The 72,089-nt window shown below is 39.1% G+C and overlaps 2 long non-coding RNA genes across 3 annotated transcripts; one reads left to right on the top strand and one right to left on the bottom strand.

Annotated features, from left to right (window-relative positions):
• The first annotated feature begins 32,657 nt into the window (after positions 1–32,657).
• On the top strand, positions 32,658–43,581 carry LOC140116690 (uncharacterized). The gene is made up of 3 exons (XR_011852912.1): positions 32,658–32,815; positions 39,585–39,703; positions 42,824–43,581. It is a non-coding gene; the product is annotated as an uncharacterized lncRNA (long non-coding RNA).
• Positions 43,582–56,143: 12,562 nt separating this feature from the next.
• LOC140116693 (uncharacterized) lies at positions 56,144–63,288 on the bottom strand. Of its 2 annotated transcripts, none has more exons than XR_011852915.1 (3): positions 63,086–63,288; positions 58,777–58,917; positions 56,144–56,326 (listed from the first exon to the last, which is right to left on the bottom strand). It is a non-coding gene; the product is annotated as an uncharacterized lncRNA (long non-coding RNA). The 2 variants fall into 2 exon arrangements; XR_011852914.1 differs by lacking the exon at positions 63,086–63,288 and adding an exon at positions 61,473–61,626.
• Positions 63,289–72,089: the final 8,801 nt, after the last annotated feature.

Genomic DNA, 72,089 nt, shown 5'->3' with positions numbered 1-72,089 from the left:
TATTTTAGGAGGCCTTATGCCCTGCATGCTCTTGCCAAACACTGCTCATTTTGCACTTGGTTGTATTTAACAAATTCAATTATAGGTCACTTTTAGAAAGAAAGAAGATTGTGTTGAAATTCCTGGGACCCTATTTATGCCATTGATGGTATAAATATATGAAGAAAATCAGGTCCTACAGGTGAAGAGCACAATAATGAAGAGCAACTAACCTGATCTGGGAAGAGAAAGACTTGTGATTAAAACCTGGGATCCCATTAGTACCTATGATGGTATAAATGTTTGAAGAAAATGGGGTCCTATAGGTGAAAAGCACAATGGCGGATGTCAACAGGTCCTTTTGGAGGAGAGAAATCATGGGGACTTATATCCTGGGACCCCATTGGTACCTTTGATGGTACAAACTTTTGAAGAAAAAAGGGTGCGATGGATGAAGACCACAATGATCAACAGCATCACCTTTGAAGAAATGTCACCATTTCAAGTCATCAGACCAGGTCAGTCTCAATAATAATAGTGTTAATTATTTGCAAATAAATGTTTGTAAACCATAGATGAGGAAATGTATATTTGTGTGTGGTTTTCTCCCAAGTTATGTGGAAATTGGTTAAAGAGGAACGCTGTTGTCAGTGGCAAAGGCGCACCTATTTGGCGATGGATCGGATGGCTGTAGGGGATTTGGAGGAGGCCATAATATTTTTTCAAGGTGCTCATTAACCAATTTCTCATAATTTTAGAAAAAACAACTGAAATGGATTAATGTATTTAACCAAATTCAGATGTACCATTTCAGAGTCATTTGGCAGAGATTGGAATTCATACTTTGTCATTTTTTTCTTTCACAAAGAGATATTTGGGTTCATTATTCCCTTAGCTGGATTGGTCCCAAAAGGTCTATGTATTACAGTCTCTTATGAGCACTACTGGACTTGGTCTAATGCCTCTAACTATTTTAGGAGGCCTTATGCCCTGCATGCTCTTGCCAAACACTGCTCATTTTGCAGTTGGTTGTATTTAACCCCTTAACGCTGAAGCCACTTTTCACCTTCCTGACACGGACCATTTTTTAAAATCTGACATGTGTCTATTTAAGTGGTTATAACTTTGGAACGCTTTAACATATCCAGTTGATTTTGAGATTGTTTTTTCGTGACACATTGTACTTCATGCTGGTTGAGAAATTTAATAAATATATTTAGTATTTATTTATGAAATAAATGGAAATTTGGCAAAAATTTTGAAAAAAACAATGTTTTCCAAATTCAAAATTTTCTACTTTTTGGAAAGTTGGTCATATCACTAAAATAACTTGATAACTAACATTTTCCATATGTCTGCTTTAACTTGGCATCATTTTTCAAACATCTTTTCCTTTATTTTGGATGTTAGGAGGCTTATAACTTTAGGTGCAATTTTTCAGATTTTCACGAAAATCATCAAAACCTACTTTTGGAGGGTCAATTTAGTTAGAAGTGACTTTATAAGGCCCACATGACAGAAACCCCCCACAAATGACACCATTTTAGAAACTACACCCCTCAAAATATTCAAAACAACCTTTGGGAATTTTGTTAACCCTTTGAGCGTTTCATGAGCGTGAAAGATAAATGAAAGTGAAATTAGAGAAATGTAATTTTATCTTACTATAGATTCATTGAACACTAAAATTTGCACCTTCACAATGGGTTAAAAAGGAAAATGCATTTTACAATGTTTAGGGCAATTCCTCCTGAGCATGCCAATACCCATTTTGTCACTGTACCCTGCTGTACGGGCACAGGGGGGCACTTGGAATGGAAAGAGCGTTGTTTCGTTTTTGCAGGGCAAATATGGCTGAAAAAGTTTACATGTGTCAGGATGCATTTGGAGAGCCATAGTGGTACCAAAACAGAGGAAAGCCCCAACATGAGACACCATTTTGGAAAGTACACACCTTGGAGAGTTTAGCAACGTGTAATTTGTGTATTTTCCCCAACAGGTGTTTGATTCAATTAGGCCCCAAAAGGGAAAAAAGGTGAAAATTTTCTCAAAAAAGTCACTTTTACCCCAAATTTTTGTAAGCCACAAGGGATAAAAGATGAAACAACCCCATAAATGTGTAAAACTATTTCTCCTAAGCACAGAACTGCACCACTTTTGCATATAAAGTGTTGTATGGGTGCACAGTAGGGCTCAGAAGGGAAAGAGGGGCTTTGGCCTTTTAGAAGCCAGATTTGACAATCATCATTTACATGTGTCAGGATGCATTTGGAGAGCCCTAGTGGTACCAAAACAGAGGGGAACCCCAACAAGTGTCACCATTTTGGAAAGTTCACCCTTTGGAGAATTCAGAAAGGTGTAATATGTGTATTTACCCCTACAGGTGTTTGCTTCAATTAGGTCCCTAAAAGGAAAAAGGTGAACATTTTCCCAAAAAAGTCACTTTTACGGCTAATTTTTGTATCCCATAAGGCATTAAAGATGAAACAACCCCAAAAAATGTGTACTAGCATTTCTCCCGAGTATAAAATTGCCCCACACATGCAAATAAAATGTTGTATTGGTATGCAGTGAAGCTCAGAAGGGAAAGAGGGGCGTTGGCCTTTTAGAAGCCAAATTTGACAGACATCCTTTACATATGTCAGGATGCATTTAGAGAGCCGTAGTGGTACCAAAACAGAGGGGAACCCCAACAAGTATCACCATTTTGGAAAGCACACCCCTTAGAGAATTTAGCAAGGTGTAATATGTGTATTTGGCCGTAAAGGTGTTTGATTTAATTAGGACTTTAATAGATAAAAGGTGAACATTTTCTTATAAAAGGTCATTTTACTCCTAATTTTTTATAGCCACAAGGGATAAAAAAATGTAATAACCCCCCAAAATGTGTAAACCTATTTCTCTCGAGTGTAGAAGTACCCCACATGTGTATATAAAATGTTGTATGGGCGCACAGTAAAAGGAAAGGGGAATGTTTGCCTTTTAGAAGCCAAATTTGACAGAAATGTTTGACATGCATTTGGAGAGCCCTAGTGGTATAAAACAGAGAAGAATCCGAAAAGTGACCCTAATTTTTGAACGCACACCCCTTAGAGAATTTTGCAATGTGTAATGTATGTATTTGCCCCTACAGGTGAATGATCCAATTAGGCCCGAATCATTAAAAAGGTGAAAATTTTCCTATAAATGTCACTTTACCCCTAATTTATGTAAGCCACAAGGGATAATATATTAAATAACCCCAAAAAAGGTGTAAAACTATTTCTCCCGAGTGTAGAAGTACCCCACATGTGCATATAAAATGCTTTATGGGCGCACAGTAGAGGAAAAGAGGGATGTTTGTCTTTTAGAGGCCAAATTTGTAAGAAATCCTTCACATGTGTCAGGATACATTTGGAGAGCCGTAGTGGTACCAAAACAGAGGAAAACCCGAAAAGTGACCCTAATTGTTGAATGTACACCCCTTGGGGAATATAGCAAGGTGTAATATGTGGTGTAGTGTAATAGACGTGGTGAAATGAGCATTTTGAACATATAGGTGGTTTCCAAATATGATGTGCAATGGAGTCCAAGATGGAAATTGCAATTATTTCTGGAAAGTTCAGTGCCCGTTATGTGGCGCCCCTTATGAAATAATGGAGGGGTATAGGGAGCAACGGGACATAACAGTTGTTACAATTATTCATTTTACCGAAATTAATTCACAATAGGTTGGGCGTGAATTGTGAATGTCTAGTGTATAAGGAGGTAGAATATACCAGGGGACCAACTAAACTTTTGTCACTCTGGAGGTGTCGCAGGTCTCTTAGTAGTATGTAGTGTCCATCCTAACTCCTCTTTTGGAACAGACTCTTTATTGAGTCCTACCATTAGAAGCAGCAGAATTCACCGGGAAAATGCTGTCCTGGCAAAACACAGGAACATCTAACCCAGAGGTACTGGGGCCCCGTCCTTCTTGTCCCAATATTAGTTTCCTAATATCTTCCTCTTGAAATGATACGGCAGGACCTGCACATTGGAACAGCTCGTAAGAGTTGTACACCATAATCTGTACAATGTACACGGCCAGCACTTTTGTACCATATCTTGGTTTTTCGTAGGGAAATTATCGCCAAGTGTTGCTCTTATTCACCCTAGCGATGCCCATTGTGACGAATATTGCTGCTTTTGGCTGGACCATATCGACCAGCAAATAGCGGCAAACATGGACAGAGGGGGGCAACAAAACCCCTCTGGACCGCAAGGCAAAATTGGTGGCTGTCAGGAACAGCCGCCACCCTGCCCCGATCACCGTGTCTACAGACATGGTGATCGGTATTACTGACGTCATAAGTAAATTCGCTGCTATTGGCTTGTCTGAATTGATGAGCCAGTAGCAGCGATAATAAACTGGGGGTGTGTGGGGGGGGACGTAACCCTTCTGGTCCATGGGGCAGGATGGATGGCTGTCAGGAACAGCCGCCGTCTTACCCCGATCAGTGAACAGCCGCCGTCTTACCCTGACCGGTGTTGGAAAGTCACTACCCGCCGCACCGTTCTATAACAACGCTCGTTGGGAATAGGCTATACAATCTTTATTTATTTTTTAAGCAATTTAGACAAATAAGGGCTTATTTTTTGCGAGACAAGATGCACTGTAAAAAAACCCTTCATTTTAGTGGGCTTTTAGCTTATTGAAGAAATTTTATTAACTTTTTACGTGTGGAGGAAAATAAAATCATCAATTCTTGTTTTGGATTTTTAGCATTTTTTGGGGGGGTTGTTCACTGTAGCATAACAATAATATATTATCTTTATTCTACGGATCACTACGATTACGGTGATACCTCATTTATATAGTTTTATTTATATTTGTCCAATTTTATTGAAGGAAAACTAGAATAGAAAAAATTGCATTTGTTTTAGTATTGCCATTTTTATAGTGGCATAATTTTAGTATTTTTTGGTTTACGGAGCTGGTTGTAAGCTTATTTTTTGCGTGACAAGTTGCTCTTTTTATCGGTATCATTTTGGTGCTTGTAACTTTTTCGGATCACTTTTTAGAACATTTTTTGTAAAGCAATTTGATAAAAAGTTTTAATTTTTGGCAAGTTTTTGGTTGTTTTTTTTTACCACGTTCACCGAGCGGGTCCAATTATGATTAGGATTTATTGTACAGATTGTTACGGACGCGGCGATACCAAATAAGTGGGGTTTTTTCGTGATTTAGTGTTTTTTATACTTTATTACTTGTGTAAAGGGAAATGTGGTGTTTGGGGGGACTTTCACTTTCTTTTATTATTTATTTTTACTGTAAAAAACCTTTATTTATTTATTTTTCCTTTTTTTACAGTTAATGACACCTAAGCTTGAACAAGTGATCTTCTGATCACTTGTTCAAGCTTTTTTACAGGTTACACAGTGCAATACAGATGTATTGCACTGTGTAATGTAAGACACTGAGCATGCTGCGCATGCCCAGTGTCTTACAGCCGGGTCCTGCCTGAAGGCACGGACCCGGCTTCCGGATGAAGATCGCGCAGCCCCGGGCACCGGCAGTCCCGGGGCTGCGATCGGAGGAGCGGACCCCCCCGGTAAGCGCCGCGGGGGGGTCCGATTCGCATTTAAAATACTTTAAATGCCTCTGACACGCCGCGGTCAGCGCGACCGCGGCGTGTTAGGGGTTAACACCCGCGATCGGAGAAATCTCCGATCGCGGGTGTTAGAGGCGGGTGTCAGCTATAACATATAGCCGACACCCGCAGCTTCTGGCCCCGGCTCCGTTCAGGAGCCGGGGCCAGAAGCTTGACGTAATAGTACTGCATTTTGCGGGAACGCACCTCCCGCGATGCAGTACTATTACGTCAAATGTCGGGAAGGGGTTAACAAATTCAATTATAGGTCACTTTTAGAAAGAAAGAAGATTGTGTTGAAATTCCTGGGACCCTATTTATGCCATTGATGGTATAAATATATGAAGAAAATCAGGTCCTACAGGTGAAGAGCACAATAATGAAGAGCAACTAACCTGATCTGGGAAGAGAAAGACTTGTGATTAAAACCTGGGATCCCATTAGTACCTATGATGGTATAAATGTTTGAAGAAAATGGGGTCCTATAGGTTAAAAGCACAATGGCGGATGTCAACAGGTCCTTTTTGAGGAGAGAAATCATGGGGACTTATATCCTGGGACCCCATTGGTACCTTTGATGGTACAAACTTTTGAAGAAAAAAGGGTGCGATGGATGAAGACCACAATGATCAACAGCATCACCTTTGAAGAAATGTCACCATTTCAAGTCATCAGACCAGGTCAGTCTCAATAATAATAGTGTTAATTATTTGCAAATAAATGTTTGTAAACCATAGTTGAGGAAATGTATATTTGTGTGTGGTTTTCTCCCAAGTTATGTGGAAATTGGTTAAAGAGGAACGCTGTTGTCAGTGGCAAAGGCGCACCTATTTGGCGATGGATCGGATGGCTGTAGGGGATTTGGAGGAGGCCATAATATTTTTTCAAGGTGCTCATTAACCAATTTCTCATAATTTTAGAAAAAACAACTGAAATGGATTAATTTATTTAACCAAATTCAGATGTACCATTTCAGAGTCATTTGGCAGAGATTGGAATTCATACTGTGTCATTTTTTTCTTTCAAAAAGAGATATTTGGGTTCATTATTCCCTTAGCCGGATTGGTCCCAAAAGGTCTATGTATTACAATCTCTTATGAGCACTACTGGACTTGGTCTAATGCCTCTAACTATTTTAGGAGGCCTTATGCCCTGCATGCTCTTGCCAAACACTGCTCATTTTGCACTTGGTTGTATTTAACAAATTCAATTATAGGTCACTTTTAGAAAGAAAGAAGATTGTGTTGAAATTCCTGGGACCCTATTTATGCCATTCATGGTATAAATATATGAAGAAAATCAGGTCCTACAGGTGAAGAGCACAATAATGATAAGCAAATAACCTAATCTGGGAAGAGAAAGACTTGTGATTAAAACCTGGGATCCCATTAGTACCTATGCTGGTATAAATTATTGAAGAAAATGGGGTCCTATAGGTGAAAAGCACAATGGCGGATGTCAACAGGTCCTTTTGGAGGAGAGAAATCATGGGGACTTATATCCTGGGACCCCATTGGTACCTTTGATGGTACAAACTTTTGAAGAAAAAAGGGTGGGATGGAAGAAGACCACAATGATCAACAGCATCACCTTTGAAGAAATGTCACAATTTCAAGTCATTAGACCAGGTCAGTCTCAATAATAATAGTGTTAATTATTTGCAAATAAATGTTTGTAAACCATAGATGAGGAAATGTATATTTGTGTGTGGTTTTCTCCCAAGTTATGTGGAAATTGGTTAAAGAGGAACGCTGTTGTCAGTGGCAAAGGCGCACCTATTTGGCGATGGATCGGATGGCTGTAGGGGATTTGGAGGAGGCCATAATATTTTTTCAAGGTGCTCATTAACCAATTTCTCATAATTTTAGAAAAAACAACTGAAATGGATTAATTTATTTAACCAAATTCAGATGTACCATTTCAGAGTCATTTGGCAGAGATTGGAATTCATACTTTGTCATATTTTTCTTTCACAAAGAGATACTTGGGTTTATTATTCCCTTAGCTGGATTGGTCCCAAAAGGTCTATGTATTACAATCTCTTATGAGCACTACTGGACTTGGTCTAATGCCTCTAACTATTTTAGGAGGCCTTATGCCCTGCATGCTCTTGCCAAACACTGCTCATTTTGAATTGGTTATATTTAACAAATTCAATTATAGGTCACTTTTAGAAAGAAAGAAGATTGTGTTGAAATTCCTGGGACCCTATTTATGCCATTGATGGTATAAATATATGAAGAAAATCAGGTCCTACAGGTGAAGAGCACAATAATGAAGAGCAACTAACCTGATCTGGGAAGAGAAAGACTTGTGATTAAAACCTGGGATCCCATTAGTACCTATGATGGTATAAATTATTGAAGAAAATGGGGTCCTATAGGTGAAAAGCACAATGGCGGATGTCAACAGGTCCTTTTGGAGGAGAGAAATCATGGGGACTTATATCCTGGGACCCCATTGGTACCTTTGATGGTACAAACTTTTGAAGAAAAAAGGGTGCGATGGAAGAAGACCACAATGATCAACAGCATCAACTTTGAAGAAATGTCACAATTTCAAGTCATTAGACCAGGTCAGTCTCAATAATAATAGTGTTAATTATTTGCAAATAAATGTTTGTAAACCATAGATGAGGAAATGTATATTTGTGTGTGGTTTTCTCCCAAGTTATGTGGAAATTGGTTAAAGAGGAACGCTGTTGTCAGTGGCAAAGGCGCACCTATTTGGCGATGGATCGGATGGCTGTAGGGGATTTGGAGGAGGCCATAATATTTTTTCAAGGTGCTCATTAACCAATTTCTCATAATTTTAGAAAAAACAACTGAAATGGATTAATTTATTTAACCAAATTCAGATGTACCATTTCAGAGTCATTTGGCAGAGATTGGAATTCATACTTTGTCATATTTTTCTTTCACAAAGAGATACTTGGGTTTATTATTCCCTTAGCTGGATTGGTCCCAAAAGGTCTATGTATTACAATCTCTTATGAGCACTACTGGACTTGGTCTAATGCCTCTAACTATTTTAGGAGGCCTTATGCCCTGCATGCTCTTGCCAAACACTGCTCATTTTGAATTGGTTATATTTAACAAATTCAATTATAGGTCACTTTTAGAAAGAAAGAAGATTGTGTTGAAATTCCTGGGACCCTATTTATGCCATTGATGGTATAAATATATGAAGAAAATCAGGTCCTACAGGTGAAGAGCACAATAATGAAGAGCAACTAACCTGATCTGGGAAGAGAAAGACTTGTGATTAAAACCTGGGATCCCATTAGTACCTATGATGGTATAAATGTTTGAAGAAAATGGGGTCCTATAGGTGAAAAGCACAATGGCGGATGTCAACAGGTCCTTTTTGAGGAGAGAAATCATGGGGACTTCTATCCTGGGACCCCATTGGTACCTTTGATGGTACAAACTTTTGAAGAAAAAAGGGTGCGATGGAAGAAGACCACAATGATCAACAGCATCACCTTTGAAGAAATGTCACCATTTCAAGTCATCAGACCAGGTCAGTCTCAATAATAATAGTGTTAATTATTTGCAAATAAATGTTTGTAAACCATAGATGAGGAAATGTATATTTGTGTGTGGTTTTCTCCCAAGTTATGTGGAAATTGGTTAAAGAGGAACGCTGTTGTCAGTGGCAAAGGCGCACCTATTTGCCGATGGATCGGATGGCTGTAGGGGATTTGGAGGAGGCCATAATATTTTTTCAAGGTGCTCATTAACCAATTTCTCATAATTTTAGAAAAAACAACTGAAATGGATTAATTTATTTAACCAAATTCAGATGTACCATTTCAGAGTCATTTGGCAGAGATTGGAATTCATACTTTGTCATTTTTTTATTTCACAAAGAGATACTTGGGTTCATTATTCCCTTAGCTGGATTGCTCCCAAAAGGTCTATGTATTACAATCTCTTATGAGCACTACTGGACTTGGTCTAATGCCTCTAACTATTTTAGGAGGCCTTATGCCCTGCATGCTCTTGCCAAACACTGCTCATTTTGCAGTTGGTTGTATTTAACAAATTCAATTATAGGTCACTTTTAGAAAGAAAGAAGATTGTGTTGAAATTCCTGGGACCCTATTTATGCCATTGATGGTATAAATATATGAAGAAAATCAGGTCCTACAGGTGAAGAGCACAATAATGAGGAGCAACTAACCTGATCTGGGAAGAGAAAGACTTGTGATTAAAACCTGGGATCCCATTAGTACCTATGATGGTATAAATGTTTGAAGAAAATGGGGTCCTATAGGTGAAAAGCACAATGGCGGATGTCAACAGGTCCTTTTGGAGGAGAGAAATCATGGGGACTTATATCCTGGGACCCCATTGGTACCTTTGATGGTACAAACTTTTGAAGAAAAAAGGGTGCGATGGAAGAAGACCACAATGATCAACAGCATCAACTTTGAAGAAATGTCACCATTTCAAGTCATCAGACCAGGTCAGTCGCAATAATAATAGTGTTAATTATTTGCAAATAAATGTTTGTAAACCATAGATGAGGAAATGTATATTTGTGTGTGGTTTTCTCCCAAGTTATGTGGAAATTGGTTAAAGAGGAACGCTGTTGTCAGTGGCAAAGGCGCACCTAATTGGCGATGGATCGGATGGCTATAGGGGATTTGGAGGAGGCCATAATATTTTTTCAAGGTGCTCATTAACCAATTTCTCATAATTTTAGAAAAAACAACTGAAATGGATTAATTTATTTAACCAAATTCAGATGTACCATTTCAGAGTCATTTGGCAGAGATTGGAATTCATACTGTGTCATTTTTTTCTTTCAAAAAGAGATATTTGGGTTCATTATTCCCTTAGCCGGATTGGTCCCAAAAGGTCTATGTATTACCATCTCTTATGAGCACTACTGAACTTGGTCTAATGCCTCTAACTATTTTAGGAGGCCTTATGCCCTGCATGCTCTTGCCAAACACTGCTCATTTTGCACTTGGTTGTATTTAACAAATTCAATTATAGGTCACTTTTAGAAAGAAAGAAGATTGTGTTGAAATTCCTGGGACCCTATTTATGCCATTGATGGTATAAATATATGAAGAAAATCAGGTCCTACAGGTGAAGAGCTGATGGTATAAATGTTTGAAGAAAATTGGGTCCTATAGGTTAAAAGCACAATGGCGGATGTCAACAGGTCCTTTTTGAGGAGAGAAATCATGGGGACTTCTATCCTGGGACCCCATTGGTACCTTTGATGGTACAAACTTTTGAAGAAAAAAGGGTGCGATGGATGAAGACCACAATGATCAACAGCATCAACTTTGAAGAAATGTCACCATTTCAAGTCATCAGACCAGGTCAGTCGCAATAATAATAGTGTTAATTATTTGCAAATAAATGTTTGTAAACCATAGATGAGGAAATGTATATTTGTGAGTGGTTTTCTCCCAAGTTATGTGGAAATTGGTTAAAGAGGAAAGCTGTTGTCAGTGGCAAAGGCGCACCTATTTGGCGATGGATCGGATGGCTGTAGGGGATTTGGAGGAGGCCATAATATTTTTTCAAGGTGCTCATTAACCAATTTCTCATAATTTTAGAAAAAACAACTGAAATGGATTAATTTATTTAACCAAATTCAGATGTACCATTACAGAGTCATTTGGCAGAGATTGGAATTCATACTGTGTCATTTTTTTCTTTCAAAAATAGATATTTGGGTTCATTATTCCCTTAGCTGGATTGGTCCCAAAAGGTCTATGTATTACAATCTCTTATGAGAACTACTAGACTTGGTCTAATGCCTCTAACTATTTTAGGAGGCCTTATGCCCTGCATGCTCTTGCCAAACACTGCTCATTTTGCACTTGGTTGTATTTAACAAATTGAATTATAGGTCACTTTTAGAAAGAAAGAAGATTGTGTTGAAATTCCTGGGACCCTATTTATGCCATTGATGGTATAAATATATGAAGAAAATCAGGTCCTACAGGTGAAGAGCACAATAATGAAGAGCAACTAACCTGATCTGGGAAGAGAAAGACTTGTGATTAAAACCTGGGATCCCATTAGTACCTATGATGGTATAAATGTTTGAAGAAAATGGGGTCCTATAGGTGAAAAGCACAATGGCGGATGTCAACAGGTCCTTTTGGAGGAGAGAAATCATGGGGACTTATATCCTGGGACCCCATTGGTACCTTTGATGGTACAAACTTTTGAAGAAAAAAGGGTGGGATGGAAGAAGACCACAATGATCAACAGCATCACCTTTGAAGAAATGTCACAATTTCAAGTCATTAGACCAGGTCAGTCTCAATAATAATAGTGTTAATTATTTGCAAATAAATGTTTGTAAACCATAGATGAGGAAATGTATATTTGTGTGTGGTTTTCTCCCAAGTTATGTGGAAATTGGTTAAAGAGGAACGCTGTTGTCAGTGGCAAAGGCGCACCTATTTGGCGATGGATCGGATGGCTGTAGGGGATTTGGAGGAGGCCATAATATTTTTTCAAGGTGCTCATTAACCAATTTCTCATAATTTTAGAAAAAACAACTGAAATGGATTAATTTATTTAACCAAATTCAGATGTACCATTTCAGAGTCATTTGGCAGAGATTGGAATTCATACTTTGTCATATTTTTCTTTCACAAAGAGATACTTGGGTTTATTATTCCCTTAGCTGGATTGGTCCCAAAAGGTCTATGTATTACAATCTCTTATGAGCACTACTGGACTTGGTCTAATGCCTCTAACTATTTTAGGAGGCCTTATGCCCTGCATGCTCTTGCCAAACACTGCTCATTTTGAATTGGTTATATTTAACAAATTCAATTATAGGTCACTTTTAGAAAGAAAGAAGATTGTGTTGAAATTCCTGGGACCCTATTTATGCCATTGATGGTATAAATATATGAAGAAAATCAGGTCCTACAGGTGAAGAGCACAATAATGAAGAGCAACTAACCTGATCTGGGAAGAGAAAGACTTGTGATTAAAACCTGGGATCCCATTAGTACCTATGATGGTATAAATGTTTGAAGAAAATGGGGTCCTATAGGTGAAAAGCACAATGGCGGATGTCAACAGGTCCTTTTTGAGGAGAGAAATCATGGGGACTTCTATCCTGGGACCCCATTGGTACCTTTGATGGTACAAACTTTTGAAGAAAAAAGGGTGCGATGGAAGAAGACCACAATGATCAACAGCATCACCTTTGAAGAAATGTCACCATTTCAAGTCATCAGACCAGGTCAGTCTCAATAATAATAGTGTTAATTATTTGCAAATAAATGTTTGTAAACCATAGATGAGGAAATGTATATTTGTGTGTGGTTTTCTCCCAAGTTATGTGGAAATTGGTTAAAGAGGAACGCTGTTGTCAGTGGCAAAGGCGCACCTAATTGGCGATGGATCGGATGGCTATAGGGGATTTGGAGGAGGCCATAATATTTTTTCAAGGTGCTCATTAACCAATTTCTCATAATTTTAGAAAAAACAACTGAAATGGATTAATTTATTTAACCAAATTCAGATGTACCATTTCAGAGTCATTTGGCAGAGATTGGAATTCATACTGTGTCATTTTTTTCTTTCAAAAAGAGATATTTGGGTTCATTATTCCCTTAGCCGGATTGGTCCCAAAAGGTCTATGTATTACCATCTCTTATGAGCACTACTGAACTTGGTCTAATGCCTCTAACTATTTTAGGAGGCCTTATGCCCTGCATGCTCTTGCCAAACACTGCTCATTTTGCACTTGGTTGTATTTAACAAATTCAATTATAGGTCACTTTTAGAAAGAAAGAAGATTGTGTTGAAATTCCTGGGACCCTATTTATGCCATTGATGGTATAAATATATGAAGAAAATCAGGTCCTACAGGTGAAGAGCTGATGGTATAAATGTTTGAAGAAAATTGGGTCCTATAGGTTAAAAGCACAATGGCGGATGTCAACAGGTCCTTTTTGAGGAGAGAAATCATGGGGACTTCTATCCTGGGACCCCATTGGTACCTTTGATGGTACAAACTTTTGAAGAAAAAAGGGTGCGATGGATGAAGACCACAATGATCAACAGCATCACCTTTGAAGAAATGTCACCATTTCAAGTCATCAGACCAGGTCAGTCTCAATAATAATAGTGTTAATTATTTGCAAATAAATGTTTGTAAACCATAGATGAGGAAATGTATATTTGTGAGTGGTTTTCTCCCAAGTTATGTGGAAATTGGTTAAAGAGGAACGCTGTTGTCAGTGGCAAAGGCGCACCTATTTGGCGATGGATCGGATGGCTGTAGGGGATTTGGAGGAGGCCATAATATTTTTTCAAGGTGCTCATTAACCAATTTCTCATAATTTTAGAAAAAACAACTGAAATGGATTAATTTATTTAACCAAATTCAGATGTACCATTACAGAGTCATTTGGCAGAGATTGGAATTCATACTTTGTCATTTTTTTCTTTCAAAAATAGATATTTGGGTTCATTATTCCCTTAGCTGGATTGGTCCCAAAAGGTCTATGTATTACAATCTCTTATGAGAACTACTAGACTTGGTCTAATGCCTCTAACTATTTTAGGAGGCCTTATGCCCTGCATGCTCTTGCCAAACACTGCTCATTTTGCACTTGGTTGTATTTAACAAATTGAATTATAGGTCACTTTTAGAAAGAAAGAAGATTGTGTTGAAATTCCTGGGACCCTATTTATGCCATTGATGGTATAAATATATGAAGAAAATCAGGTCCTACAGGTGAAGAGCACAATAATGAAGAGCAACTAACCTGATCTGGGAAGAGAAAGACTTGTGATTAAAACCTGGGATCCCATTAGTACCTATGATGGTATAAATGTTTGAAGAAAATGGGGTCCTATAGGTGAAAAGCACAATGGCGGATGTCAACAGGTCCTTTTGGAGGAGAGAAATCATGGGGACTTATATCCTGGGACCCCATTGGTACCTTTGATGGTACAAACTTTTGAAGAAAAAAGGGTGCGATGGATGAAGACCACAATGATCAACAGCATCACCTTTGAAGAAATGTCACCATTTCAAGTCATCAGACCAGGTCAGTCTCAATAATAATAGTGTTAATTATTTACAAATAAATGTTTGTAAACCATAGATGAGGAAATGTATATTTGTGTGTGGTTTTCTCCCAAGTTATGTGGAAATTGGTTAAAGAGGAACGCTGTTGTCAGTGGCAAAGGCGCACCTATTTGGCGATGGATCGGATGGCTGTAGGGGATTTGGAGGAGGCCATAATATTTTTTCAAGGTGCTCATTAACCAATTTCTCATAATTTTAGAAAAAACAACTGAAATGGATTAATGTATTTAACCAAATTCAGATGTACCATTTCAGAGTCATTTGGCAGAGATTGGAATTCATACTTTGTCATTTTTTTCTTTCACAAAGAGATATTTGGGTTCATTATTCCCTTAGCTGGATTGGTCCCAAAAGGTCTATGTATTACAGTCTCTTATGAGCACTACTGGACTTGGTCTAATGCCTCTAACTATTTTAGGAGGCCTTATGCCCTGCATGCTCTTGCCAAACACTGCTCATTTTGCAGTTGGTTGTATTTAACAAATTCAATTATAGGTCACTTTTAGAAAGAAAGAAGATTGTGTTGAAATTCCTGGGACCCTATTTATGCCATTGATGGTATAAATATATGAAGTAAATCAGGTCCTACAGGTGAAGAGCACAATAATGAAGAGCAACTCACCTGATCTGGGAAGAGAAAGACTTGTGATTAAAACCTGGGATCCCATTAGTACCTATGATGGTATAAATGTTTGAAGAAAATGGGGTCCTATAGGTGAAAACACAATGGCGGATGTCAACAGGTCCTTTTGGAGGAGAGAAATCATGGGGACTTCTATCCTGGGACCCCATTGGTACCTTTGATGGTACAAACTTTTGAAGAAAAAAGGGTGCGATGGATGAAGACCACAATGATCAACAGCATCACCTTTGAAGAAATGTCACCATTTCAAGTCATCAGACCAGGTCAGTCTCAATAATAATAGTGTTAATTATTTGCAAATAAATGTTTGTAAACCATAGATGAGGAAATGTATATTTGTGTGTGGTTTTCTCCCAAGTTATGTGGAAATTGGTTAAAGAGGAACGCTGTTGTCAGTGGCAAAGGCGCACCTATTTGGCGATGGATCGGATGGCTGTAGGGGATTTGGAGGAGGCCATAATATTTTTTCAAGGTGCTCATTAACCAATTTCTCATAATTTTAGAAAAAACAACTGAAATGGATTAATTTATTTAACCAAATTCAGATGTACCATTTCAGAGTCATTTGGCAGAGATTGGAATTCATACTTTGTCATTTTTTTATTTCACAAAGAGATACTTGGGTTCATTATTCCCTTAGCTGGATTGGTCCCAAAAGGTCTATGTATTACAATCTCTTATGAGCACTACTGGACTTGGTCTAATGCCTCTAACTATTTTAGGAGGCCTTATGCCCTGCATGCTCTTGCCAAACACTGCTCATTTTGCACTTGGTTGTATTTAACAAATTCAATTATAGGTCACTTTTAGAAAGAAAGAAGATTGTGTTGAAATTCCTGGGACCCTATTTATGCCATTGATGGTATAAATATATGAAGAAAATCAGGTCCTACAGGTGAAGAGCACAATAATGAAGAGCAACTAACCTGATCTGGGAAGAGAAAGACTTGTGATTAAAACCTGGGATCCCATTAGTACCTATGATGGTATAAATGTTTGAAGAAAATGGGGTCCTATAGGTGAAAAGCACAATGGCGGATGTCAACAGGTCCTTTTGGAGGAGAGAAATCATGGGGACTTATATCCTGGGACCCCATTGGTACCTTTGATGGTACAAACTTTTGAAGAAAAAAGGGTGCGATGGAAGAAGACCACAATGATCAACAGCATCAACTTTGAAGAAATGTCACCATTTCAAGTCATCAGACCAGGTCAGTCGCAATAATAATAGTGTTAATTATTTGCAAATAAATGTTTGTAAACCATAGATGAGGAAATGTATATTTGTGTGTGGTTTTCTCCCAAGTTATGTGGAAATTGGTTAAAGAGGAACGCTGTTGTCAGTGGCAAAGGCGCACCTAATTGGCGATGGATCGGATGGCTGTAGGGGATTTGGAGGAGGCCATAATATTTTTTCAAGGTGCTCATTAACCAATTTCTCATAATTTTAGAAAAAACAACTGAAATGGATTAATTTATTTAACCAAATTCAGATGTACCATTTCAGAGTCATTTGGCAGAGATTGGAATTCATACTGTGTCATTTTTTTCTTTCAAAAAGAGATATTTGGGTTCATTATTCCCTTAGCCGGATTGGTCCCAAAAGGTCTATGTATTACAATCTCTTATGAGCACTACTGGACTTGGTCTAATGCCTCTAACTATTTTAGGAGGCCTTATGCCCTGCATGCTCTTGCCAAACACTGCTCATTTTGCACTTGGTTGTATTTAACAAATTCAATTATAGGTCACTTTTAGAAAGAAAGAAGATTGTGTTGAAATTCCTGGGACCCTATTTATGCCATTCATGGTATAAATATATGAAGAAAATCAGGTCCTACAGGTGAAGAGCACAATAATGATAAGCAAATAACCTAATCTGGGAAGAGAAAGACTTGTGATTAAAACCTGGGATCCCATTAGTACCTATGCTGGTATAAATTATTGAAGAAAATGGGGTCCTATAGGTGAAAAGCACAATGGCGGATGTCAACAGGTCCTTTTGGAGGAGAGAAATCATGGGGACTTATATCCTGGGACCCCATTGGTACCTTTGATGGTACAAACTTTTGAAGAAAAAAGGGTGGGATGGATGAAGACCACAATGATCAACAGCATCACCTTTGAAGAAATGTCACAATTTCAAGTCATTAGACCAGGTCAGTCTCAATAATAATAGTGTTAATTATTTGCAAATAAATGTTTGTAAACCATAGATGAGGAAATGTATATTTGTGTGTGGTTTTCTCCCAAGTTATGTGGAAATTGGTTAAAGAGGAACGCTGTTGTCAGTGGCAAAGGCGCACCTATTTGGCGATGGATCGGATGGCTGTAGGGGATTTGGAGGAGGCCATAATATTTTTTCAAGGTGCTCATTAACCAATTTCTCATAATTTTAGAAAAAACAACTGAAATGGATTAATTTATTTAACCAAATTCAGATGTACCATTTCAGAGTCATTTGGCAGAGATTGGAATTCATACTTTGTCATTTTTTTCTTTCACAAAGAGATACTTGGGTTTATTATTCCCTTAGCTGGATTGGTCCCAAAAGGTCTATGTATTACAATCTCTTATGAGCACTACTGGACTTGGTCTAATGCCTCTAACTATTTTAGGAGGCCTTATGCCCTGCATGCTCTTGCCAAACACTGCTCATTTTGAATTGGTTATATTTAACAAATTCAATTATAGGTCACTTTTAGAAAGAAAGAAGATTGTGTTGAAATTCCTGGGACCCTATTTATGCCATTGATGGTATAAATATATGAAGAAAATCAGGTCCTACAGGTGAAGAGCTCAATAATGAAGAGCAACTAACCTGATCTGGGAAGAGAAAGACTTGTGATTAAAACCTGGGATCCCATTAGTACCTATGATGGTATAAATGTTTGAAGAAAATGGGGTCCTATAGGTGAAAAGCACAATGGCGGATGTCAACAGGTCCTTTTTGAGGAGAGAAATCATGGGGACTTCTATCCTGGGACCCCATTGGTACCTTTGATGGTACAAACTTTTGAAGAAAAAAGGGTGCTATGGATGAAGACCACAATGATCAACACCATCACCTTTGAAGAAATGTCACCATTTCAAGTCATCAGACCAGGTCAGTCTCAATAATAATAGTGTTAATTATTTGCAAATAAATGTTTGTAAACCATAGATGAGGAAATGTATATTTGTGTGTGGTTTTCTCCCAAGTTATGTGGAAATTGGTTAAAGAGGAACGCTGTTGTCAGTGGCAAAGGCGCACCTATTTGGCGATGGATCGGATGGCTGTAGGGGATTTGGAGGAGGCCATAATATTTTTTCAAGGTGCTCATTAACCAATTTCTCATAATTTTAGAAAAAACAACTGAAATGGATTAATTTATTTAACCAAATTCAGATGTACCATTTCAGAGTCATTTGGCAGAGATTGGAATTCATACTGTGTCATTTTTTTCTTTCAAAAAGAGATATTTGGGTTCATTATTCCCTTAGCTGGATTGGTCCCAAAAGGTCTATGCATTACAATCTCTTATGAGCACTACTGGACTTGGTCTAATGCCTCTAACTATTTTAGGAGGCCTTATGCCCTGCATGCTCTTGCCAAACACTGCTCATTTTGCACTTGGTTGTATTTAACAAATTGAATTATAGGTCACTTTTAGAAAGAAAGAAGATTGTGTTGAAATTCCTGGGACCCTATTTATGCCATTGATGGTATAAATATATGAAGAAAATCAGGTCCTACAGGTGAAGAGCACAATAATGAAGACCAACTAACCTGATTTGGGAAGAGAAAGACTTGTGATTAAAACCTGGGATCCCATTAGTACCTATGATGGTATAAATATTTGAAGAAAATGGGGTCCTATAGGTGAAAAGCACAATGGTGGATGTCAACAGGTCCTTTTTGAGGAGAGAAATCATGGGGACTTATATCCTGGGACCCCATTGGTACCTTTGATGGTACAAACTTTTGAAGATAAAAGGGTGCTATGGATGAAGACCACAATGATCAACAGCATCACCTTTGAAGAAATGTCACCATTTCAAGTCATCAGATCAGGTCAGTCTCAATAATAATATTGTTAATTATTTGCAAATAAAGGTTTGTAAACCATAGATGAGGAAATGTATATTTGTGTGTGGTTTTCTCCCAAGTTATGTGGAAATTGGTTAAAGAGGAACGCTGTTGTCAGTGGCAAAGGCGCACCTGTTTGGCGATGGATCGGATGGCTGTAGGGGATTTGGAGGAGGCCATAATATTTTTTCAAGGTGCTCATTAACCAATTTCTCATAATTTTAGAAAAAACAACTGAAATGGATTAATTTATTTAACCAAATTCAGATGTACCCTTTCAGAGTCATTTGGCAGAGATTGGAATTCATACTGTGTCATTTTTTTCTTTCAAAAAGAGATAATTGGGTTCATTATTCCCTTAGCTGGATTGGTCCCAAAAGGTCTATGCATTACAATCTCTTATGAGCACTACTGGACTTGGTCTAATGCCTCTAACTATTTTAGGAGGCCTTATGCCCTGCATGCTCTTGCCAAACACTGCTCATTTTGCACTTGGTTGTATTTAACAAATTCAATTATAGGTCACTTTTAGAAAGAAAGAAGATTGTGTTGAAATTCCTGGGACCCTATTTATGCCATTGATGGTATAAATATATGAAGAAAATCAGGTCCTACAGGTGAAGAGCACAATAATGAAGAGCAACTAACCTGATCTGGGAAGAGAAAGACTTGTGATTAAAACCTGGGATCCCATTAGTACCTATGATGGTATAAATGTTTGAAGAAAATGGGGTCCTATAGGTTAAAAGCACAATGGCGGATGTCAACAGGTCCTTTTTGAGGAGAGAAATCATGGGGACTTATATCCTGGGAGCCCATTGGTACCTTTGATGGTACAAACTTTTGAAGAAAAAAGGGTGCGATGGAAGAAGACCACAATGATCAACAGCATCACCTTTGAAGAAATGTCACCATTTCAAGTCATCAGACCAGGTCAGTCTCAATAATATTAGTGTTAATTATTTGCAAATAAATGTTTGTAAACCATAGATGAGGAAATGTATATTTGTGTGTGGTTTTCTCCCAAGTTATGTGGAAATTGGTTAAAGAGGAACGCTGTTGTCAGTGGCAAAGGCGCACCTATTTGGCGATGGATCGGATGGCTGTAGGGGATTTGGAGGAGGCCATAATATTTTTTCAAGGTGCTCATTAACCAATTTCTCATAATTTTAGAAAAAACAACTGAAATGGATTAATTTATTTAACCAAATTCAGATGTACCATTTCAGAGTCATTTGGCAGAGATTGGAATTCATACTGTGTCATTTTTTTCTTTCAAAAAGAGATATTTGGGTTCATTATTCCCTTAGCTGGATTGGTCCCAAAAGGTCTATGTATTACAATCTCTTATGAGCACTACTAGACTTGGTCTAATGCCTCTAACTATTTAAGGAGGCCTTATGCCCTGCATGCTCTTGCCAAACACTGCTCATTTTGCAGTTGGTTGTATTTAACAAATTCAATTATAGGTCACTTTTAGAAAGAAAGAAGATTGTGTTGAAATTCCTGGGACCCTATTTATGCCATTGATGGTATAAATATATGAAGAAAATCAGGTCCTACAGGTGAAGAGCACAATAATGAAGAGCAACTAACCTGATCTGGGAAGAGAAAGACTTGTGATTAAAACCTGGGATCCCATTAGTACCTATGATGGTATAAATATTTGAAGAAAATGGGGTCCTATAGGTGAAAAGCACAATGGTGGATGTCAACAGGTCCTTTTTGAGGAGAGAAATCATGGGGACTTCTATCCTGGGACCCCATTGGTACCTTTGATGGTACAAACTTTTGAAGAAAAAAGGGTGCGATGGAAGAAGACCACAATGATCAACAGCATCACCTTTGAAGAAATGTCACCATTTCAAGTCATCAGACCAGGTCAGTCTCAATAATAATAGTGTTAATTATTTGCAAATAAATGTTTGTAAACCATAGATGAGGAAATGTATATTTGTGTGTGGTTTTCTCCCAAGTTATATGGAAATTGGTTAAAGAGGAACGCTGTTGTCAGTGGCAAAGGCGCACCTATTTGGCGATGGATCGGATGGCTGTAGGGGATTTGGAGGAGGCCATAATATTTTTTCAAGGTGCTCATTAACCAATTTCTCATAATTTTAGAAAAAACAACTGAAATGGATTAATTTATTTAACCAAATTCAGATGTACCATTTCAGAGTCATTTGGCAGAGATTGGAATTCATACTTTGTCATTTTTTTATTTCACAAAGAGATACTTGGGTTCATTATTCCCTTAGCTGGATTGGTCCCAAAAGGTCTATGTATTACAATCTCTTATGAGCACTACTGGACTTGGTCTAATGCCTCTAACTATTTTAGGAGGCCTTATGCCCTGCATGCTCTTGCCAAACACTGCTCATTTTGCACTTGGTTGTATTTAACAAATTGAATTATAGGTCACTTTTAGAAAGAAAGAAGATTGTGTTGAAATTCCTGGGACCCTATTTATGCCATTGATGGTATAAATATATGAAGAAAATCAGGTCCTACAGGTGAAGAGCACAATAATGAAGAGCAACTAACCTGATCTGGGAAGAGAAAGACTTGTGATTAAAACCTGGGATCCCATTAGTACCTATGATGGTATAAATGTTTGAAGAAAATGGGGTCCTATAGGTGAAAAGCACAATGGCGGATGTCAACAGGTCCTTTTGGAGGAGAGAAATCATGGGGACTTATATCCTGGGACCCCATTGGTACCTTTGATGGTACAAACTTTTGAAGAAAAAAGGGTGCGATGGAAGAAGACCACAATGATCAACAGCATCAACTTTGAAGAAATGTCACCATTTCAAGTCATCAGACCAGGTCAGTCTCAATAATAATAGTGTTAATTATTTGCAAATAAATGTTTGTAAACCATAGATGAGGAAATGTATATTTGTGTGTGGTTTTCTCCCAAGTTATGTGGAAATTGGTTAAAGAGGAACGCTGTTGTCAGTGGCAAAGGCGCACCTAATTGGCGATGGATCGGATGGCTATAGGGGATTTGGAGGAGGCCATAATATTTTTTCAAGGTGCTCATTAACCAATTTCTCATAATTTTAGAAAAAACAACTGAAATGGATTAATTTATTTAACCAAATTCAGATGTACCATTTCAGAGTCATTTGGCAGAGATTGGAATTCATACTGTGTCATTTTTTTCTTTCAAAAAGAGATATTTGGGTTCATTATACCCTTAGCTGGATTGGTCCCAAAAGGTCTATGTATTACAATCTCTTATGAGCACTACTGGACTTGGTCTAATGCCTCTAACTATTTTAGGAGGCCTTATGCCCTGCATGCTCTTGCCAAACACTGCTCATTTTGCACTTGGTTGTATTTAACAAATTCAATTATAGGTCACTTTTAGAAAGAAAGAAGATTGTGTTGAAATTCCTGGGACCCTATTTATGCCATTGATGGTATAAATATATGAAGAAAATCAGGTCCTACAGGTGAAGAGCACAATAATGATAAGCAAATAACCTGATCTGGGAAGAGAAAGACTTGTGATTAAAACCTGGGATCCCATTAGTACCTATGCTGGTATAAATTATTGAAGAAAATGGGGTCCTATAGGTGAAAAGCACAATGGCGGATGTCAACAGGTCCTTTTGGAGGAGAGAAATCATGGGGACTTATATCCTGGGACCCCATTGGTACCTTTGATGGTACAAACTTTTGAAGAAAAAAGGGTGGGATGGATGAAGACCACAATGATCAACAGCATCACCTTTGAAGAAATGTCACAATTTCAAGTGATTAGACCAGGTCAGTCTCAATAATAATAGTGTTAATTATTTGCAAATAAATGTTTGTAAACCATAGATGAGGAAATGTATATTTGTGTGTGGTTTTCTCCCAAGTTATGTGGAAATTGGTTAAAGAGGAACGCTGTTGTCAGTGGCAAAGGCGCACCTATTTGGCGATGGATCGGATGGCTGTAGGGGATTTGGAGGAGGCCATAATATTTTTTCAAGGTGCTCATTAACCAATTTCTCATAATTTTAGAAAAAACAACTGAAATGGATTAATTTATTTAACCAAATTCAGATGTACCATTTCAGAGTCATTTGGCAGAGATTGGAATTCATACTTTGTCATTTTTTTCTTTCACAAAGAGATACTTGGGTTTATTATTCCCTTAGCTGGATTGGTCCCAAAAGGTCTATGTATTGCAATCTCTTATGAGCACTACTGGACTTGGTCTAATGCCTCTAACTATTTTAGGAGGCCTTATGCCCTGCATGCTCTTGCCAAACACTGCTCATTTTGAATTGGTTATATTTAACAAATTCAATTATAGGTCACTTTTAGAAAGAAAGAAGATTGTGTTGAAATTCCTGGGACCCTATTTATGCCATTGATGGTATAAATATATGAAGAAAATCAGGTCCTACAGGTGAAGAGCTCAATAATGAAGAGCAACTAACCTGATCTGGGAAGAGAAAGACTTGTGATTAAAACCTGGGATCCCATTAGTACCTATGATGGTATAAATGTTTGAAGAAAATGGGGTCCTATAGGTTAAAAGCACAATGGCGGATGTCAACAGGTCCTTTTTGAGGAGAGAAATCATGGGGACTTCTATCCTGGGACCCCATTGGTACCTTTGATGGTACAAACTTTTGAAGAAAAAAGGGTGCGATGGATGAAGACCACAATGATCAACAGCATCACCTTTGAAGAAATGTCACCATTTCAAGTCATCAGACCAGGTCAGTCTCAATAATATTAGTGTTAATTATTTGCAAATAAATGTTTGTAAACCATAGATGAGGAAATGTATATTTGTGTGTGGTTTTCTCCCAAGTTATGTGGAAATTGGTTAAAGAGGAACGCTGTTGTCAGTGGCAAAGGCGCACCTATTTGGCGATGGATCGGATGGCTGTAGGGGATTTGGAGGAGGCCATAATATTTTTTCAAGGTGCTCATTAACCAATTTCTCATAATTTTAGAAAAAACAACTGAAATGGATTAATTTATTTAACCAAATTCAGATGTACCATTTCAGAGTCATTTGGCAGAGATTGGAATTCATACTTTGTCATTTTTTTATTTCACAAAGAGATACTTGGGTTCATTATTCCCTTAGCTGGATTGGTCCCAAAAGGTCTATGTATTACAATCTCTTATGAGCACTACTGGACTTGGTCTAATGCCTCTAACTATTTTAGGAGGCCTTATGCCCTGCATGCTCTTGCCAAACACTGCTCATTTTGCACTTGGTTGTATTTAACAAATTCAATTATAGGTCACTTTTAGAAAGAAAGAAGATTGTGTTGAAATTCCTGGGACCCTATTTATGCCATTGATGGTATAAATATATGAAGAAAATCAGGTCCTACAGGTGAAGAGCACAATAATGAAGAGCAACTAACCTGATCTGGGAAGAGAAAGACTTGTGATTAAAACCTGGGATCCCATTAGTACCTATGATGGTATAAATGTTTGAAGAAAATGGGGTCCTATAGGTGAAAATCACAATGGCGGATGTCAACAGGTCCTTTTGGAGGAGAGAAATCATGGGAACTTATATCCTGGGACCCCATTGGTACCTTTGATGGTACAAACTTTTGAAGAAAAAAGGGTGCGATGGAAGAAGACCACAATGATCAACAGCATCAACTTTGAAGAAATGTCACCATTTCAAGTCATCAGACCAGGTCAGTCTCAATAATAATAGTGTTAATTATTTGCAAATAAATGTTTGTAAACCATAGATGAGGAAATGTATATTTGTGTGTGGTTTTCTCCCAAGTTATATGGAAATTGGTTAAAGAGGAACGCTGTTGTCAGTGGCAAAGGCGCACCTATTTGGCGATGGATCGGATGGCTGTAGGGGATTTGGAGGAGGCCATAATATTTTTTCAAGGTGCTCATTAACCAATTTCTCATAATTTTAGAAAAAACAACTGAAATGGATTAATTTATTTAACCAAATTCAGATGTACCATTTCAGAGTCATTTGGCAGAGATTGGAATTCATACTTTGTCATTTTTTTATTTCACAAAGAGATACTTGGGTTCATTATTCCCTTAGCTGGATTGGTCCCAAAAGGTCTATGTATTACAATCTCTTATGAGCACTACTGGACTTGGTCTAATGCCTCTAACTATTTTAGGAGGCCTTATGCCCTGCATGCTCTTGCCAAACACTGCTCATTTTGCACTTGGTTGTATTTAACAAATTCAATTATAGGTCACTTTTAGAAAGAAAGAAGATTGTGTTGAAATTCCTGGGACCCTATTTATGCCATTGATGGTATAAATATATGAAGAAAATCAGGTCCTACAGGTGAAGAGCACAATAATGAAGAGCAACTAACCTGATCTGGGAAGAGAAAGACTTGTGATTAAAACCTGGGATCCCATTAGTACCTATGATGGTATAAATGTTTGAAGAAAATGGGGTCCTATAGGTGAAAAGCACAATGGCGGATGTCAACAGGTCCTTTTGGAGGAGAGAAATCATGGGGACTTATATCCTGGGACCCCATTGGTACCTTTGATGGTACAAACTTTTGAAGAAAAAAGGGTGCGATGGAAGAAGACCACAATGATCAACAGCATCAACTTTGAAGAAATGTCACCATTTCAAGTCATCAGACCAGGTCAGTCTCAATAATAATAGTGTTAATTATTTGCAAATAAATGTTTGTAAACCATAGATGAGGAAATGTATATTTGTGTGTGGTTTTCTCCCAAGTTATGTGGAAATTGGTTAAAGAGGAACGCTGTTGTCAGTGGCAAAGGCGCACCTAATTGGCGATGGATCGGATGGCTATAGGGGATTTGGAGGAGGCCATAATATTTTTTCAAGGTGCTCATTAACCAATTTCTCATAATTTTAGAAAAAACAACTGAAATGGATTAATTTATTTAACCAAATTCAGATGTACCATTTCAGAGTCATTTGGCAGAGATTGGAATTCATACTGTGTCATTTTTTTCTTTCAAAAAGAGATATTTGGGTTCATTATTCCCTTAGCCGGATTGGTCCCAAAAGGTCTATGTATTACAATCTCTTATGAGCACTACTGGACTTGGTCTAATGCCTCTAACTATTTTAGGAGGCCTTATGCCCTGCATGCTCTTGCCAAACACTGCTCATTTTGCACTTGGTTGTATTTAACAAATTCAATTATAGGTCACTTTTAGAAAGAAAGAAAGAAGATTGTGTTGAAATTCCTGGGACCCTATTTATGCCATTGATGGTATAAATATATGAAGAAAATCAGGTCCTACAGGTGAAGAGCACAATAATGATAAGCAAATAACCTGATCTGGGAAGAGAAAGACTTGTGATTAAAACCTGGGATCCCATTAGTACCTATGCTGGTATAAATTATTGAAGAAAATGGGGTCCTATAGGTGAAAAGCACAATGGCGGATGTCAACAGGTCCTTTTGGAGGAGAGAAATCATGGGGACTTATATCCTGGGACCCCATTGGTACCTTTGATGGTACAAACTTTTGAAGAAAAAAGGGTGGGATGGATGAAGACCACAATGATCAACAGCATCACCTTTGAAGAAATGTCACAATTTCAAGTGATTAGACCAGGTCAGTCTCAATAATAATAGTGTTAATTATTTGCAAATAAATGTTTGTAAACCATAGATGAGGAAATGTATATTTGTGTGTGGTTTTCTCCCAAGTTATGTGGAAATTGGTTAAAGAGGAACGCTGTTGTCAGTGGTAAAGGCGCACCTATTTGCCGATGGATCGGATGGCTGTAGGGGATTTGGAGGAGGCCATAATATTTTTTCAAGGTGCTCATTAACCAATTTCTCATAATTTTAGAAAAAACTACTGAAATGGATTAATTTATTTAACCAAATTCAGATGTACCATTTCAGAGTCATTTGGCAGAGATTGGAATTCATACTTTGTCATTTTTTTCTTTCAAAAAGAGATATTTGGGTTCATTATTCCCTTAGCTGGATTGGTCCCAAAAGGTCTATGTATTACAATCTCTTATGAGCACTACTGGACTTGGTCTAATGCCTCTAACTATTTTAGGAGGCCTTATGCCCTGCATGCTCTTGCCAAACACTGCTCATTTTGCACTTGGTTGTATTTAACAAATTCAATTATAGGTCACTTTTAGAAAGAAAGAAGATTGTGTTGAAATTCAAGGGACCCTATTTATGCCATTGATGGTATAAATATATGAAGAAAATCAGGTCCTACAGGTGAAGAGCACAATAATGAAGAGCAACTAACCTGATCTGGGAAGAGAAAGACTTGTGATTAAAACCTGGGATCCCATTAGTACCTATGATGGTATAAATGTTTGAAGAAAATGGGGTCCTATAGGTGAAAAGCACAATGGCGGATGTCAACAGGCCCTTTTGGAGGAGAGAAATCATGGGGACTTATATCCTGGGACCCCATTGGTACCTTTGATGGTACAAACTTTTGAAGAAAAAAGGGTGCGATGGATGAAGACCACAATGATCAACAGCATCACCTTTGAAGAAATGTCACCATTTCAAGTCATCAGACCAGGTCAGTCTCAATAATAATAGTGTTAATTATTTGCAAATAAATGTTTGTAAACCATAGATGAGGAAATGTATATTTGTGTGTGGTTTTCTCCCAAGTTATGTGGAAATTGGTTAAAGAGGAACGCTGTTGTCAGTGGCAAAGGCGCACCTATTTGGCGATGGATCGGATGGCTGTAGGGGATTTGGAGGAGGCCATAATATTTTTTCAAGGTGCTCATTAACCAATTTCTCATAATTTTAGAAAAAACAACTGAAATGGGTTAATTTATTTAACCAAATTCAGATGTACCATTTCAGAGTCATTTGGCAGAGATTGGAATTCATACTTTGTCATTTTTTTCTTTCAAAAAGAGATATTTGGGTTCATTATTCCCTTAGCTGGATTGGTCCCAAAAGGTCTATGTATCACAATCTCTTATGAGCACTACTGGACTTGGTCTAATGCCTCTAACTATTTTAGGAGGCCTTATGCCCTGCATGCTCTTGCCAAACACTGCTCATTTTGCACTTGGTTGTATTTAACAAATTCAATTATAGGTCACTTTTAGAAAGAAAGAAGATTGTGTTGAAATTCCTGGGACCCTATTTATGCCATTGATGGTATAAATATATGAAGAAAATCAGGTACTACAGGTGAAGAGCACAATAATGAAGAGCAACTAACCTGATCTGGGAAGAGAAAGACTTGTGATTAAAACCTGGGATCCCATTAGTACCTATGATGGTATAAATGTTTGAAGAAAATGGGGTCCTATAGGTGAAAAGCATAATTGCGGATGTCAACAGGTCCTTTTGGAGGAGAGAAATCATGGGGACTTATATCCTGGGACCCCATTGGTACCTTTGATGGTACAAACTTTTGAAGAAGAAAGGGTGCGATGGATGAAGACCACAATGATCAACAGCATCACCTTTGAAGAAATGTCACCATTTCAAGTCATCAGACCAGGTCAGTCTCAATAATAATAGTGTTAATTATTTACAAATAAATGTTTGTAAACCATAGATGAGGAAATGTATATTTGTGTGTGGTTTTCTCCCAAGTTATGTGGAAATTGGTTAATGAGGAATGCTGTTGTCAGTGGCAAAGGCGCACCTATTTGGCGATGGATCGGATGGCTGTAGGGGATTTGGAGGAGGCCATAATATTTTTTCAAGGTGCTCATTAACCAATTTCTCATAATTTTAGAAAAAACAACTGAAATGGATTAATTTATTTAACCAAATTCAGATATACCATTTCAGAGTCATTTGGCAGAGATTGGAATTCATACTGTGTCATTTTTTTCTTTCAAAAAGAGATATTTGGGTTCATTATTCCCTTAGCTGGATTGGTCCCAAAAGGTCTATGTATTACAATCTCTTATGAGCACTACTAGACTTGTTCTAGGGCCTCTAACTATTTTAGGTGGCCTTATGCCCTGCATGCTCTTGCCAAACACTGCTCATTTTGCACTTGGTTGTATTTAACAAATTCAATTATAGGTCACTTTTAGAAAGAAAGAAGATTGTGTTGAAATTCAAGGGACCCTATATATGCCATTGATGGTATAAATATATGAAGAAAATCAGGTCCTACAGGTAAAGAGCACAATAATGATGAGCAACTAACCTGATCTGGGAAGAGAAAGACTTGTGATTAAAACCTGGGATCCCATTAGTACCTATGATGGTATAAATGTTTGAAGAAAATGGGGTCCTATAGGTGAAAAGCACAATGGCGGATGTCAACAGGCCCTTTTGGAGGAGAGAAATCATGGGGACTTATATCCTGGGACCCCATTGGTACCTTTGATGGTACAAACTTTTGAAGAAAAAAGGGTGCGATGGATGAAGACCACAATGATCAACAGCATCACCTTTGAAGAAATGTCACCATTTCAAGTCATCAGACCAGGTCAGTCTCAATAATAATAGTGTTAATTATTTGCAAATAAATGTTTGTAAACCATAGATGAGGAAATGTATATTTGTGTGTGGTTTTCTCCCAAGTTATGTGGAAATTGGTTAAAGAGGAACGCTGTTGTCAGTGGCAAAGGCGCACCTATTTGGCGATGGATCGGATGGCTGTAGGGGATTTGGAGGAGGCCATAATATTTTTTCAAGGTGCTCATTAACCAATTTCTCATAATTTTAGAAAAAACAACTGAAATGGATTAATTTATTTAACCAAATTCAGATGTACCATTTCAGAGTCATTTGGCAGGGATTGGAATTCATACTTTCTCATCTTTTTCTTTCAAAAAGAGATATTTGGGTTCATTATTCCCTTAGCTGGATTGGTCCCAAAAGGTCTATGTATTACAATCTCTTATGAGCACTACTGGACTTGGTCTAATGCCTCTAACTATTTTAGGAGGCCTTATGCCCTGCATGCTCTTGCCAAACACTGCTCATTTTGCACTTGGTTGTATTTAACAAATTCAATTATAGGTTACTTTTAGAAAGAAAGAAGATTGTGTTGAAATTCCTGGGACCCTATTTATGCCATTCATGGTATAAATATATAAAGAAAATCAGGTCCAACAGGTGAAGAGCACAATAATGAAGAGCAACTAACCTGATCTGGGAAGAGAAAGACTTGTGATTAAAACCTGGGATCCCATTAGTACCTATGATGGTATAAATGTTTGAAGAAAATGGGGTCCTATAGGTGAAAAGCACAATGGCGGATGTCAACAGGTCCTTTTTGAGGAGAGAAATCATGGGGACTTCTATCCTGGGACCCCATTGGTACCTTTGATGGTACAAACTTTTGAAGAAAAAAGGGTGCTATAGATGAAGACCACAATGATCAACAGCATCACCTTTGAAGAAATGTCACCATTTCAAGTCATCAGACCAGGTCAGTCTCAATAATAATAGTGTTAATTATTTGCAAATAAATGTTTGTAAACCATAGATGATGAAATGTATATTTATGTGTGGTTTTCTCCCAAGTTATGTGGAAATTGGTTAAAGAGGAACGCTGTTGTCAGTGGCAAAGGCGCACCTATTTGGCGATGGATCGGATGGCTGTAGGGGATTTGGAGGAGGCCATAATATTTTTTAAGGTGCTCATTAACCAATTTCTCATAATTTTAGAAAAAACAACTGAAATGGATTAATTTATTTAACCAAATTCAGATGTACCATTTCAGAGTCATTTGGCAGAGATTGGAATTCATACTGTGTCATTTTTTTCTTTCAAAAAGAGATACTTGGGTTCATTATTCCCTTAGCTGGATTGGTCCCAAAAGGTCTATGTATCACAATCTCTTATGAGCACTACTGGATTTGGTCTAATGCCTCTAACTATTTTAGGAGGCCTTATGCCCTGCATGCTCTTGCCAAACACTGCTCATTTTGCACTTGGTTGTATTTAACAAATTCAATTATAGGTCACTTTTAGAAAGAAAGAAGATTGTGTTGAAATTCAAGGGACCATATTTATGCCATTGATGGTATAAATATATGGAGAAAATCAGGTCCTACAGGTGAAGAGCACAATAATGAAGAGCAACTAACCTGATCTGGGAAGAGAAAGACTTGTGATTAAAACCTGGGATCCCATTAGTACCTATGATGGTATAAATGTTTGAAGAAAATGGGGTCCTATAGATTAAAAGCATAATGGCGGATGTCAACAGGTCCTTTTGGAGGAGAGAAATCATGGGGACTTATATCCTGGGACCCCATTGGTACCTTTGATGGTACAAACTTTTAAAGAAAAAAGGGTGCGATGGATGAAGACCACAATGATCAACAGCATCACCTTTGAAGAAATGTCACCATTTCTAGTCATCAGACCAGGTCAGTCTCAATAATATTAGTGTTAATTATTTGCAAATAAATGTTTGTAAACCATAGATGAGGAAATGTATATTTGTGTGTGGTTTTCTCCCAAGTTATGTGGAAATTGGTTAAAGAGGAACGCTGTTGTCAGTGGCAAAGGCGCACCTATTTGGCGATGGATCGGATGGCTGTAGGGGATTTGGAGGAGGCCATAATATTTTTTCAAGGTGCTCATTAACCAATTTCTCATAATTTTAGAAAAAACAACTGAAATGGATTAATTTATTTAACCAAATTCAGATATACCATTTCAGAGTCATTTGGCAGAGATTGGAATTCATACTGTGTCATTTTTTTCTTTCAAAAAGAGATATTTGGGTTCATTATTCCCTTAGCTGGATTGGTCCCAAAAGGTCTATGTATTACAATCTCTTATGAGCACTACTAGACTTGGTCTAATGCCTCTAACTATTTTAGGAGGCCTTATGCCCTGCATGCTCTTGCCAAACACTGCTCATTTTGCACTTGGTTGTATTTAACAAATTCAATTATAGGTCACTTTTAGAAAGAAAGAAGATTGTGTTGAAATTCCTGGGACCCTATTTATGCCATTGATGGTATAAATATATGAAGAAAATCAGGTCCTACAGGTGAAGAGCACAATAATGAAGAGCAACTAACCTGATCTAGGAAGAGAAAGACTTGTGATTAAAACCTGGGATCCCATTAGTACCTATGATGGTATAAATGTTTGAAGAAAATGGGGTCCTATAGGTGAAAAGCACAATGGCGGATGTCAACAGGTCCTTTTGGAGGAGAGAAATCATGGGGACTTATATCCTGGGACCCCATTGGTACCTTTGATGGTACAAATTTTTGAAGATAAAAAATAAGATTGGCAGATTATGGGTGTAATGTGTGAAATTTGTATGTTCTTTCTATAATCTCATTTCCCTATTGTTGTTTTTCCACATCTTAGGTTCCCATGATATTAGTGGGCAATAAATGTGATTTGGAACATGAGCGGGTAGTTGGCAAAGAGCAGCGACAAAATTTAGCCAGACAGTGGAATAACTGTGCCTTTTTAGAATCTTCTGCTAAATCTAAAATCAACGTAAACGAGGTGAGTATTTTTTTAGATCTTTGTCTTTGCTTGGCAAAAATTGAGTAGAATCTGCAGATAAGGAGTCATTCTAGTCATTCTCTTCTATATGTCTATGGGGCACTAGGGTCATGCAAGGTATTCTCATCCAAACCTGAAAATTGTGACTGGAGCGTTGACTATATGTGAGAAGCACCACCCACTGTCTGCAAATGTCAGGGTGAACGGTGAGAGGGATGTTACATTTAGGTCGGACAGCATATGCATGGTTAATGTGGTCTCAAGTGTATGACGTGACATTATGGGCAAGTTTGTGCATTCCCTAATTTTCCCGTTATGTTATCAATGCACGTATTATTCTTCTCAATTGGTGATCTCCCAGAATTGGGTATTCTGGGAGCTCATCCGGGGTCCAACACTTATTGCTCCAGGCTTTTGATGTGGCATTTATTTTACACAAGGCCTATTTTCACTGGGTGAGTGGGAATGAGCTGCAACACCAACCAAAGCCGTGTACAGTGGTGCAGGGACTGTAGTTCAAGCACTGGTCTCTTCATTTTGCATAAATTAGAGCACTAATACAGATTGAGCAGAAATATGGCACTACAGAGCTACAACACGTTCTTTGATATCTTTTTTTCCCTTAGTGTGAGTTATGCAGCCGCTTGCACAAGTCATACAGTCATCTATTCTTGGGTTGCAGTGTGGACTAGCAGTTCAGGGGAAGGAACCTGTGACTGCATTCAACAATGACTCGTGGGAGTCAATCTGACTGCAGTAATAAGTAAAGGTGCCCAAGGGTTTATGGCTTATTAATAAAAAAAAAACTTGATCATTCACAACATAACAATGTCCGATTCCGTGGGATTCCAGAATCCATAAAACCAGAGGCACTATCGGAATTCCTAATGGACTATTTTGTGACCATTTTACCTGAAGCACCGCAAGCTGACCTGCTGATTGATCGGGTACACAGGCTCCCTAAAGCCAAATCCCTACCTGCTTCAACCCCTAGGGATGTCATAGTCCGGTTCCATTTTTACCATTTTAAAGATAAGCTGATGAGGGAAGCAAGAAACCATATAGATTTGCCTGAAAGATTCAAAGACATTGCTTTATTCGCGGACATATCTGCAACAACATTAGCAAAAAGGAGAGAATTTCAGGAGGCGGCAAAAATCCTACGGGCTCCTCATATCAACTACAAATGGGGATTCCCCGTAAAAATGATAATTTCTAAAGATGGCAAGCATATAGTGATAACATCGCCACAAAACTGACACAGCTCCTCAAAGAATGGGATTTGCTACCAGCAGAGGGCGCCCAGACCGGTTCGGCTTCTTTACATATTGAGGAAGAGTGGCACCCAGTAAGGGAAGCATGACTGTAAGGTTATTCTCTGTATAGATGACCTAATACTGGTCACTCAGGATGTCATTTCTTCGCATTTAACCATTTGATAAATTGTCAAAATGTATAGAGGGGGTCAGGTCACGGTCTTAATGCTAGTCCTGAGAGTCTGGCATCCGTGTTTACTTATCCCCAGAGATCCTGGTATAGGATCAAACTATACTTTAGTTTGGTAACTGTTTTTACCACTGTTAATTTTGAGTTTTACTATTATGTTAAGGTTCAAAGGCTGGTAGAGAATAACACATATGTGCTAAACATGAATACATGTGCAAAAAAATGCATTACCTCAATCCTGGAAACAGACAAACTTCACATCACGTTATTAAAATATGGTAATTAGAATCACCTCAATTAATGTTAAGGGCCTAAACAGTCCATATAAGAGGGCAAGGATGTGGAAGGGAGCATTACAGTCTAAAGCCGATATATTGTGTGCCCAGGAGACACATCTTAATCAAGGGGACATATATCGATTACAACACAAGCAGTTTCCTAATATCTATGCTGCCCCTGCAACAGACAAGAAAAAAGGAGTCTTGGTAGCAGTTGCATTCACGATAATAGATAAGATAATAGACACAATGGGGAGATACGTAATATTGATATGTACAATTAACAACACAATATACACAATTGTCTCAGTATACGCACCAAACAAAAAACAATCAAAATTTTTTTAAAAATTATTTGCAGTAATTAACAAACACAAACAAGGCTCTGTTTTATGTGCAGGAGACTTTAATATGCCAATGTGGCCATCGGTGGATACCTCCAATCCTACAGACCCAGATAGAGCATCAGAATTATACCAACTAACTCACCAAGAAGCTTATCTGGATGTGTGGAGATTACAACACCCGACTGAAAAAGATTTTTCATTCTATTCTCATCCCCACAAGATGTACTCTAGAATCGACCTCTTCTTAGCGGACCATTTACTTTTTAGTAGAATAGGGTCATCAAGAATTGACGTGATAAGTTGGTCGGACCATGCTCCGATACATATAGAGATAGAGGAACAGCACTTTAAAGCTCGTTCCAGTCATTGGAGGTTGAATAACTTTTTACTACATATACCAAAATTCCAAGATAAAACGCAAAAAGCAATCTCCGAATTCTTTACAGAAAACTCAACACCTGAGAATATAGGCCCCAAATTGTGGTGTGCCCATAAAATGTATGTAAGAGGTCATTTTATAAATATAGCAGCAGCAAACAAGAAAGCTAATGATGAATTGCGTTTACACATACTGTCTGGTCTTACATTACTTAGTGCCCTAAATAAAAATGCGTTCTGCTCGCATAGAGCGGAAATGATAAATATTCTGCAAAACCAATTAAAACAACTGGACTCCTACAAATATGAAAAGGCATTGAAAAAGATGAAAGCTAGACAGTATGCACTAGGGAACAAGGCTAGTAGATTATTAGCTAACCAACTAAAGAAGAGAGAAGCACAGAATCTGTACAATTTGAAATCAGATGAATCTACAGTACATCCCTCTGAACCTGAAATGCAAAGATTTTTAAAATCAGTAAAACTTCCCACACTTTCAAAAGTACAAACAGAAAATATGGCTGCACCTATTAAAGAGGAAGAAATTAAGGATGCCATTAAGTCCCTAAAATTAAATAAGGCCCCCGGGCCAGACGGGCTAACTAATGAATATTATAAGACTCATGCATCTATGTTAGTTCCACATCTAGAGACATTGTTTAAAAGTATCCAAGATACAGGATATATTCCCAAGGAAATGCTGGCTGCCTCCATAATTACCCTCCCAAAACCGGGCAAGACCCCAGACAAACCGGGCAACTTTCGCCCAATTTCATTACTCAATACTGACCTAAAGCTATATGCCAGAATAATGGCAGACAGATTGGCTCTCCTTTTGCCAGAGCTCATACACAGAGACCAGGTGGGCTTTGTAAGGGGGAGAGTTTCCTCTGATGGCACTAGAAGGTTTATTAATCTAATTGAAATATTGGAAAAAAGTCGGACGCCTTCTCTGCTTTTATCGCTAGATGCGGAGAAGGCGTTCGACAGTAGGAAAGGGTATTTAAGGCTAGTGTTAGAGAAATTTGGTTTCCCACAAAAAGCAGTACTAGGCATTATGGCGTTATATACCAGTCCATCAGCATATGTCTCCATGTCAGGTTATTCTTCCCAACCCTTCCTAATTACCAATGGGACACGGCAAGGGTGCCCCCTCTCACCGCTAATATTTACAATGGTAATGGAACCGCTGGCAGAAGCCATAAGAGCTTCAAGAGCGATTTCAGGCATTAAAGTAGGAAAGGTATGTCACAAAATTGGATTGTTTACAGACGATGTTATTATAGCCCTTACACAACCGGCAAAATCTTTAGCAGCAGTCTCTTTATTACTAAATCAGTTTAGCAGAGTTTCTTACTATAAGTTGAATGCAACTAAATCTCTAATAATGGGAATGAATATACCAGGGGTAACAAAAACTTATCTCCAAGACATATATCCTTACGTATGGGCAGATGGTCAAATCCAATATCTGGGAATCAAATTAGCTTTCCCAAGTATAAACTTCTTCTCTCTTAACTACTCTGCCCTCATACCTCAGATTGAAGCTGAAGTAAAAGAATATTCTAGGCATTGGATTTCATGGATTGGCAGAATAGCTACTATAAAGATGATGGTCCTCCCAAAGATTACACATATGTTTAGAAACGTTCCTATACCCGTCTCTAAAAAATTCCTCCTTAAACTCCAAAGTATCCTAAACAAATATATTTGGCTAAACACCAAACCGAGAGTAGCAGCTAACATACTGTACAGACCTCATGCTAAAGGGGGTTTGGGCTTACCAAACATAAACAAATATTATGAAGCAGCTATTTTAGAGCAAACAAGATATTGGTGTTTGGAAAAGACAACGAAGCATTGGGTGCAGATCGAGAATGAGGCGGACATGAAGACATCAATGACCACCAGATTATGGGCGTTAGCAATAGAGGGTCATGACAATATCCCAAAACTATCCACAGCAAAGGCAGGATATAATATATGGAAAAAATACTCAATAGATCAAAAGACGTTTTCGTTAAAAATGACGGATATGCCATACGACACATTAGCCCATCTAGTTGATGACTTAGATGTAAATGAATGGGTACAAAAAGTCATTCACAAAATTGAGAATATCTGGGAAAAAGATCACCTAATGGCTTTTTCCGATGTATGCTTAAAATATCAAGTTCTTAAAAACGATTTTTACAAATACCTACGAATTAGACATTTTTTAGCAAAAGTTCCAAAGTCTAGTTGGGACAATAAAACTATTTTTGAAACAAAATTCTTCCATCTCACTAAACATGCTAAAGGTGTTTCGCTGATATACCATACATTAGATAATATACACACAATGGAACAAATGCAATGTGTGAAGCATTGGGAAAGAGATTTGAATCTCACTCTAACACCTGAAAACTGGGAATACATCTTTAGACTACCCACCACACTTTCCAAGTGTACAATGCACCTAGAAACGCGAAGGAAAATTCTCTATAGGTGGTATTATACTCCCAGCAAACTATCTAAAATATATCCAACATCATCAAACAAACGCTGGAGGTGTTTAAAAGCTCCAGGTACAATATTACATGTATTTTGGACATGCCCAGTTCTAACCAATTTCTGGCAACAAATCGAAAAAATGATAGAAAACATTTTGAAATACAAATTATCCCTAAAACCTGCTATGGTATTACTAGGGGCAGGACTAGCAGATTTATCTCCAGACAAAAGGGTAGTAATATTTCATATAACTATTACAGCAATATCTCTTATAGCAACGTTATGGAAAACAGATAAAATACCATCTTTTGGAGAATTATACAATAGGGTTAATAACAATTGTATATTGGAAAGATCAGTAGCTTTTATGGTAGGAAATCTGAAAAAATTTTACAAAAATTGGAAACTCTGGTTTCAAACTAACCATTACAAGGCCTCACCACAATACGTTGTTCTGGAATCTGTGTACTTAGACCAGAATAAAGAATGATGTATATACACATAGTCTAGGAAAGAGAGAATGAGAAAATAAAAGAATATCTTACACTACAAGTTCACATGTAATATTGTAAAAGTAAGATAAGTATCCTACCAGGCCGAATGTTATTGTTTTAGTTTTGAAGTTGTGGTTGCCATCCTATGGTTTAGGATGCTTTGAAGTTTTAATATGGAAAAAATGGAACCAATGTGCACTGTATATAAATATGATGAATGTCAAATTGTCTTGATGAAAATGTAATGCCTTGGTTCTAATAAAAATATTAAAAAAAAAAAAAAAAAAATTAAAAGGTGAACTGTTATTTTTTTCCTTCATACTTTGATTTTTTTTTTTAATTGCATAAAGAATTTACAAATGTTAATTTTAATTAACCTTATTTGTACAAATTCCATAGACTGTATGGGTTCTAGTGAAGCAATTGAGGTTTTTTATCCTTTAACAATCCAAGAACAGAAACGGTCAGAAGCTGCATATGCAGTGGTTATAGGTGTCTTTATGGTGGCACAATTCAGTTGAGATTGTATGACAGAATGTAAAACTATTCCTTTGAGCATTGTTGAAGTAGGAGTAAAAAATGTATAGTAAAGCAAATGAATAACATTTAAGCATATATGTTGCTATATTACGCAGGGAAACGATCTGTAGAAACAGGTTCAATGCAAAAACGGCATATATAGATAGATAATTTTATTTTTATCTTAGATTGAGAGGCCTCATGCCCACAAGCTTGTGTTTCGACTGTGAGAGCCACACAAACTGCGCCTGCCTCATGGCCTCAAAGCCTTCTATTGGTCACATTCACTTTGTGATGAGACGCGTTGCATTTGCTGTTGCACCATGAACATTTGGAATCACTGTCGGGGTGTGCACACATCAATGATCTGTGCTTGGACATGCAGTGCAGCTATAATGTAAATACATGATATATGTAGGCATGTATTTATATAGGTCTCGCAGACATGTCCCTGATGTCATTGCTCACCTCAGACTCCAGCAGTTGCCCCAGCTTTCAGGGGACTATAGCCCCGAGTCCATAGTCCAGGGATAATAAGGCCACACTCGGCACTCAGGAGCTATCACTTAGCAGTGCAGCTCTCATGTGACAAGAATCACACGCCGTAAAGAGGGGAAAGAGAAAGGAGTTGGATTTTACAAGGTACTTACTGCTGGCCACAAATGTTTTTGATCCCAGGCAACCTTTAAAAAGCGAAATTGCTGGGGGAATTTTGTTTAGTTTTTATTTCTTTTCTATGACATGTTGTATGACACATTGAAAGCTTGTTGTGTGTAGTACAGATTCTTGATGAAAAAAGTATCTTCTCTTTCAGATCTTTTATGACTTGGTCAGGCAGATAAATAGAAAAACACCAGTGGAAAAGAAGAAACCTAAAAAGAAATCATCGTGTCTGCTGCTCTAGATATGAGTCAAGCAGCAGGTCTGAGCCAGGTGAGTTTTACGCGACCTCAAAGACTCTTCACGCTTGCTTCATAGGTTTAGTAAAAAAAAAGATCATTCTGCTTTTTTCCAATTAAAGGGAATCTGTCTACACCTTTATGATATCTTTACTAAATCAGCTTTATTAATGCCTTCATTGCTGTGTCTGCTACAAACTGAAAGGCAAATCTGCAGCATTTCAGGGGGGAAAGCTGCTCTTCTCATAGTTTCCTTTGCTTTCATTTCTTGAGAATCTTTATCATGGTTATAATTTGTCTGAATTTTGCAAAAAAAAATCTTTTGCTATAAAGGGTCAGTCATTAACTAGGGATCGTCCTTAAGTAGGGCACCGCCTGTATTTTAAAAAAGAAGCTTTATTCCTGTATAAAGGAGGCAGTATGAGTCTCTTTCTCTGCGCTGTACATGTTGATTTAGACCATCTATTAACAGTTTATGTGGAGTTTAGTAGCTCCACCCACATCACATGATCACGCCTACTTGTTTTGACCCTGCCCACAAAATGGGGCCATTTTTGTAACTTTTTTTTTCCAGGGCCACTTTAATTAAATTAAATTCCCGCCCCTGTATACTGATATGCTGTGTCCCACTTCTGCCACCAATACGGAAAGCTCATTACGAAGTGATCAGTTTTATGACTTATGTTACTTTTTATGTTAATTGGTTTCACTCCTGTGCTTTTGGCATTCCACAGTGATGGCTGTTGTATCAAGTTTTATCATTAAATGCTGCATAGGGGACATTTCCCAATGTATCTATACCTGTTGTGTGATACAAAAATGTTCTGTTTTTCAAGTGTCACCCTTTCATCCATGTATGACTGTCGGATAGACTGATCAATGTTTAAAATGATAGCATATACCATGAGAACAATGTTGTGATGGAGCTCAAACCCAAACATAGAAGCATAAAGCAGGTCAATTTCACCCCTAGAACCACAAACAATCTTAACTTGTCGTTTACGTTTTATAATAGTTGCTGTTGCTTTGGAACATGTTCCCTCCCTTTGACACTATGTAGGTATAAAATTCTCCCCATGGTACGCCAACATGATTGTAACACTATTTTATACACACATCTCACACTCGCCAAAAGTTAGTGATATAGTTGACTTTTAGGTGACCCATATGAAAAGGCATGTAGAGGGAGGGACAATGAAGGGATAGAGGCAATGCTCTCTAATGGCAGTTTATGAAAATATATTTAGTTTAGGGGGTTAATTTACCTGACTGGTTCTCTTTAACCGGTTCGCGACCGCCCGCCGTGTATTCACGGCGGCGCTCGGGTCGCGCTGCATGGAGAGGGCTCACGGGCTGAGCCCTCTCCATAGCCGGTAAGTCTTTGCTGCATATTGCAGCAAAAGCTTACCAGTAACATCCGCGATCGGTGCTAGCACCGATCGCGGGTGTCTTCGCAGCGATGGCTGCCGGCAAAGCTGCCGGCAGCCTCAAAAAGATAGCGGCGCTCCGTCTCCATGGTAGCCCCGGGTCTTCCGAAGACCCGAGGCTATTTTGTTTTAACCCCTTCATTACAATGTGCTGATAAATAAAAATAAAAAAGTTAAAAAAAAAATTATAATAAAAAAACCTAAAATTTCAAATCACCCCCCTTTCCCTAGAACTGACATAAATATAAATAAACAGTAAAAATCATAAACACATCAGGTATCAACGCGTTCGAAAATGCCCGATCTATCAAAATATGATAACGTTTTTTCAATGCGTTTAACCCCGTAACGGAAAATAGCGCCCAAAGTCGAAAATGGCACTTTTTTTGCCATTTGGAAAAATATAAAAAAATCTATAAAAAGTGATCAAAAGGTTGTACAGTCCTAAAAATGATATAATTGAAAATATTATCAAATTTCGCAAAAAATGACTCCACCCACAGCTCCGTACATAAAAGTATAAAAAAGTTATTAGCGCCAGAATTTGGCAAAATCAAAAAAATAATTTTTGTACAGGAGGTTTTAATTTTTGTAAATGTATGAAAACTTTATAAAACCTATACAAATTTGGTATCCTCTTAATCGTACCGACCCAATGAATAAAGTAGACATGTCATTTGGGGCGCTCAGTGAAAGACGTAATATCCAAGCCCACAAGAAAATGTCGCAAATGCGTTTTTTCACCATTTTCATTGCATTTGGAATTTTTTTTCCGCTTCCGAGTACATGGCATGGAATATTTAATACCATCACTATGAAGTGCAATTTGTTACACAGAAAACAAGCCGTCACAGAGCTCTTTACGTGTAAAAATAAAAAAGTTATAGATTTTTGAAGGTGGGGAGTGAAAAATGGACATGAAAAAACAGGAGAGGGCCCGGTCCTTAACCGGTTAAGGATGAGTGACTGGGTGATACCATCACGCTTGGTCATGAAAGATAAATTATGTGGAAGGTGTTAAGATGATTGATCAGATAAACCACCAATTATGTTGTCAATTTCTATTGACCGTAGAAGCATGAAGACAATTTCCCCTTTTTTAAACAAATTGTTAAAACAAAAACCACCACAAAAATGTCTTTCAATGATTGGCACTAGCATGTCACTGTACCATTCGCAGAGTACAGGGCAGTAAAGTATTGACTACACACCTGCCCATGCCGGTGGCATGTATGCTGGACTTGTCTTTATAAATTGAGACTGCTGCCTGCAGTCGGAAAAATTAACTTGTATTCATGGTCCGCTTCCAGTCAGAGGGGTGGGGTTCTGGGCACATCTCCTATCTCCTTGTAGCCGCAGCAGGCCCTGCCTCCTGGTTTCTTGCCCTTTCCTTGGGCTGTCGCAATTCTCGTGCATGCCCAGTACGCCTTTCTCCCTCCGCATAAACACAGGGTCAGAGCTGAGATGACGAGCGCATACATGAGAACTGAGACCTGACTGAGATTACAGGCAGATAAGGAGACAATAGTTATGTAAAGATGCAGCCGTAAAGCTAACAAAGTGGTATTTTCTCAAAGGGAACCTGTGTCCTCTATAGTCTAACAATAATTGACACTGTACTTACCCTCAGTAAAAAATTGTTACACTTGGGTTTACATGTTATTTTAGACTTTGCAGTTGTTTTATATTCACTTATCAGTTTGTTTGTTTTTCTCTCTCCTTTCTAGACTATAGGAATGAAGAACTGTTGCCTGGTTGGAAAGTGCCAGCATTCCAAATTGTAAAAAAGAGATATCCAATCCTAACTTAACATATCTGAAGAGGCTCCTTCTGTTTTACATACTGTATTATGTGAAGACTTTGAATCTCCAATACTGTTTGCACAAGGTTCCCTGGCAATGATTTAGCTATTTCTCTCTGACTATAAGACACGTTGTGTCACCCCTGGCAATAGTGACGCTGACAGATGTGAAAATAAACCTACTTGACTCGATTCTGAATGATTATGAGAGCATGAATGCATTTCAGATGTTAAATATTGCTAGTTCTAATGGCTTCAATGAATTTCAGATTGATTTCTCTTCCAGCTCCTCTCCCTAGTCATGCCTGTGTCAAGCACTAAAATGTAGCCATTTCTAGTTTTTCTTTATAAATATATATATAGAGAGATATATATCCCCTTTAATGAACTCAATGGGGCTAATACCTTTTTGAGTCATGGTGACTTCATTTTATATTTAAAACTTTTGGGTTTGTTATAACTTTCATCTTGCCATTATATTATAATTAAGAAACCATTTTGTGCATAATGCTTTGGGGAGGGATGGTGGGGTCTTTTATAGGAAAACCGGGATACTGATTTCTATGGATTTCAAAGCTGAAATATATATAATATACTAAAACAACTCTAATATTGCTTCTTGTGTTTTACTGTCACAAATTAAATTACAGCTTTTATGAATGATTAAATTTTAGTACATTTTCATTTTCTTGATTGTGTGTTTTTGTTTCACATTGTGGCACCATTATATTTTACCCTTGCATGTTTACATGTTTTTTAAAGAATACTGTTATTTCAGTTTCTTAATATTGTAAGAAGGTTAGAAGCAGTGAATCAAAAATTTATAACCAGTGTTAAAGGCATTTTCTCAGTCACAACTTTTCGCCACATGAAAATTAGTAAGTAATAACCATTGGGCCTGCACTCCCAGCATTGTAAGTCCCGGGCGGCATTTCGACCGGTACTAGTAGTCTTTTCCTCAATCCCCTCTACTCATTCCCGACACATGGGAGGGGGAGGGAGATTGAGGAGAAAACGACTGTCGTTTGAACTGCCCATATGCCCATCCACCAGGACTCCTTACACGATGCTGGCAGGATGCCAGTTAATATAAAAGGAACTGGAGTTATTCATATTCACAACAAAATTCTATTTTAGAAATTGCATAGTAGTACATCAGATTAAAGTTTTAAGGGCTATTCTCACCTGGGCATTCACATTTTATGTGTGTGTGTGTATGTATATATAATAAATGTATATACACACACATACAGTAAATCCCGGCCATTTTATATGCTGAAACTATTTGTCTTTGTTCAGTAGAACTAAATTGTTCCTAAGGGACAACATGACTACATTTATGGGAAACGATCATCGCACAGGAACTTTTCTTTTTAAATAACATCCAATTGAAAAAATGCATCTATATGGTAGATGAATTAAATGTCATTGCCCAGATGAGAATACCACAGTGAAGGGAACCTACCACCACGATTCTACCTATAAAGGTAGAACGGGTGGTAGGTGCATGTATGGGACGTGAGGATAGCCCTTTTTAGAGCCTCACGTCCCCACTATCTTTTTGAAAACTTTATTGCCCTAATATGCAAATTTTGTAAAGCGGCTACTGGGGCGTGGAGTAGCAGGACATGATGCTATATGTTGAGGCTACTCCGTGCCCCAGTAGCTCCTTTACTCCTTCTACCCCAAGATCTTCGGTGCAGCTCGTCCGAGAAGCCGGAGTTCTGCGCTTGTGCAGTATCTCTGGCCTCTGAGCTGTCGCTGCGGGCCGGCTTCTCGGGCGAGGGCACGCAGCTACGAGCACCTGCGTGCAGAAGATCTCAGGGTAGGGGGAGCAAAGAGGCTACTTGGGCATGGGCGGTTATATATTAGGGCAATAAAGTTTTCATAAAGAAACCGGGGACGTGAGGTTTTGCTCTAAAAAGGGTTATCCTCACGTCCCATACATGCACCTACCACCGGTTCTACCTTTATAGGTAGAATTGTGGTGTTCGATTCCCTTTAAGTCTAGTGTATTCAGAAGGTGACTACTCCTCCACCCCAAATGGCAATGATTGGCAGTCTGCTCTACATACACAGCAGCCTATCAGTCTTCAAATAAGGAGTTTTGGATCTTTTGGGGGGGGGGGGGGGTAGCGCCTAAATTCTGCCTAACACAGGAGCATCAGAAAGAACTATGCATGTCCTTCTACTTGAACTCTGACAGACATGACTTCACGGAATGAAGGCTAAAAAGGGACAGCAGGGTAAGTCTACAGCATGCACCATAATACACCCAAGTAATGTGTGGTGCTGCTAGTTACATTTGAGTATTCAATTTCTAAATATGAAGAGCAAGCTGAGGTTTTAGAGATTAGAAATTCTAATTAGACTGTAATTCTGTTAAATAATTATTTCCAGCAAGCCTTGTTCTAATGTCATCTTAACTCATAACCAATGATAGACTTTCTGTTTCGGTGGAAGTGGCTTCATGAATTCCCCCCCATTGTATAAAATAAATAGCATGAAATATAAAGAATGAAAAAAAAAATGCCAAGAAATATAATATACCGTGAAATTGCCTTTCACAGGTGACATGTGTGGATATGTTGGGTGCGTACTATGTGTACTACTGCGAGTATCACAGCAGTGTATGCAGATGAGTAGTAACACTGGTAAATGGCCATGCAGTCAAAGTGGAAGCTCCATCCGGCCGATCTCCCTGCTGAACTCCGACTATAAGCTGTTGGCCAAAGTACTCGCAACAAGGTTGCAGAGGGTGGTGCGCCGAGTGGTTCATGGCGACCAGTCGGGGTTCATGCCGGGAAGATCGGTCAGGGATAACATCCTACGAACATGGTGGTGCATGCAATATCCGAGCGAGGCGGCGGGATGCTGCACAATTGTCTCACTCGACGCGGTCAAGGCATTTGACCGCGTCGAGTGGGACTACATATGGCTCGTGTTGAGAATGGGCTTTGGCCCATAGTTCGTCAACTGGGTGAAGCTACTATACGGGGGGGCCTCGGCTAGAATAAGTATAAATGGGAAGGCATCAGCCGCTTGGCAGCTGTATAGGGGTACAAGGCAGGGTTGTCCCTTATCTCCTCTGTTGTTTGCAGTGGTGTTGGAGCCCCTGGCATGTAGTATTAGATCTGCGGTTAACATAAGGGGGTTGGTATGGGGCTACAGAGAAGTAAGAATACAGTTGTATGCCGACGACATGCTTCTGTTCTTGGGTAACTCAGAGAAGGGGATAAGGGTGGCGATGGACTTAATAGATAAATTTGGCCGTATATCGGGCATCAAAATAAATCGGAATAAATCTGCCTGCTTGCCCCTGGATCCCTCTTCATTGACATTAACCTCCATTGAAAATCTCCCTGTAGTAGAAAGGATGCGTTATCTGGGGATCACAATTAGTAACAGGCCAAGGGATTATATCGAGCTAAATGTAAAGCCCCTATTATCCAAGATCAGACAGAAAGTCGCTGTGTGGAGAAAAAATATGAATCTCCCCATGGTAGCAAGAGTTATCTTCAAAATGGTATTGCTGAACCAGATTTTGTTTATTTCAAAATAGCCCATCGATGATCCCTGGGAAGGCCTTTTCTACCCTTGACTCTCTTCTAAGGCAATTAGTATGGAATGGGAAAAATGCACGCTCCAATAGAGAATGGTGGATTAGCTCTACCGGATTTTTTTTAGTTATTTTTTTGCAGCACAATGGCAAAACATTATTGATAGTGATAAAGAAATGGTGAACTATATTTTAAAAAAGAAGTATGGGTGTTTATGTGGTTATGACATATGGAGTTTATTGGAAACTGGTGTCTTTAAGAAATTTTCTATCTATGGAGTCCTTGAGATTCTGGAGGGGAAAAGGGGTTAAGTTTCTGCACCAGGTGATAGATCAGAGGGGTCTAAAATCTTTTGAGGGAATGGCTTTGGAATTTGGTCTAGGGGTGGGGGACTGGTTTTTCTATGCCCAACTCAAGAGTGCCTTTAGTGTCTGTCTCTCAGATAAAGAGTTCCTGCAGGAAGAACACCCACTACTAAAGGATCTGTTGGATCCTATAAACAGGAAGGGTTTAATGTCCAGGGTTTATAAGATAATGATTCAAAATAAGCATACACCTCCTGCAATTGAATGCTTAGTAAAATGGCAGAATGATGTACCTGACCTGACAGCGGAGGAATGGGTAAACTCTCTACAGATGATGAGAAATACGATCAAGAACATGTCCCAGATCATCTCTCAAATTTTTATAATACACAGGTACACATGACGCCGAAACGGCTAAATTATATGTGGAAAAAGAGTGAAGAAAAGTGCCCAAGGTGCAACCTGATAGATGCCGACCTTATGCACATGTTATGGAGATGCCCAAAATTGCATCGTTATTGGACAGAGGTCCTTGATAAACTACAAGCAATATTCAATTGCAGTATCTCCTCAAACTTGCAGGTTTGCATCTTGGGCACGAAGAAAGGCATTGTTGGCTCTTCAGGATGTATCTCGAGTGTATTAAAAGGTTTATTTATGGCAAGATTACTAATTCCGAGCCATTGGAAAGACACAGAGGCACCAATGATTAAGAGGTGGGAAAAAAGAATGGATATTCTAATGTTAGCGCAAAGATGGGAGGAATTTGAAACAGGGATATGTAGAGATAGCTCGAGGGATATCTGGCTGAACCGCCCTTGAACAACAGCCCTGTGCAGTCAACAGTACCTTGTTGAACTTTTTTCTATCTCTGCTGAATGAATATTGGTTAGCTTTTTACAGGTCTCTGATGAAGGGGTCTGTCGCCAGTCGCCGGGGGGGGGGGGGGGGGGGAGGCAGGACTACGTACGCAATAGAATGTTGTTTCATAGCTGAAATATGGTCCTGCAAGGGAAAGTCAAATTGAAAATGTAAACTGCTTTCTATGTGATTTTATTTTTTGTACTACATAACTTGTTGAAAAATAAAGTTTAAAAAAAAAAAAAAAGTGGAAGCTCCATTTGCTAAGGCACTGATGATCCAGATGTTTGCTGTGGGGATTTAGTGGGGCATCAGTGCAACTATGAAGTGCTCCATGATGTGTATGGAGCACGTACAACTTTAACATACATTTTGCAAACAATCATTTAAAGGGGTTTTCCCATGAATTGAAGTAAGGCCTCATCCTCACTTGCTGATCAGTGGGGGTCTCAATGATGAGACCCCATAGATCACAAAAATGAGGGGTCCAATGGGGTGCCAGGTCCCTCGGTCAGACCCTTTCTCGCTCCAGAAAATTAATGGAACAGACGGCCGTGCAGGTCCGTTCTGCTCCATACATCTCTGTGGAGCTGGCGGAGATTGTAGTCTGCACCATTCATTTTCTGGAGAGTCGAGGGGGTACAACTGTAGTACCTAGGACCCCTAGTTAGATCACCACTCATCACTGAGACCTCCACCAATCAGCAAATTAGGCCCTATCCTGTAGATAGGGCCCAACTTGAATTTGTGGGAAAACCCCCTTTAAACCCAATGAAACAAAGCATTGCAGTTTTAAAATCCAGTACGTTGTGGTGTTTTAGATGATTAAAGCGATGCAGAGTATTGATATCAACATTTGAGTTATCATGAAATCCTTTTATTTACACGTTCCATTAAATAAACTACATTCTTAGCAATGCAGCTCATAAAACTCTTAATAGAAAAATGTTCACCTGAAAAGGCCGTACTGAAGGTGGTCCTATGATAGAAGGCTGACCGCATGTAAAGCTGCCTATAATTTTAGGGAACAGAAGTATTGGACCAATATAGTTCTCAGGACCACTTCAATTGACACGGACCGTTATTTAAATACTTTGAACTTCGGAACCTAAGTCTAGGATTACTTGGAATGATGTCTTTTTAAAATGGATCATGTAACATGATATTCCAAGGTTTCTGTAAAATGCCTTATAGGGGTACCATCTCTTGAGAAAGTGGTAATAAAATGAATAGAAGACTCAGCATCAGACACTTATTGATCCAGACAATCTTTCTGACTTGTGCGGATGTTACTAAAGGGGCTGACTAACCTTTAGTCTTAAAGGACATCTACCACCAGGATAAAAGACTATGCAAATGAACCACATGCTCGTTTGCATACAGTCCTTCATCCTAGTGGTAGATGCTCTTTAAAGCTACTACTATATTTTCTTATATTGCTCATAAGGGATATTAGTAAGTAAAATGACTGCTACTAAAATTAAAGTAACTATAACTATGCTTAAGAAGGTGTTAAAGGGAACCTGTCACCAGGAGACCCATTTTTAGCACTCCCCCAGTCCCCACAGAGCATAGTAGATACGCTGCCAAAGTGTTTTTGTATTAAAAATTGGTTTTACAGAAAAAAAGATATGTTATATAGTACCTTTCATTAGCATCTGCTGTGTGACTAGGCAGTTGCCAAATGGGAGGGACAGGAACAGTTTCTCCATGTGACCTTTTCAAATATATGAAAACAAACATCACTGGGCTTAGCAACGCCCCCTGCTCCTCTACAGCCAATCCCGTGTGAGGGGAGTTATTCATTTATTTGAAAAGGTCACATGTTTCTCAACTGTATACAGTTTTTTTTTCTTCAAAAAGCCACACAAACTGGTAATCAAAGCTAGGCACATATTTCCTGCCCACGGCTGACCCTTTTCACTGCAAATAAATGTGATCAAAAATAGTTATGATCCAAGTTGACCGTTATAGCTTCTAGAAGGAATTCACGCTTACATAAAGGAATGTTAGGTTCTCTATCAAGGTATTAAAAAATGGCTGAAACCCCCATATCGTGTATAATATTATTATATAAGGATGCTGTGTCCATGGTGATAAAGTCAATAGTCTTTCTAAGGCACTATAAGAACATAAGGAATTGTAGTTCGTTCTGAGGTAAAACACCGAGATTGTTACCTTTGTCTAAAAAAAACTATAAAGAGATCCTTTATTTGTTTAGTGGGCTTGGTACCTAATTTGGTGTACAATTTTGAATCGGGGAGTAATAGCAACATTACACACTTGGCACGCTTACTGTATAATTATATATTTATATGTAATGTTATATGTCCTCCATAGAACTTTTCATGGTTGCTATAGCAACACTACACTGACTCTCCACTAACTGCATTCTATATGTGCTCTATGAGCTCATTTTAGTTGCCACGAAAACAATAAACATCTGGAACATCTTAGTAACCAACAGAAGTTCCAGTTCATGTCCGAAGCCGGGACTGCTCAAAATGCAGCTTGTGCTTGTACTCTTCTGCGCATGCCACTCGCTAGTCCAGGCAAATGCTACATCTCCACACATGTTATCTGTGCAAGGTAATTTCACTCTATACTATATTTCATGCAAAGTCCTCTTTAAGCTTACTATCCTACTGGGGTGGAATCAGTATTAGTGCCTTAGTGTGGATACTCCACATAGTGCCCCCATTTTTTTTATATACTTATACCTTAACAAAACCCTTTAGGGGAATTGGGATTGAGCAAAGGGCTGTTTTAAGATATGTGCATTTTACTATCCACTAGGTTCTTGGAGAAGCATTATCTTCTTTGTACCCCATGATGTGATACCACAAGTGTGCCTCAGGTGAGCACCTCACAATTAGGTTCTGGTTGGATTCACTTCTCCCTGGGGATATTACCTGTGGTGCTGTTTTTCTTTGTGAACTCAGCGCCAAGTCAGTGTTACCTTTCAGGATATTAAAAAATATATATGGACATACACATATATTAGGGGAACCACACATCATACCTACAGTATATAACATATACATATGTCAACTGAGTTTAGTTTACACCTTAATAGTACAAAATGAGTGATATGTTTATTATGGATATCAACCTCATAACTTAAAATTTCATCTGTAGGCATACAGTATACTACAGCTCAAAATGATTTCACAAATAGACTAATGCCATGATTATTAGTTGATAAAGCATGTGGTGTATAAGAGTGATGTACGGAATATCCGGTACATGCTGTAGATAAATTCAGTTTAGTGTGAAAGCATAAATGGTCATCTAGGGGAATATAATACGAAGTCCCAACCCAGGGGACAATCCTTTGCCAGGCCCTGTGTTATTGAATACCTATAAATACACTTTTCAACCTAGGGGCAAAAAATCTAGCCCCTCAAATAATAGAAAACTACAATAATTCAATTCAATAATTCAACAAAACAATCTTTATTTCCACAATATATGGCATGGAGATGTTATATATTTGGCCTGAGTACTAAAATATCATTCAGAGTATAATTAAGAGTTCTAAGGGTCAACAAAGTTAGACAATATGTACTGCAATAAGAATAAATATTATGTGACGTGTGTGAGTACATATGTGTAAGATTGATATTATTATAAGTATGGTAATCATGCAATGATATATTAATACTGACCACTGGCCATGGCCTGTATGGTTTACACCCTGCTTAATAACTTGGCATTGCTTGTAATGGCACATGCACTGGGAGGCGGCTTCAACACCCCCTTCCCTACTGTGTCTGGGTGCAGGGCAAATGTCATTAGACACCTGCCAGAACTGAGTCGGACCCGCATTTGTGTATCTTCCGGACACCGACAGAGCTGATTACAGTGCTTGGAGGGCACAATAACAGGGGGAGCTGCTGGGGGAGCACAATAAGAGGGGGCTATAATATGTGGGGAGCTGGTGGCACAATAACAGAGGGGCTACAGTGTGAGAAGGAGCTATCCACATTAGATGCCCGCTTTACAGAATGTCCACAGTAGAGATTCCTCCCCCCTATTAATGAAATGTCCACAGCAGGGCACTCTTGGAAAAAAAAAAAAAAACATTCTATACCCATCTTCGGCTTTTTCTCCCCATGGCTCTGTCTTCTCTTCCTTCTTCCCTCACGGCTAGCACATACTTATGATGTTGTGTGGACGGGCTATGACACAACCGCGTCATTGTGTATGCGCACAGGCAGGAAGAAGAAAAGACAGAGCTGCATGGAAAAGAAGGACTGAAAGCGGATCTTCATATAGGGCCCAGGTTTGTGCGGGTGTTTGCCCCTTGGAAGCCTAAGACCCCGGGCCTCCGTCCATACCGCCTAGATGAATATCCGCCATTAATCTGCTGTGTGTCTCCACATCGTACAATTCTACGACACCTCCTATCTTTCAGTCATGGAGTGCAAAAGGAGCAGGGCAGAACCACATCGTTATGACCCACTCTGCTGTGGTCTGCATCATCCCCACTTGCTGTGGAAATGGCATGAACACATTGCTTTAAATAATACATAATAATATAATAAAGGTAATATGTTTTTTATGCAACATCAATGGCACAATATATAGAACACAAAAACAGGGTCAGAATGGCTGTTTTGTTTTCAACTTCTGATAGAAATGGTTAATAAATGTATTGAATAAGTATGTATGGTCCTATATATTATCAATTGTGACAGATCAGCTGCAGCAAATCACAAAGTCCTAAATTTATTTTCCATCAGCTTTGATGTCAGGCATAAATAACTGTATAGCCAGTCTTACAAGAGTCCAAGCTGTTAAATGCTGCTTGATTTTTCTTTGGGGAAGATCACTAGAATGCTTACTCAATTTCAACCACTAGATGGTGCCATATTAATACTTAAGTGACCTGTAGACTAACACTATGGGGAACATTTATCATACATACGTTTAAAGGGGGTGTTCTCATTCAATTTCATTAATCTACTATATATATCTCCAATCGAAGAAATGTTTACGAATGGAAAATTAATTAAATTAAATGTGAATGCCCAGATGGGAATATCCCTTTAACGCCCACCTGCCACCATGGCGGATACATCATGAGACTTATACCTCATTATAAATCCGCTGGCCGCTCACTCTGGCAGACAAAACTATGCCAGATTCAACCTGGAAAAGTTTTCAGTAAAAATTTTCTGAAATGTATTAAAAATTGCAGTCACGGGCCAGGAACACCCCAAGCCCGCCCACTTCGCTGGCTGGAATAATTGCAACTTCTTGCAGTTCGGATCACTGATAAATCTCTCTCAATGAGCTACATATGTGGGGGAAATAATATTCTTCTTTTTATTTAAAGGGAACCTGTCCTTTTTACATGATGACAGGTTTCAATAGCCTCTGGCATGTTGAAGCTAAATATGACTAAAATAATTCTGCTGCTTTTTAATATTTTCTTTAACATTACCTGGATCCCTGCAAGCAGTGTGTGGTGGGGAAGGGGGGTTATTGGTTGCAGGTCATCTTCTGCTCCCTGCCACAAGCAGTTCTCATTTGGACTGACAACTCCCCCCCCCCCCTCCATTTATGACTCCAATATAATGTTAATAAACAATTGAAAAGCAGAAGAATTATTGAGAAGTACAATAACTGGAACCTGTCATCATAAAAAAATAACACCCAACAATCGCACTCTTTATATTCTTGGCATCAGTCTATGTACTTGAAAAAGGGTACTTTTCCCTTAGAAGCTTGTTGTTATTTTAAGACGCTTTAATAAATAAATTCCTGCGATTTCACTCATGTGTCTGAGCGCGCCATTTACCACGACAGATACTTTCATATACAGTGTTGGCCAAAAAAAAAACACAAAAGAGAATGAAATAAAAAGTCACATTATTGATCATTTTGCACAAAACTCCAAAAATGGGCCACACCCTCAGCCTTTTAATAACTGCGAACAACCGCTTCTGGGAACCATCAATGAGTTTCTTACACTGCTCTGCTGGAATTTTAGACCATTCTTCTTAGGCAATCTGCTCCAGGTCCCTGAGATGTGAAGGCGCCTTCTCCAAACTGCCATTGTGAGATCTCTCCACAGGTGTTCTGTGGGATTCAGGTCTGGACTCATTGCTGGCCACTTTAGAAGTCTCCAGTTTTTTCCCTCAAACCATTTTCTAGTGCTTTTTGAAGTGTGTTTTGGGTCATTGTCCTGCTGGAAGACCCATGATCTCTGAGGGAGACCCAGCTTTCTCACACTGGACCCTACATTATGCTGCAAAATTTGTTGGTAGTCTTCAGACTTCATAATGCCATGCACACGGTCAAGCAGTCCAGTGACAGTGGCAGCAAAGCAACCCCAAAACACCAGGGAACTTCCGCCACGTTTGACTGCAGGGGCCGTGTTCTTTTCTTTGGGGCCCTCTTTTTTTTCCTGTAAACTCTATGTTGATTCCTTTTCCCAAAAAGCTCAACTTTTGTCTCATCTGACCAGAGAACACTGTCCCAAAACGTTTTAGGCTTTCTCAGGTAAGTTTAGGCATACTCCAGCCAGGCTTTTTTATGTTTCTGTGTAAGAAGTGGGGTCATCCTAGGTATCCTACCATGCAGTTCCTTTTCATTCAGACGCCGATGGATAGTTTGGGTTGACACTGTTGTACCCCCGGACTGCAGGGCAGCTTGGATGTTAGTCGAGGTTTTTTATCCACCATCTTCACAATCTTGTGTTGAAATCTCTCATCAATTTTTCTTTGCCGTCCTCACAAGGACACAGGTTGAGTCAACTTTAATCCATTTCAACTGGCTGTAAGTGTGATTTAGTTATTGTCACCACCTGTTAGGAGCCACCACCAACAGGTGCTGTTAATTACACACTTAAACGCTGGTTTGTGTCCCCTCTGGCAGTATCTGCTCTTCTTTCAGCTTCTTATGCCCTTGTTTTTAAGAAAAAAGGTTTATGCAAATGAGCCTGAGGGGCTCCAGTCTCAATCAACACCTATGGTGCCTGGAGCCCCTCAGGCTTCTTTATATAATTTTAAAGACTTTGTTTTGTAAAAAGGGCAGGGCATAAAAAACTAAAAGAAGTGCAGATCCTGTCAGAGGGGACACACACACCAGTGTGCTTGGTTTACAATCCTTCATCCTGGTGTGAGATGTCCTTTAAGAATGTTCTCATTTCCAGATTTTAGCACCATCTGCTACTTCCTTTTAATCTTTATGGTCTGTTCTTGGTGTTAAAATTTTAGAGTTCAGCAGTGTATGACTCTCTGATAACACAACTACTTCTGAGGCTGCTTCTCACTTCTGGTCTTGCTTGGTCTTGCAACACAATTCGAATCATAAATCCCACGCTCAGTCTGAATCAGTCAGAGCGTCCATCGGCACGCCCCCCGATTTCTGCCGCATCAAAGCCAGCACAGCTGCGTCACAATCCGATTGTGTGCGACGCAATCCCCAGTTAAATACCTGTCACAGCGGTGCAAATCCCGAAAATTTCAAAAATCCGACGAAAGTGCGATCCGCGGACCCTTAGTTAATAAGCCCCAATGTGAGAAACTATGGCTACAGATATGACATGGCATAAACCATTCTTCAAAGCATCATGGGGAGATACATGTATATAGAGTGTTAGAATCCATTAATGTAACTGATGCAAAGCAAGACAATTTACCCAATATATTATATTAGTGCTACTGTGAAGCACATATTGTATATTGGAATTAACTGACTCTGTGAAAAAGAAGCAATAAGTTTCATATATACGGTATAGTGTCCCTGTCCCGGTTGGTTTGTTCCATAAGCTTTAGCCAATAGGAGCTTAGCATTTAACTGATTTTAAAAAGTGGGTGTGGCTTTGACAACTACAGTTGGCATCTTTGTACAGCGTTGGTGGAGCACTCCTAGCGAAATACATCATCTGGTATGTCACATCCACTCATCTCATCACCTAGGAACAGTTTCGAACTCTTTTAGTTCATTTGTTTTTACATGATGATGATACAACTGATACCAAGTTATAGGTGGGAAGGGAAAGGCCATGACATCACTGGTTGGAGAGTGATTAATATTTACTGATGAAGGGGCAATGTGCCGTGGCTGTAACTAACTGCTACATAGTAAAACCTATATTGTAACAGTCACTAGTTAACATAAAATTCCATGTGTAGATTAGGGGCTCATGGTAAAGTTGCCATAGCAACCCAACTGCCATGCCTGGTAATATATGTCCTGGCAGGAGATGCTGGCAGATAGTGACACTGACATTTTCCAGTTATTTTCCCCAAAAAAGGTTAGTAGACTATTAAGATGCTGAATGGTTCCATATTGTAGTGTGGATATAAAGAATAATGTACAATGTAAACCTCAAGCCTCACATAATGCAGCACATACTAGATGCAGGAACACTTATTGTCACCTGTCATCTTGTCCCTTGTCACATTTTATTTTTCCTGGAGAGGACGTCTGATATGTTCAGTGGGGATAATCTAACACTGTACACAGCTAATCTAACAAAACACGGGAGGTTAGAGGCCACTATGGAGCAGATGTCCACAGTTTGTGGATTTACTTTGAGTCACTTAATTTAATATGTTTTCACTTTTTATTTCAGATTAGGAGATGTGAAGTGATAGATCCTCTGATGTACAAGATGTCTTCCTACTGAATATGGTGAGTGACAACCTTCTCTCAGTGACACCACGTCTGTCTGATATTTCGTATCTTCTAAAATTAAAAAATAATAATGATATTGTGTGTTTCTTGGGGAGGGAGGGGGGGGGGTGTTGTGAACACTTTTCTAATATGCTTCAGCAAGAGATTATGTTTAGTTTTAAAAGAAACTGGCTGCAATATTCCCCTAGTTAAAATGTTACGTCTACAAATCTGTCTACAGGATTGAAGACTGATCTCTCTCTCCTCTCCTGTTTTTTTACACAGCTGTGAAAGTTAACCCTCCTGCTCTTTCCCTGGCTGTAGTATGCTTTGAGCATTATTTACAAAGATCAAGCCGAAAGTGGAGGGGTTAATCCTCCCATCTCAGAGCTGTATAAACACTGGGAGATTAGATGTTAGCTCATGCAGCCTCATAGACACACACTGTACAGGCTGGAATATGCAGCTCTATGGCAGGGAGTAGCTTGACTTTTGTTAAAAGCTAAGCAGAATCTGTTAATGAATTATATTAGAAAAATGTTCACCACATCCTCCCACACAAAATATAAAAAATTATCTCAAATGACGGTTATGCTTCACACAGAAATTGTCTCAGATTTCAGCCATATTACTAATACAACATGTAAAGCTCTGTTCACTATTATCAAGGTTAATGTTTTACAGTATATATTATGGATGCGATAGGTCAGTTTTGGCAAACAGATTCTATTGAATTAACATTGCCCATTATGTTTCTTTTCTACTTTTTGGTATTTTCCCAGATTATTTACAAAACTCTTTGCAAGTCTTTAAAGGAAACCTACCACTTGAAGTGGCAGGTTTCAGATGGAAATACCGGGCACCAGCTCAGGGTGAGCTGGTGCCGGAGCTTATTTTCGTTAGTGCTTTAAACCGCGGTATCGTGGTTTAAAACACTTTTTAAACTTTATAGCCGGCGCAGGCAGGTAAGCGCTCGGCGCTTACCGTGCGCGCGGCTACATAGGAAGTGAATGAGAGCCGCGCGCATGGTAAGCTCCGAGCGCGTAGCTGCCTGCGCCGGCTATAAAGTTTAAAAAGTGTTTTAAACCGCGATACTGCGGTTTAAAACACTAACGAAAATAAGCTCCGGCACCAGCTCACCCTGAGCTGGTGCCCGGTATTTCCATCAGAAACCTGCCACTACAAGTGGTAGGTTTCCTTTAATAACTCTGAATTGGGTTTGTATAAATCCAGGTTTTTGTGGATGAAACAAACCGATTCATATTACTGCTACTAATTTAAGGTTGAAAAGTATTTGGAGCAAATCTGCCTTGTGTGATGTCCTTTTACTGTGCACAATATTGCAACAGAGTATAATATTTTATTCTTGAAATAATATATGATGGAGCTCATGTTCAATGTGTTGTCCCTGGTACTAAACAGGGAGCCGAAGGCAAAGGATCCAGTCTACGTGAGAATCCATGGAGAATATCTGCACATTGGGGGAGATTTATCATAAGTCTCTTAGCTCAGAATTGTTCTAGTTGCCCATGGCAACTAATCAGAGCACAGCTTTCATTTTCCTACAGATGTGTATAAAATTAAAGCTGAGCTCTGTTTGGTTTCCATGGTTACATCAGAAACTTGATGATAAATCCCCCCAACTGATACTGTGTACATTCCATTGATATCTATGTATGTTTATACTTTGTACCATATATGACCCTTATATAAGGATTAGGTACACTTGGGTCATGAACTTCAGTACCTGCGAACTTTGTTGAATTTAATGTATTTCATCATGTGTATTTAATAAAGATTTTAGTTTTCTTTACTATTGAGTAATATTTATTGGTCTACATCCACTTGCTAGTAAATAAAATTGGAAAAACTTTGAATAGTATCAGGAAGTGCAAATTTGTCTTGACATATATTATACATTTATATAATATTTCTACATAGTATTCACCTTAACAACTGACAATGACTAAATAACCTACACAAAAAAGCCAGACTGGGTATTCCCATTTCAGCTAATAAATGTTATTATTTAAATAATGAAAAGTTGTACAATTGTCCATTATAATTTCTGTATCAATTCCTAACAGTTTTCTAGGTCTCTGCTTGATATCACTCTATAGGAAGCGTCATTGTTATTTCCAGTAGATGAAATCTGACCATAGTCACACAGGTGCACAGCTAGTACACAGCTCTGGTTATTCTTTATGATACTGCCGATTTGTGCACCTGTGTGACCATGGTCAAATTTCTGTCCACTTGAAGCTTTCTATAGTATGACAGCAAGCAGAGATCTAGCAAACTGTGAGGAATAGATCCAGAAAGTATATTAGTAAATTGTATAATTGTTCATCATACAAACAATAACATTAATTTGATGAAATGAGAGGTTAATCTAAGTGTCTAATGCTACCAGAAGAGCACTACATTTCTAAATACAGTACAAGCTACGATAACATAAGTGCGAACAAGACAGGCGGTATTATATAAAAGAGTGTACAGCTCAAGAGCATAGTGCTTCTTACCTGTGTCATTGGATGCCAGCAAATACCCAGATGATACCCTGATGCGTGTTTCGGCATGCTGCCTTCATCTGGGGTTGGTGTCATCCAGGCAGAGACAGAGTTCAAAAAGTACAGCAGCCAATTGGCAGATTTGCTCCCCACCTGTTTTGTACCGTATTTTTTGCCCTATAGGGCGCACCGGACTATAAGGCGCATTAGTCCGATGCGCCTTATATATGTAATAATTACATATATAAGGCGCATCGGACTATAAGGCGCGGGGTCCGGGGGCCGGGGGCATGGCGGAGGTCCGGGGGCGTGGCGGAGACCCGACGTGACGCGGCGACGGGACGCGGCGACGGGACGCGGCGCCGAAACGCGACGGGGAACGCGGAGAAGGTGAGCGGGGAAGGTGAGGGGGAGGTGGAGGATGGCAGCGGACCATACTTACATAGGTCCCCGCTACCGGAGACAGCAGATCTCCCGCTGGAGATCTGCTGTCTCCGGTAGCGGGGACCTATGTAAGTATGGTCCGCTGCCCTGTGCCCAGCGCCATACATAGGGCGCACCGGACTATAAGGCGCACTTTGGATTTCCACGGAAATCCAATGCTTTTAAGTGCGCCTTATAGTCCGGAAAATACGGTATATAACATGAAACAATGATGTTATATCAGGCGCATGCAACAGTACTTGGAGTCTGGCACTGCCCCTCCCCCGCAATCAAGTGATCTAAAAATTGTGAAGCATGCAACACACTAGGATACACTGATATATCACGAGGGGTGGAGTTGGGAGCCAGTCGTCTCTCAGTGCATGTTGCATCACCAGTATACATAATTGGTCGGCATCCTCTGGTTAGGTATACATGTTATAAAAGTGATCTAGACAAGTTATTCTAAATGCTAAATAAGCAGTATGAAGCTATAATTACTGAAATTAGACTAGAACAATTTTAAATGGGTTAAAGGACACCAAAATTAAAGAAATAATGTAATATTTGGTATCTGGCAACATAATAACATAAAAGCACATATAACATATAAGAATATAAAGACACATATCACAAGAACATATATGATATTCCATTACAGTAGCTAGGGTCGGACTGGGGTACCTAGGGCCCACAGGTGAAATTCAATTCTAGGTGCCCATAGAAATATGACCTATATTGTGAGGGATACAGGAATTTCTATGCAGTGACAGTGGAGGCATAGAAATTCCAGTGCACAGCTCTTGGCTGCAGTGGTGACTATTTGTCTGGGCATTAAAGGAAATCTATTTCTTGTAGTAATTCTTTTAGTTTTAAAATTCTCTCTGCCAGCCATACTTTTGTTTAAAAACTCAGAGTTTCATATGTAGCTGAAAAATTTGTCTTAAAAAATATGCAAATTTTCCTGAAGTGCTTCAGAGGGCATTTCCAGAGCCCCACTAGGAACTAGTTTTAAAGCAACCAAGTACTCCCTACCCCTGGGGTCACTTCAGTAACAAGCACCACCAGTTCTGGCCTGCCTTTTCTCGCCAACATTACTCTCCTAACTCCAGATTCTGGTCTTCTGCGTAGACTCAGGATCTGGAGAAAGAAGAGTGACATTGGTGTGTGAAGGCTACTTAGCTGACTTTTTGGCTACATACATAAGACAATAGTATTGTTAGCATAAACATTTTCAGAGAAACACTAATGTAACCTCTGTTTGGGGGGTTAAATTATATAATTTCCATTTATGTTGTAGATGCTTTAAGTATTGCCCCTGGCTTATGGTGCTTTCTGCTGGTGGCTGAGCTGTGGTTAGGGAAGTGTCAGCACCAACATTATTAATAAGAAAATACTAACAACATATTTAACCTGCACTCTGGGGTCATAACAAAAGATACAAAGGCAGATTTATTTGTCTCTGACACTATGCCTCACTAAGCCGTGAGGAAGGCTCCAGGCTTTTAGGCTTTATGAGCCAAAAACGTAGCTTGGCACATGTTGGAATAAATCAGTATGTTTTTTTCATCTTGAATCTCGGAGTGACTCTCTCCCTCGCTCTCTCTCTCCCCTGAATAAATACTATACAGCAATTATTTGCATAATATATGTAAATGAATAATTTTATCTATATCATTTTTCCTCTATTTTTATATGGTGCCCCTACTAATCAAATATATTTTACATAGAATGCTCTATAATTCTTCTTCTTTTCTTTACATTTTTTTTTACATTTTTAGACATATTGCCCCCTTTAATTATTAATATGTTTAATCCCCTCCTAGTTCTTAATTTACATATAACGGTCCCAAGTAGACCTCTCATCACTGCTGGTCTCTGTATACAGTTGCGCAACATTGATGTCATGGCCTGATTACTTGTTCAAACTAATACACTACAATACTAATGTATGGCAGTATATTAGAGTAGTCAGGGGTTCCTCATTGGACACTGGGGATGCCATGGAGGCTATCCCCCCCCCCTAACTTGGCATGCAGAGGGTGGCGACCAAAGTGGGGGCAGGTGAGGAAGCCCTATAGCCCTATAGATAGCCTTTCACTCAGCCAAACCAGTTCTCTATACTGTGCTGTGGAGGCCCAACCAGGTCGAAACAGTGCTGTCTACAGTTGGGAATCTGTTTCTTCTGGAATAGATATACTGGTTTGGCTTAAAGGGGTTGTGCCACCATAGGACATGGACACACTTCAGCTCAGTGCACTATAAACAATAATTTCACCATTTACATTTATTAGAAAATATGCAGCCTTGCTGAGTTATCTTGTTATGAATTGGTTGCTGGCTCCCCCTGCTGGCTGCTCTATCCGTTCCGCCTGCCTTCTCCCCTGGCCAGTCTGCGCAGAAGGATTCAGTTTCTGCTTGTCAGTTCCCTGCTCTGACTACAGATTCCTCCACTGCCTCACACCGAAGGAGGTCAGCTGACAGTGTGCAGCCAATCAGAAGTGAGAGAGGGGGAGGGGCCGAATAAGCTGTATAGCCGAGTGCAGGCTGTGATCTGCACTACATGTTTCAGTGCTGCTAATTCCAGACCCCGCCAGTGCAAACAGGGGCACATTCAAGGTAAATACATCCAGGAATGAAGAGGGCCCATGGAGAGCACAATCTGCCCCTAACATGGCTGTAGCTCCATCATGTTGCATTGTAGCAGCTCTTCCCTCCCATGTAGCCATTATTAGTCAAAAGTCAAAGCATATATCTATCTCACATATATGGTGACAAGGATTGAAAGGTGAACAAAACAGTATTAGGGCTTTGGTTTGGCTATAGCAGAACCTGCTATGCTGGGGATTAGTAAGTGTAGGGACTACTTGAACACAGTAGGTGTAAGCATACTCTAAAAGCAGTTATGTAGTCATGGTGCAAGGTAAATGAGAGAGGGGCACCTGCAAAGCATTTTAGGACTTGTGGTTAAACTGCCTCTGTCATTACTGTGCACGCGCCTTCTAGGCCCCTCCCACATATGCTTTTGTGTGACACAGAATAGTTGCCGAACAAGCATCAAAATAACAAATAAAAAAGTATTTATAATTCCAGGTAACCATTATGAATAGGTTTTTGAAATTTTTTAACTTCTATGGGAGCTTTTTGAATCCCACATCATGTTACTAGACTTCTTGTTGGTAATGCTTGGTGTTAAGGGGGCTGCCTTTCAAGGTGGCAAAAGGAGGCACTGTTTTCCATTTCCCACCTTGAAAAACGTCAGTCAGCCTATGCATGAAGCTCTAGGGTCCATGTCCGGACCCGGGCTGCCCTAGAGATGAACGGCACCCACCAATACTGCTGTAGGAGTGGGTTTGCGATCATGCCGGGACATGTCTATGAGCCCTATGGATGCCTAAAGGGTTAAACAGCTGGGATTGCAGCTATTGCGACCCTGGCTGTTACCACAGAAGCCTGACTGTACAGCTGGGCTCCCGCATTGCTGTCACCGTTGCCAGTTGTTATGGTGACATCAGTGCAGGACGAAAATGTAATTAGCTGCAGACCTGGACATACATTTTCGTATAAGTAAATAAAAGCCAAGACAATCCCTTTAATATAGATATAGTGCCTTATTTTATTTGATTCATTATTTCTTCCCCCAAAGTATTAAATTACATATAGTCCCCAAATTATTGATGAAAGTTTAGGCCCTTACTCCAAATCAATCATTTACCGCTCCCACATTATTATTTTACATATAGGCTCCACTCAAATTAATACTTTAAATATACGCCCCCAAACTTTACATACTACATAGTGTCAAATTGTTCTAATGACACAAAGTGCCCCATAAACTTTATTTTTCCCCAAAATGAGGCTATTAAAAACTATTTAAAAAAAACAAACATTTACTTACCTTTGCCGGTGCTCGCATCACTTTTCTACCTTCTCACAGCTGTGGCTTCAGGACAGAATGGAACAGGATGTGTATTGATGACGTTATCACGCTGCTGCACACCTGAGGCCGGATTGTGCCATGCGTTGGGAACAGGGGCTGACTGGGAAAAATAAGTGGCCCTTGAAAAAATTTTAAAAGTAGCCCTTTTTTGTAGGTGCGGTAAGCCCAGATGGGCGAAGTCAACACAGGTCGTGGGTTAAAAAAGTAATTAGTCGTAGTTTAGCAAAATACTAGTAAGTGAAGTACCTCTTAGTTATGGTTAACACTGGATGACAACACAATATAAAACACAACATAAAATAGCATAGCAGTTCAATAAAGGGACTTTTGGATCAGACATCATCGCCCAAATGCGACAGTAGCATGAAAAGTCGCAAAAAAGCCCATCAAAAGTCACAACATAGATCAGGGTGGGGACTGGCATAAATTTGCGCCAATATTTACACCTAAACAAAAATTTGAGCTAAATTGCGAATCATGAATCAGTTAATTTGTGAAAACAAGTCTATGCAAATAATGAATTTGCCACAATCATTTTAAAAGTGACTTTGCACTGTCCTATGTTCATTTGGCACAATGAAAAGTCACAAAACAGCATTTGTACCACAAAAACAACTCGAAACGTAGACAAAAAACTCAATGATAAATTACCCACAGTAAATACAGAAATCTAAATAAAATGCCTGTCCAAATGATCAATATACAATGCAACATCAATTTTATCCATAAAGTGCCCCACTTACATTCTAATGTAAAAAGCTTGCTCCGATTACATTATAATATACAATATGCCAATTACTTAAGATGTAACGAAGACGGGGCAAATTTTCTTCATGTTATATGGCTGTGTTCCAAAATTCTAAACTTTTGGAATGTTATTTTCACTCATGTATCAGCAGTAATAGGGGCGGAAATCGCACCCACATTAAAAACAGCAATGCTAGGAGATTTGAAAGGAGCAGGACTGGACCAATCCATACAATAACTCGTTAAGAGGGTGGTACATCTGGGTCGGGTGTGCATGGCTACAATTGGGGTATTATAGAGAAACCATCCAAAGAGCATTAGATGAATTTAGTGGACAAGATTAAACAATATGAAAAGGTTTGGTTTTACATACAGGTGAAGGAGGAAGGAAAAGGTGGGGCAATATTTAGGATAAATGGAAATAAGGAAAGAGCTAACCATGAATTACTAACCATGAAACAGGAAAGCTATTTCCGAAATGTGTAGGTCTCCTTACTAACCTATGCTTATCTCCATGTTCACATGAGATGTCATTTCTTGTTTTAAAGTTGTCGAATTAAACTTCATGTTTTTACTTCACGTGGACTCCATTTGAAGCTGGGCTTTGCTTGCACCTTTATCCATGGGAGCGGGCCTAACTTGCTGATCAGGGGGGGTCTCCGTGCTGAGACCCCCGCATATCGCTAAAACGAGGGGAACCCTCGTCGCTCCATCAGATTAATGGAGCAGACGGCCGTGCATGACCATTCTGCTCCATTAATCTCTATAGAGCTGACGGAAATTGCCCCTCGTTTTTTGCGATCTGCGGGGGTCTCAGCACTTAGACGCCCACTCAGGGTCACACTGGGGTGCCAAGAGCCCACCTAAAGGGGTTGTCTGGGGGCTGAAAGACATGGCTGCTTTCTTTCAAAAACAGCTGACCATGGGTTGTAACTGGTATGGCAAGCTCTGTTCATTTCCAAACGGCTAAGCTGCAATTCCTGTATATACCATGTGTGGTGCTATTGGAAGAAGAAAGCCATGTTTGCAAGAAGCTGCATATCCTGCATAGAAGAATGCCTAATTATATCATTTCATTCATTGCAAATTGGGCAACATTCAATAATTGGACTTAATTTTGTTCAAGTGAGATTGCTATGAGCAAATAGGTTGATTTTACTATTGTGATGTTCCAAAAACTATCTCTGTGAGGGGAATTTATTATTTTTGGCGCAGGGTGGCGCTGGAACCATGCTATATTTTTCAGTGGGACGTAACTTTGTGGCGCAAGGGATTAATGAATTGTCGCAGGCACTGAAAGGTTTAACTCCCTAGACCAGCTTTAGTGGGGCTATTTTTGTGCCACAAAAAGCACCAGAAAATGTGTTAGAAAAATAGAATTGCCAGAAAACTGGTGGATTCACAAGCAGCGCCAAAATTTTGCACTCCCAAAAATAGTCGCATATATATATATATATATATATACATTAATTGTCGACACCTTTGATAACTGTTATAGCTGTTTATTGTAGCCTAAGGGTAAAGTAGAGTACCTTACCAACATCCAGATTGCCGTTTGTAACTAGGGATCGTCTGTAGGTCGGATGTTCTTAAGTAGGGGACCACTTGTATAAAGACGGTCCCCTACTTAAGGACACCTGACTCACAGACGACCCCTAGTTACAGACAGACCCCATTGACCCCCTGTGACCTCTAGTGAAGCTCTCTGGATGCTTTACTATAGTCCCAGACTGCAATGATCAGCTGTAAAGTGTCTGAAATGAACATTTATTGATAATCCTTGGTCCCATTACAGCAAAAAATTTTGGAACTCCAATTGTCACTAGGACAATAAAAAATTTTGTCTGGAACTACAATTATAAAATATACAGTTTCAACTTACATACAAATTCAATTTAAGAACAAACCAATAGAACCTATCTTGTATGTAATCCGGGGCGTGCCTGTATAGGCAAGGGGCCCCCCAGAGGGGGGTTATATGAAATGGAAGGGGTTTAATATATATAAGCAAGGGGCCCCCCAGAGAGAGTTTACATGAAATGGAAGTGGTTGGAAATGTGGCCTCCACATTTCACCTGTAGGTAAAAAAAAATTAGAAAAATAATGACTTACCTAGGAGGAAGTTTATATGAAATGGAAGGAGTTGATATATATAGACCTCTTCTTTCATATAAATCCCCTCTGGGGGGCCCCTTGCTTACCGATATCATCCTCTTCCATTTAAAATAAAAGACCCTGTGGGGGCCCCTTGCCTATATATATATCTATGTTCCACGTCGCCCTCCATTATTTTCACTGCCCCGGGCCTCCACATTGCACCTGTAGGTAAAAATTTTTTTTTTTTAAATAATGACTTACCTAGCAGTCTTGTTGCACGTCCTCCTGTCTTCAGCAGTTCAGGTCTGGGATGAAGAGCGCAGATGTGCGGTGGGTAATGGCTTCATTACGTGCCGCACATCAGGGAGAGAGTAAGACTCGCGGTGCTGGTTCCACGTGTTTCACTGCGGCTGCATCATAGGAGTGCGGCGCCGAAAAGACATGTGACAATCCCGCTCCGAACATGTCATCTGCATCTTAAAAATACAGATGGTAATGCTGGGGCCGGCTGTGCAGTGACGCGCGAATCGAATTAGGCACCTTAGACATATATTTCTAGTAGTATCACTGGCAGGGGCCTCCAAGGCAAACGGAGGTCCCTGCAATAACTTTTGACGTCTGAGACCAGGGTCCAACAGAGGATACCACGCCCCCCACCGGGCCAGTCCGACCCTTCCCCCACTGATCAGCAAGTTAGGCCCTATCCCGTGGATAAAGTCATCGCTGCTGCGGGCTCAGCTTGGACATACTGGGGCTCATTTTATAAGGGTCCGAATGCGCAATCGTCGGGTTTCCCTAATATTTTTGATTTGCGCCGAATTGCCCGGGAATTTTGGCTCACGCGATCGGATTGTGGCGCATTGACGCCGGCTTTCGCGCAACAGAAATCGTGGGCATGGCGCAGGATCAGCACTTACATGCACCGGGACGAAGAAGGTGAACTCTGGGGGACCTCGGTGCAGCAGCGACACCTGCTGGATATCGGGCGCACAACCTTAGTGAATCCCGGCAGACCTGAATCAGCGTCGAACATTTGATTAAAGAGGAATGCTGTTGTCAGTGGCAAAGGCGCACCTATTTGGCGATGGATCGGATGGCTGTAGGGGATTTGGAGGAGGCCATAATATTTTTTCAAGGTGCGCATTAACCAATTTCTCATAATTTTAGAAAAAACAACTAAAATGGATTAATTTATTTAACCAAATTCAGATGTACCATTTCAGAGTCATTTGGCAGAGATTGGAATTCATACTGTGTCATTTTTTTCTTTCAAAAAGAGATATTTGGGTTCATTATTCCCTTAGCTGGATTGGTCCCAAAAGGTCTATGTATTACAATCTCTTATGAGCACTACTGAACTTGGTCTAATGCCTCTAACTATTTTAGGAGGCCTTATGCCCTGCATGCTCTTGCCAAACACTGCTCATTTTGCACTTGGTTGTATTTAACAAATTCAATTATAGGTCACTTTTAGAAAGAAAGAAGATTGTGTTGAAATTCCTGGGACCCTATTTATTCCATTGATGGTATAAATATATGAAGAAAATCAGGTCCTACAGGTGAAGAGCACAATAATGAAGAGCAACTAACCTGATCTGGGAAGAGAAAGACTTGTGATTAAAACCTGGGATCCCATTAGTACCTATGATGGTATAAATATTTGAAGAAAATGGGGTCCTATAGGTGAAAAGCACAATGGCGGATGTCAACAGGTCCTTTTTGAGGAGAGAAATCATGGGGACTTCTATCCTGGGACCCCATTGGTACCTTTAATGGTACAAACTTTTGAAGAAAAAAGGGTGCGATGGAAGAAGACCACAATGATCAACAGCATCACCTTTGAAGAAATGTCACCATTTCAAGTCATCAGACCAGGTCAGTCTCAATAATAATAGTGTTAATTATTTGCAAATAAATGTTTGTAAACCATAGATGAGGAAATGTATATTTGTTTGTGGTTTTCTCCCAAGTTATGTGGAAATTGGTTAAAGAGGAACGCTGTTGTCAGTGGCAAAGGCGCACCTATTTGGCGATGGATCGGATGGCTGTAGGGGATTTGGAGGAGGCCATAATATTTTTTCAAGGTGCTCATTAACCAATTTCTCATAATTTTAGAAAAAACAACTGAAATGGATTAATTTATTTAACCAAATTCAGATGTACCATTTCAGAGTCATTTGGCAGAGATTGGAATTCATACTTTGTCTTTTTTTTCTTTCACAAAGAGATATTTGGGTTCACTATTCCCTTAGCTGGATTGGTCCCAAAAGGTCTATGTATTACAATCTCTTATGAGCACTACTGGACTTGGTCTAATGCCTCTAACTATTTTAGGAGGCCTTATGCCCTGCATGCTCTTGCCAAACACTGCTCATTTTGCACTTGGTTGTATTTAACAAATTGAATTATAGGTCACTTTTAGAAAGAAAGAAGATTGTGTTGAAATTCCTGGGACCCTATTTATGCCATTGATGGTATAAATATATGAAGAAAATCAGGTCCTACAGGTGAAGAGCACAATAATGAAGAGCAACTAACCTGATCTGGGAAGAGAAAGACTTGTGATTAAAACCTGGGATCCCATTAGTACCTATGATGGTATAAATGTTTGAAGAAAATGGGGTCCTATAGGTGAAAGGCACAATGGCGGATGTCAACAGGTCCTTTTGGAGGAGAGAAAACATGGGGACTTATATCCTGGGACCCCATTGGTACCTTTGATGGTACAAACTTTTGAAGAAAAAAGGGTGCGATGGAAGAAGACCACAATGATCAACAGCATCAACTTTGAAGAAATGTCACCACTTCAAGTCATCAGACCAGGTCAGTCTCAATAATAATAGTGTTAATTATTTGCAAATAAATGTTTGTAAACCATAGATGAGGAAATGTATATTTGTGTTTGGTTTTCTCCCAAGTTATGTGGAAATTGGTTAAAGAGGAACGCTGTTGTCAGTGGCAAAGGCGCACCTATTTGGCGATGGATCGGATGGCTGTAGGGGATGTGGAGGAGGCCATAAAATTTTTTCAAGGTGCTCATTAACCAATTTCTCATAATTTTAGAAAAAACAACTGAAATGGATTAATTTATTTAACAAATTCAGATGTACCATTTCAGAGTCATTTGGCAGAGATTGGAATTCATACTGTGCCATTTTTTTCTTTCAAAAAGAGATATTTGGGTTCATTATTCCCTTAGCTGGATTGGTCCCAAAAGGTCTATGTATTACAATCTCTTATGAGCACTACTGAACTTGGTCTAATGCCTCTAACTATTTTAGGAGGCCTTATGCCCTGCATGCTCTTGCCAAACACTGCTCATTTTGCACTTGGTTGTATGTAACAAATTCAATTATAGGTCACTTTTAGAAAGAAAGAAGATTGTGTTGAAATTCCTGGGACCCTATTTATGCCATTGATGGTATAAATATATGAAGAAAATCAGGTCCTACAGGTGAAGAGCACAATAATGAAGAGCAACTAACCTGATCTGGGAAGAGAAAGACTTGTGATTAAAACCTGGGATCCCATTAGTACCTATGATGGTATAAATGTTTGAAGAAAATGGGGTCCTATAGGTGAAAGGCACAATGGCGGATGTCAACAGGTCCTTTTGGAGGAGAGAAAACATGGGGACTTATATCCTGGGACCCCATTGGTACCTTTGATGGTACAAACTTTTGAAGAAAAAAGGGTGCGATGGAAGAAGACCACAATGATCAACAGCATCACCTTTGAAGAAATGTCACCATTTCAAGTCATCAGACCAGGTCAGTCTCAATAATAATAGTGTTAATTATTTGCAAATAAATGTTTGTAAACCATAGATGAGGAAATGTATATTTGTGTGTGGTTTTCTCCCAAGTTATGTGGAAATTGGTTAAAGAGGAACGCTGTTGTCAGTGGCAAAGGCGCACCTATTTGACGATGGATCGGATGGCTGTAGGGGATTTGGAGGAGGCCATAATATTTTTTCAAGGTGCTCATTAACCAATTTCTCATCATTTTAGAAAAAACAACTGAAATGGATTAATTTATTTAACCAAATTCAGATGTACCATTTCAGAGTCATTTGGCAGAGATTGGAATTCATACTTTGTCTTTTTTTTCTTTCACAAAGAGATATTTGGGTTCACTATTCCCTTAGCTGGATTGGTCCCAAAAGGTCTATGTATTACAATCTCTTATGAGCACTACTGGACTTGGTCTAATGCCTCTAACTATTTTAGGAGGCCTTATGCCCTGCATGCTCTTGCCAAACACTGCTCATTTTGCACTTGGTTGTATTTAACAAATTCAATTATAGGTCACTTTTAGAAAGAAAGAAGATTGTGTTGAAATTCCTGGGACCCTATTTATGCCATTGATGGTATAAATATATGAAGAAAATCAGGTCCTACAGGTGAAGAGCACAATAATGAAGAGCAACTCACCTGATCTGGGAAGAGAAAGACTTGTGATTAAAACCTGGGATCCCATTAGTACCTATGATGGTATAAATGTTTGAAGAAAATGGGGTCCTATAGGTGAAAAGCACAATGGTGGATGTCAACAGGTCCTTTTTGAGGAGAGAAATCATGGGGACTTCTATCCTGGGACCCCATTGGTACCTTTGATGGTACAAACTTTTGAAGAAAAAAGGGTGCGATGGAAGAAGACCACAATGATCAACAGCATCACCTTTGAAGAAATGTCACCATTTCAAGTCATCAGACCAGGTCAGTCTCAATAATAGTAGTGTTAATTATTTGCAAATAAATGTTTGTAAACCATAGATGAGGAAATATATATTTGTGTGTGGATTTCTCCCAAGTTATGTGGAAATTGGTTAAAGAGGAATGCTGTTGTCAGTGGCAAAGGCGCACCTATTTGGCGATGGATCGGATGGCTGTAGGGGATTTGGAGGAGGCCATAATATTTTTTCAAGGTGCTCATTAACCAATTTCTCATAATTTTAGAAAAAACAATTAAAATGGATTAATTTATTTAACCAAATTCAGATGTACCATTTCAGAGTCATTTGGCAGAGATTGGAATTCATACTGTGTCATTTTTTTCTTTCAAAAAGAGATATTTGGGTTCATTATTCCCTTAGCTGGATTGGTCCCAAAAGGTCTATGTATTACAATCTCTTATGAGCACTACTGGACTTGGTCTAATGCCTCTAACTATTTTAGGAGGCCTTATGCCCTGCATGCTCTTGCCAAACACTGCTCATTTTGCACTTGGTTGTATTTAACAAATTCCATTATAGGTCACTTTTAGAAAGAAAGAAGATTGTGTTGAAATTCCTGGGACCCTATTTATGCCATTGATGGTATAAATATATTAAGAAAACCAGGTCCTACAGGTGAAGAGCACAATAATAAAGAGCAACTAACCTGACCTGGGAAGAGAAAGACTTGTGATTAAAACCTGGGATCCCATTAGTACCTATGATGGTATAAATGTTTGAAGAAAATGGGGTCCTATAGGTGAAAAGCACATTTGCGGATGTCAACAGGTCCTTTTTGAGGAGAGAAATCATGGGGACTTCTATCCTGGGACCCCATTGGTACCTTTGATGGTACAAACTTTTGAAGAAAAAAGGGTGCGATGGAAGAAGACCACAATGATCAACAGCATCAACTTTGAAGAAATGTCACCATTTCAAGTCATCAGACCAGGTCAGTCTCAATAATAATAGTGTTAATTATTTGCAAATAAATGTTTGTAAACCATAGATGAGGAAATGTATATTTGTGTGTGGTTTTCTCCCAAGTTATGTGGAAATTGGTTAAAGAGGAACGCTGTTGTCAGTGGCAAAGGCGCACCTATTTGGCGATGGATCGGATGGCTGTAGGGGATTTGGAGGAGGCCATAATATTTTTTCAAGGTGCTCATTAACCAATTTCTCATAATTTTAGAAAAAACAACTGAAATGGATTAATTTATTTAACAAATTCAGATGTACCATTTCAGAGTCATTTGGCAGAGATTGGAATTCATACTGTGTCATTTTTTTCTTTCAAAAAGAGATACTTGGGTTCATTATTCCCTTAGCTGGATTGGTCCCAAAAGGTCTATGTATTACAATCTCTTATGAGCACTACTGAACTTGGTCTAATGCCTCTAACTA

Source organism: Engystomops pustulosus, chromosome 2 (genome assembly GCF_040894005.1).
Source record: "Engystomops pustulosus chromosome 2, aEngPut4.maternal, whole genome shotgun sequence".
NCBI classification, from domain to species: domain Eukaryota; kingdom Metazoa; phylum Chordata; class Amphibia; order Anura; family Leptodactylidae; genus Engystomops; species Engystomops pustulosus.
Note: the sequence above shows the minus strand (reverse complement) of the source record. Positions and strands in the feature narration are given on the sequence as shown.